Consider the following 65,528-nt stretch of genomic DNA (forward strand, 5'->3'; position numbering starts at 1 on the left):
GTGAGTGCAGGGGAGGACACATAAATGCAGTGAGAACATGTGAGTACCGATGAGGACAGGTGAGGGTGGGTAAGTGCAGGTGAGAACATGTGATGACAGGTGAGTGCAGGTGAGAACATATAAGGACAGGTGAGTGTAGATGAGGACCGGTGAGTGCAAGTGAGAACATGTGAGGACAGGTGAGTACAGGTGAGAATATGTGAGGACAGGTGAGTGCAGATGGGGACAGGTGAGTGCAGGTGAGAATATGTGAGGACAGGTGAGTGCAGGTGAGAATATGTGAGGACAGGTGAGTGCGGGTGAGAATATGTGAGGACAGGTGAGTGTAGGTGAGGACAGGTTAGTGCAGGTGAGAATATGTGAGGACAGGTGAGTGCAGGTGAGAATATGTGAGGACAGGTGAGTGTAGGTGAGGACAGGTGAGTGCAGGTGAGAATATGTGAGGACAGGTGAGTGTAGGTGAGGACAGGTGAGTGCAGGTGAGAATATGTGAGGACAGGTGAGTGCAGGTGAGAATATGTGAGGACAGGTGAGTGCGGGTGAGAATATGTGAGGACAGGTGAGTGTAGGTGAGGACAGGTGAGTGCAGGTGAGAATATGTGAGGACAGGTGAGTGCAGGTGAGAATATGTGAGGACAGGTGAGTGCGGGTGAGAACATTTGAGGACAGGTCAGTGCAGGTGAGAACATGTAAGGACAGGTGAGTGCAGATAAGGACAAGTAAAAGTATATGGACTATCACTACAAAGAGATTATCATTTAGCATTTTTAATGATTATTAGGCCAGTTATTAAATTCATTATGTATAATTTGCATGAAGTGGAACCTGATATATGTTTTAAATGATTAAAAGAGTGGTAAACAGGTAAACATCACAGAAACACATTAATACACATCATTGTGTGTGGTGTGTGTGTGTGTGTGTGTATGTGTGTGTGGTGTGTTCAATGGCCTCAGGGGTTACTAAACCCATAACAGTGTTTTCAGGGGCTGAAAGCTTTAGTATGTAAATGTGGAGCAGGTTAGTCATTGCCATCTGTTTACATCTATAGGACACTTTGATTCCTCTGAATGAATCACTGATTCAATGAGTCATCTGAATGAATCACTGCACCTCTGAATTGCTTTTCTACATCCAGAATCCTCTAGGATGTTCTGCAGTCAGCAGTAGTGTGTGCAACAGCAGCTCTCAACATGCACACACATACACACATACACACATACACACACACACACACACACACACTAGCCACCAGCTGTTCAGTAGGTTTCTTCATTTGATCCAGACTGCTGCTTCACTAAAGAATGAAGAGTAAAAATACATTAGTTATCAGTTTATATCACAATACCTACATTTAGAGTCAGTTATTCATTCAGCCTAATGAGAAACTGTAGAACAGACTCAGTTTATATCACAATACCTACATTTAGAGCCAGTTATTCATTCAGCCTAATGAGAAACTGTAGAACAGACTGAGGCAAAATAGTGCCCAAAGAAAACGTATGATGTCAGATTTTCCACTACTTTCCATCATCAAAATTACTTATAAAACCCAGAAGACATTTGTAGGTTCACTGGTGGTTTTGGATAGTAAATAAAATGTCTATATCGGTTATTCAGAGCTGTACAATAATTGTGCGTTACAATCAAATCGTAGCTAACAGCAGTATGATAAGGATGGGAAACCTGGTGGAAGGTCTGGTTTCTGCAGGAGTGTGTGTGTGTGTGTGTGTGTGTGTGTGTGTGTGTGTGTGTGTGTGTGTGTGTGTGTGTGCTGTTGTCAGGGAGCTGCTGCTTTGAGAACAATGACTTTTGACAGCTGGGGGAGACCCCAAGGATTTACTGAGCGAGGAAGAGCGCTGTGGGTGTGAATGAACTCCTCCGGCCGGCCATCTTTTCATTTGACCTCACATCATCAGTAGACACAATAAAATAACAAGTAAATAAGAACACTGTAATCAAACAATTAATATTTGGACCTTTTGTGGTGAACTACATAACAGAGGACTGGGGTGTTTACTGTCTGAATGGTAACAGTAAAATAACTGAATGCTGTTTGTAAACGTAATTATCTAAAATAATTCTGTGTAATTACATCCACAAACAGATATCAGTGCTGTAATTTAGTCCGAGTAATTATGAGACATTAGCAAAGGGATTATTCTCCACGCGGCTCTGACTGAACTGTTACTGATCCTGTTAATAACAGAGTCACGAATGTTCGTTATGAAGCACTAACGACCCCCTGCATACTAATCAGCAGAAATTAAAGTGTATCAGAATTAATTTACTGAATTTCTGTTACTCCAAAAGACTAAGAAAATAAAAACAGTATTTGGCATACATATGTATATATATATATATATATATATATATATATATATATATATATATATATCCTCTCTCTCCATCTCTCTCTTCTTTCTGTCTCTCTCTCTCTTTGTAGTCTCATCTATTCTCTCTCTTCTTCCTCTGTTTCTTCTTTCTGTCTGTCTCTCTTGCTTTGCTCTCTGTCTCTATCTATTCTGACCCTCTCTCTCTCTCTCTGTCCCTCTCTCTCTCTCTCTTGCTCCCTCTCTTTTTCCTTTCTCTTTATCTCTCACTTCTTCCTCTCTTTCTTCTTTCTGTCCCTTTTCTCTCTTTTCTTGATCTCTCTATTTATTCCACTCTCCTCTCTCTCTTTCTCTCTCTCCCTCTCTCTTTACTTTTTCTTCATCTATCTCTTCTTTTTTCTCTATCTCTTTACTCTATCTCTCCGTTTATCGTTTCTCTTCATCTCTCTTCTTCCTCTCTCATCTTTCAGTATCTGTTGCTGTCTCTTCTTACTCTATCTCTATTTATTCTCTCTCTTCCTCCCTCTCTCTCTCTCTCTCTCTCTTTCTCCCTCCCTCCCTCTACACCTCTCTCTTCTTCCTGTACTCTCTCTCTTTCTATTTATTCTCTCTACCCTTGTCTCTCTCTCTCTTGCTCTCTCCGGATCTCCTGACTCCGCTACTCGACACAGAATCATCCATCACTGCGGCAACAGTGCCTGTCAGCGCCCTGGAGGTGAGGGACCGCCAGGGCAGATGGGAAGGGAGAAGGAGACTGGTCATCCAGCATCAGGTGGAGAGAGCGAGAGAGATAGTTAGCTAGAGAGACAGAGGTGAAAAGAAAAAGAGTTAAACAGACTAGACGTGTATGTCTGACCAGTACACTCTTCTGACCGCTCTACACACGTTTATCATCCATCACTACTGACCACATTCATCACTACTGACCACATCCCTCCTCCCGCTGTGAGTCTGAGTGCATCAGTGATGAACCGTGACTGTTAGAGCCAGACCTTCAGTTTGGCCCGTAAATGTCAAAACAAGAGAAAAATCACCTCTACGATAGTGCAAATTTCTGCTAGCACCCCTATGGGATTCTAGTAGTATTAGCTAAGCTAACAGTCGACCACATCAACACTTTTTTTTCTGAGCTCGTATGTGTCAGTGTTACAGTGACTCTTTTGAACTGCCGCCGCTGTTTTACATTCCTAACAACTAACCAGAACCTGCTTAGTCTACAGCTCATATTCACAGTCAGTACCGTATCTAGAATTTCCAGAGGGAATAGGGTGATTTTTTTCACTCATTGTGAATCAAACCATGATTGGTTGATTCCTCTGTCACTTATCTTTCACCTAATAGTCCCTTTTTCACTTTGTCATATTTTTTCTAATGGAAATTCTCGTTGCAGGTAATGCTGCTTCCGCTAAAGCAATTACACTAGCAACAATGACGAGTAGGGCGGGTACGGCTTACTCAAGTATTGGAGCTTGAAGCAAAAACAGCTTCATCTAAACTTTGTTATACAGTAAAAGAACCTCTGTCAACATTTCACCGCTGCTGACTAACGTTACACTGAGTGCAGTTCGTGCTTTGGAGTTGCTGCTGCAGCCTGACGATCTGGCATGCCCCCCTGCCAGGATGTGCACGTGTTTAGCTTTTTGCCACTTTAACTAGTTCATTGTTAGTGAGTTGTTTTAATGTCTCCAGCTAATATGGCTTATCTAGCGTTTTGGTTATACTTAATATCAGTTAATATCTCTATCGATTTATCACTGTTTATTGTAGATGTTAGCTGACGTTACTGTACCCTGATAGCTGTAAAGGAATTTTTCCACGAATCATTTATGTCCTTTATTTAGCTTGGGCTTCCACATTGTTGTGTGTTTGGCTCTCCAACAGTTCTGGACACTTAATCAAATTTTAAACACCTGTATTTCTGAGGTTAGTAACTGTCCAAAACGCAGTAGCGGAAATTGTTTTACCCAGCATTTACGCACTTCTGTTTATTGTGAAAAGGGCCTATCATATTGATAGTTAACCTGACATTTAAGGCCTTCTGTGAAGCTCCTGAAGTCCAAACCAATGGGAAAGCTCAATTTGTTGTATCTACCTAGATACCACAGAGAAAACAATCTTGATTGGCCGTTTCAAGACTTTGTTGTTACCCGAGACCCTCCACATGTGGCCGATTTGCATGGCCATGCCTCCCACGCCCCCACGGAAGCATGAGCCAGTGGAAGAACATTTTCTAAAGCACATGACAACTTATAAAATTGAATAGTAAAAGATTTGTTTAGCAAATTATCTTCCCTGTAACATTACACACTCTCGCAGTTTATATGTCCTCCACCAGAGGGCAACATAGAGTGTGAATCTCATGTTTTGGTCAGAGTTTTTAACCTGAAAAACTACTGCAGCGGTCCAAAGACTACCATGCCTCAGACGACAAGCACAGCAGTTTGTACAGAGTGCAGATATACCACATAGAAGTGTTGCAGGAAAGCAAGAAGCTCTTCTGCTATTCTAAACTAGCAAAGTTAGCAAAGAGGCTGGCATAATGTTAGCTCTGATTTTGAAATGAGGGAATTGTTCTTTATATATGAAGGAGTTTAGTTACTGCTGCAAACTTTCAGTTCAGGTTACTTGGTAGCATCCGTAACGCTTCGTAAATTCGCAAGCGAGGAAGACCGTTCTGAATTTTGAATAGGATTCGGCACCATACGCTTGTACTAACAGACTTCTGAGAGCACAAAGAAAATGTGGAAGACAGAGGAGAACATCTGAAACATTTTTTGCTTTGTTGGCTTTATAAGATGTTCGCTGCGGTCATAAACTGCCATATACATGCAGGACAGTTTACAGAAAAGAAGGATACTGGAAACCATGTTTACTAAGGAAATAGTCTACCCTTACAGGAGAGTCACATACATTTCCCAAGTGATTATACACTTTATTGCCCCCCATTGCAGCTATAACAGCATTTTTGATGTTGGACGAGAGGGCCTGGCTCACAATCAATGTTTCAGTTCATCTCACAGGTGGAGGTCAGGGCTCTGTGCAGGCCACTGGAGTTCCTTCACACCAAACTGGTCACACCATGTCTTTATGGACCTTGCTTTGTGCTCAAGGGCTCAGTCATGCTGGAACAGGAAAGGCTCTTCCCCAAACTGCTGACACAAAGCTGGAAGCATATAATGGTGTAAAATGTCTTTGTGTGCTGTAGCATTAACATCACCCTTCACTGGAACTAAGGGGCCTGAAAAACTGCCCATTATTCCTCCTCCACCAAACTTTACTGCTGGCACTATGCATTCTGGTAGGTAGTGTTGTCCTCCCCTGGTGTGATTCATCACTCCAGAGAACATGTTCCCACTGCTCCAGAGTCCAGTGGCAGCGCTTAACACCACTCCAGCCGACGCTTGGCATTGCACATAGTGCGCTTTGGCTTGTGTGCCGCTGCTCGGCCATGGAGACCCATTTTATGGAGGTTCCAGTGCATAGTTGTTGTGCTGGTGTTGCTTCCAAGGGCAGTTTTGAGCTCTGTAGTGAGTGATGCGGCAGAGGATACATGATTCAGCATTAGGCAGGCCCACTCTGTGGGTTTGTGTGGTCTACCACTTCATGGCTGAACTGTTGTTGCGCCTTTCACAATAACAGCACTTACAGTTGACCGGGGCAGATCTAGAAGGGTGCATATTTCATCATGTGATATGCCAAAGTCACTCAGCTCTTCAGTACGACCTATTCTACTGCCAGTGTTTGTCCTTGGAGACTGCATGGTTATGTGCTTGATTTTATACACCTGCTAGCAGTAAGTGTGGCTGAGACATAAACTACAAACTTCCTCACAGCTTCTGTAAAGCTAAATAACTGAGGCTGGGTTCAACGGATTTCTCATTATCATCCTGGAGCCTGCTTTGTTAAAGTGGTGTCAGACCTTAGACATCAACAATTACATCCTTGCCTGCGTTCACCTGCTAAATAAAATAAAATCATCTTCCGACTGAAGTGCCTTTGTACCTCCGAATCAAACTCTGGCTCTAAAGCGGATAATAATGACACTCTGCCAACCTGTGTTTAGTCTGCTACCTCTCAGACTCCAACCCAACACTAACACTAATTAGCAAACAAACAGTGCTTCCGCCATGTTGTCACCAGATTAAGTGACACATCCAAACAATAGTGACTAGCTTTATAAGGATAAGCAAACAGTGCTGCTGTAATTATGATATACTGCTGAATATGATCATTATGAAAGGCAGCCCTAAATGTCACAGCCTGCTGTCTCCCAAGGGTAGTCACTGCCAGGGGATTGTGGGTAAATTTATACAGTTGTGCTGTCATGGTAACCAGGGCTGTGTATGTTCGAGCAGTGGAGCTAATGTTATCTCTAATGAGTTATGAAAGTGTGCGCTAGTACTTTTTTAGAAAATCATATTTGCTTTTTGAGTACATTTGAAGCTCTGGAGCATCAGAGTGCATTACACACGAGCAGATACACTAGTCTGGATCATGAAGGGTTATTAGAAACACCTACATTGTACTTCCACTGACTGGCCACTTTATTAAAAACACCTACAATGTACTCCCACTCACTGGCCACTTTATTAGAAACACCTACATTGTACTCCCACTCACTGGCCACTTTATTAGAAACACCTTCCTTGTACCTCCACTAACTGGCCACTTTATCAGAAACATCTACCTTGTACTTCCTCTCACTGGTCACTTTATTAGAAACATCTACCTTGCACTTCCTCTCACTGGCCACTTTATCAGAAACATCTACTTTGTACTTCCACTAAATGGCCACTTTATTAGAAACATCTACCTTGCACTTCCTCTCACTGGCCACTTTATCAGAAACATCTACTTTGTACTTCCACTAAATGGCCACTTTATTAGAAACATCTACCTTGCACTTCCTCTCACTGGTCACTTTATCAGAAACACCCACCTCTTGCTTCCGCTAAATGGCCACTTTATGAGATACACCCACCTTGTGCTTCCACTAACTGGCCCCTTTACTAGAAACACCTTCCTTGTACTTTTACTTACTGGCCACTTTATTAGAAACATCTACCCTGTACTTCCTCTCACTGGTCACTTTATCAGAAACACCTACCTCTTGCTTCTGCTAAATGGCCACTTTTAGATACACCCACCTTGTGCTTCGGGATGGATTGTACTGTCAGAATAAAAGGTTTTGTGCAGGTACATTTTTCATTCATTAAGGTAAAAACAATATAAAAGAACCCTCAGAGGTTCATCAGTAGTTTTAAGGTGGAAATGTGCACATTAACTATTTTTTTTTCAGGAAAAATGTACATATTTGTACCTTTTCATAACGTAATGTTTTAAAACAGAACAATAAAATAAACAGTGTGGAGTCAGACACAGTGTGTGGAAGTACAAGTAAAAAAACATAACTGCAATGGATTTTGGTACAGTTATTTTCTCTATCTGAAGGCACTGAAGACATAACCTTGAGGGTTCCACCCCAGTGATGGTTTAGTACCTTTATTTCTGAGAGAGTATGAAGCTGGTTTTGGTGGACAGAGTTGACCCCAGCTGTGCTGATATCTCCACCCAATGAATAGATAATACATAAATGCTTGAAGGAAAAGAACAAAAAGGCAGGATAATATTCTTTTTCTTATTTTTTTTAATAAGCAAATATGTAGAAATGAATAATACGTCCTTCATTCAGTGTTCACTACGATAATTAATCTCAGGAGAACAGAACTGTAGATTTATCACCTCAACACGAGACTCATCAGCGATGAATATTAGGCCTGATAACAAAATGAAGAATAAATGAAAACAAAAGAAAGACAGACACATTAACACCTTTCTCACTGTACTCGCTAAACACCCCCGAAGAGAGAGAGGGATAGAGAGAAACGAGAGGGGGGAGAAAGAATGACAAAGGAGGAGTGAAACAGCCTGGACTAAACAGAGGAGAATCCAGAAAAAAGAGAAAGAGAGAGAGAGAGAGAGAGAGAGAGAGAGAGAGAGAGAGAGAGAGAGAGAGAGAGAGAGTGAAGAAAGACAGATTGAGAGAGAAAGAGAAAGAGAGGAAAGCGAAAGAGAAAGAAGAGAGAGATAGGAAGATGATGAGAGAAAAAGAAAAAGGGAAAAAGGCAGAGAGGGAGAGAGAAAGGGAAAAAGAGGAAAGAGAAAGAGAAAGAAAGGAGAGAGAGAGATGGTAGGGGAAAGTGAGAGAGAAAGACATGGGTTGAGAGAAAAACAGGAAGATAAAGAAAAAAAAGAAAAAGGGAAAAAGGCAGAGAGAGGAAGAGAGAAAGGGAAAAAGAGGAAAAAAAGAAAGAAGAGAGAGAGAGAGAGAGAAGGAAAAAGGCAGAGAGAGAGAGAGAGAGAGAGAGAGAGAGAGAGAGACTAACAGGCAGAGCTCATGTTCTCTATTGTTTTGTTTGTTAAGTCTTTTATTTCTATTCTGCTCCTTTCTTTTGGGCTCTCTCTCTCTCTGTCTCTCTCTCTGTCTCTCTCTCTCTCTCTCTGTCTCTCTCTCTCTCTCTCTGTCTCTCTCTCTCTCTCTCTCTCTCTCTCTCTCTCTGCATGAGGACGCGTTCCCTCTTCTCTCTTTTTCAGGAACACAGCCCTCCGACAGGAAGAACAAGCGCGATAAACGAGTGTAATTAACCCGAGGCTGCTCCTGCAGAACCTGCCGCTGCTTTCTGCTCCGCCTTTATTCATCTTCATCCTTTATTCCTCCACTTCAGCGCGATGGAGGGATGATGCATGAGGGCCTGATGGATGGAGAGGAGAGGACAGAGAGATATAGAGGAAAGAATATTTTTCTTTCTGCCCTCTTTTCGTTCTCATTCGATCTCTTTGTCCTCGTTTTTTCCTCATTGTCTTCTCTCTGCTAATCTGCTTACATTGCATAAACAGCTGGACTGTGTTTTAAATATGATATATATAATACAACCAATACAACCGATACAGTATCACACTAATCAATATCCAATATATTTACACTCTTAGTATGTCTTCTTTTTGTCCACTAACTCATCCTGCAGTTTTCGAGATATTGACACCGTTCCATCTCCGGAATGTTCAGTCTGATTGGGAATAGTTTATCTACAGCTTTTTGATCGGGCATACGGTGTACAATCATCGTTAAATGACTAACTTTTTCCTCATAAGATGGACTGGAGTGCAAAGGTTTGTGCACCCAGCTTCTATTACAATGATTTAAATCCATTAGCAACACCCTATTACCATTGAGTGCCACAGCAACTTCCAGTATCAACCTAGCAGCCACATGGGATACCCTAGCAAGCACCTAGCGACAGCCTAGCAACCACCACCATAGCAACTGCCCAGCAACACCTTAGTAACCACCTGTAATACTATATAAATGGCCATGCAACACCTTAGCAACCACTTGGGATACCATAGCAACCACCTAGCAACGTATTGTCGCTCTACATGTTCTTAAGGAAATACATTTTTCTAGTTAAAATACATTAATCACCTGTATAGCATCTGTAAAAATAATGTAACTCAGTAATTTACTGTAAATTTATGAATGTAAAAATGATGTTTAATTTTACCTGACCTATAAACATTATTTTTGTTTTTTGAAAACTCTTATTAAACACGTTTATTCACCAAGTTTCACACTGTATATGGTTAACTTTGTTTACAATTTGCTTAAGCAGGACCAAACATCAAACATTGCATCAAACAAATGGCAATATTGATAAACAATAAAACACCTTGTCTGGGACGGATTATTTATGTATTTATTTATTTATTTATATTTTCTATATTTTTCTTCTATATATTTTTCCTTTCTCCATGTTGTATCTCTAGCTGTACACGAGCCACAGGGGGGTTTCTGATAAAGTGGCCGTGTCAGTATACTGTACACTAATGCTTTTGTTTGATTCTACACACATTTCTATGTAAATCTAGACATTTTTCTGAACAGAATAGCACAATATATCATTTTATATCAGCCAATAGGTTTAACCCCTTAAAATCTCAGGCTTATTACACACTAAGGCTTATTATTCAGTAACTACAGGGACTTCATTTCAAACTGGCTGAGCTATTCTTAGATTATAGAAGTGTGTAATAAAACTTTGGGTCTTCTGGTGGACGCTTGACATTTAAGAGGTTAAGCTAACTAGCAGCCAAGGTAGCTGTTAGCCAAACTGAACACAGTGCCATTAACTGACCAAAAAAGACAATTAAATTAGTATTTACGGTTATAAAGACAGTTCAGTTTAAGTTCAAGTTCAAGAGTCTTTATTGTCATTTCAGATTTATACAAGTACACAGTGAAAGAAAACAATGTTCCTTCAGGACCAACACAGGAACACAAGTGCAGAACAGTACAATAAACACAGTGCAGACAATACAGTACAATGAATACGAAAGACTTACATAAATACAAAACAGAACACAGGCAGTACACGGTACTGAGAGTATGTGGAGCTGTGCGAAGGAGGATGTAACATACTATGACATATTAGCAGATTAGCAGATATTGTTAAGGGAATAAAATGTGCAAAATGCAAGTGGTCAGTGGTTACACCAGTTCCAGTTACAATTCAGTAGAAATTAGAGAGTCTTTGGCATAGGCCCCGTCCTCGGTCCAGGTCTCAGACCCTCTCTGATCCTGCCAGATGGAGACGGCAGGGGCGGAGCCTACCCACCCGGAGAACCAGATAGGGACCCAACTGGTGGTGGTAGGAAGGAAGGAAGAGAACATCAAAACGTAAGCACCTGAAAAGAGAGGTGCAGGCACGTGATTGGTCAGGAGTAATGAATGAATGAATGACTTATCATTAAAGTCTTCCCGGCAGAACTGTTGTTAAAGCTTCCATTTCCAGAACACCTGTTAGACTATTAGAGTCCTTCACACTGTGACATCAACCCATCAGGATGGGTGAATACCATTATTGACTACTGGACATTACCAGGAACCAGCAGGAACTTTTAATGGTTTCTATGGTTTGACCTGTCTCAAGCAGTGAGACCGTTCTTGTTTATGAGTGTGTAGTGGAAAAACGCCCTAACCGTTTAGCTAGCTAGCATACAGCTCAGACATTTATAGCACAATACTGTCTGAAACTGAAATGTTTTGCACTAATACTCAAATACGTCTGAACTAAATGGAAATGACAGATGACCCCAACAGCAGTCCATTTCATCTGAATCACGATGTACATATTCCAGCCTGGATAAGCAAACGATGGCCGGCTATGCTAAGATAGCAGGGCTTCTAATGAAGTGATGATGAGTGTACAGCAAGAGAGAGGAAGCTTCATCTGTCTGACTGACAGCCTGCCTCCTTTCTTCTCTCTGCTGCCTCTCTGTCTGTTTCCTCCCTCCTCTTCTCCTCCTTTATCTCTCCATCATCTCTCCTCTGCTTTATTTGATGTATATTTCACACCCTCGCTGCATTAATCAGCATCCTACTGTCGCATCGAGCAAGAGAGAGGCCGTCTCGCATCTCGCATGCTGGCGCTTCTGTCTGTTTTAGTAAGTCTGTATGGAAACACTGTGGTTTCTTACACATTGATAAAGGGAGGTTTTTATAGGAGCAAAAAATGTGAACAAAATTCACAAATTTGGCTTCTGGATGTTCATAAAAGCTCCTTTAACCACTTATGCTTAATACTCACACTGTAATGAATTTCTGTAAGTGAATATGTACAGTACAGGTGGATTATACTGTATAAATGCCTTATTGTGTGGCTACTGTAATATTACTGTGACAATGTAATAATCCATCAAAATGTACAATATTCTTAGCTTTCACTGTAAAACTAGGCATCAAAAGTGCTTTTCTGAAGGTTTATCTTCTCAACTGCAGTTTAATTTTTGCTTTTCAGTTTATTATTAAAATGTCAAAAGAGCTGAGTTGCATTAATATCTGTGAATCAGAGCAAATACAACAAATCTATACATAGTATTTGCAAAAATCTGGCGGCCATATTGTTGACGTTTGGTCAGTACAATGTGTACTGAGTAGTCAGAGCCGACCACAGCTTCCAAATCAAGATATCACAGGTTGTTGCCTCTTATACCATATTCAGACATTCACACACTTAAAAACATGGTTCATCAAGAGTTCTTTAGGGTTCTGTTTAGAGCCATGAGTTCTATATAGAACTATTTCATGCTTAAATGCTTCTTTGCTTGGTAAAATAGTTTTTTAGATTGTTGTATATGGTTCTATATAGCATCTTTTGAAAATGGCTGTATACAGCACCAAACAGAGTTCTGCTATTGTATATAAGCTTGACATTGTCACAATAGAAGACCACTTTTGGCACTAGAACCATATAAAACACATTCTCCATTAATTTGAAGAACCATTTCAATATGCAGAGAACGATCTACATCTGGGGACTGTACATTTGATTTAGTTCCGCCATTTTTTCATAATTTCTGCATAGTTCAGTCACTAAGATGTAAACAGAGTGATTCAGAGTGGTTAGGTGTGAAATGGTTCAGATGTCTTTACAGTGGTGGTGATAGGAACCAGGGGTCTCCATGACTACAACACAAATATAGACATTTTATTTACTATACAAAACCACCAGTGAACCTACACATGTCTTCTGAGTTTATATGGAATGTTGATGATGGAAAATAGTGGAAAACTTGACAATAATAAGTTTTCTTCAGGGACTATTTTGCCTCACAACACCCTGCATATTATGTATCCCTCCACCATGAATGGAATTTAAGGCCAAAATCTTTTCAAAACTACTGCAAAACAACGTCTCAAACATCAGGCAGTGAATTCATAACCATTTCATGCAATAATGTTCTGTGAGGGAGCTTTTAGAGGTGGACGTCTGGTTCCTACCACAACCACTGTGAAGAATTCTGACTCAGTAAGTTTTTCTAGCATTTCACACCAAACAACTCTGAGCAACTCTGTTCACATCTGAACCATTTAATTCTGCAGAAATTTTGAAAAATCAGTGGATTTCCCCTTTAAGAGAGTTCATTTTATATGCCACGTGCATAATAAATGAGCTGATTTCTTGGTTAGCGTTTAGGTCTTTGACTGTGGTCCTCTGCTGGAGTGCCTCTCTTTCTGTTTGTCCGTCTCCGAGCGATGGTATTTTATCTTTCTCTGGCCTTGGCTTGATGGAGTAGTTTGTATGAACAAAGTGTGGTATTAGGCAGGCTGCTCAGAAGTGAGCAAGCAATCAGGATTAGAGCAAGAGAGGCTGAGAGAAACAGAGAGAGAGATATAAAGGAGATATGGAGAGGAGACAGAGGCAGACAGTGAGGTAATTGAGTCTCTTAAGACCCGACTATTCTAAGCTGATTTTGCTCCAAGGCTACAATTTGCCATTGATTTTGGTGTCTAAAACCTGAACAGATAGCAAGTTTTTGTGTGAAATCCATATTTCTGTTCCAAATACAACAGACCAGCAATTGCCCTCTCCAGGCTCCGCCTACAAATGTATTCTTTCATAGCTACTATTGTGAGGTAAGATAAGACTTACAGAACACTGGAAAAATACAAATCTCCATCAGTATACCTGCATTCAGAGCCTGTATGTAGGTACTGTGATACAAACTGAGTCTGTTCTACAGTTTCTCATTAGGTTGAATGAATAACTGACTCTAAATGTAGGTATTGTGATATAAACTGAGTCTGTTCTACAGTTTCTCATCAGGTTTAATGAATAACTGACTCTAAATGTAGGTATTGTGATATAAACTGAGTCTGTTCTACAGTTTCTCACTAGGCTGAATGAATAACTGACTCTAAATGTAGGTATTGTGATATAAACTCAGTCTGTTCTACAGTTTCTCATTAGGTTTAATGAATAACTGACTCTAAATGTAGGTATTGGGATATAAACTGAGTCTGTTCTACAGTTTCTCATTAGGTTGAATGAATAACTGACTCTAAATGTAGGTATTGTGATATAAACTGAGTCTGTTCTACAGTTTCTCATTAGGCTGAATGAATAACTGATACTAAATGTAGGTATTGTGATATAAACTGAGTCTGTTCTACAGTTTCTCATTAGATTGAATGAATAACCGACTCTAAATGTAGGTATTGGGATATAAACTGAGTCTGTTCTACAGTTTCTCATTAGGTTGAATGAATAACTGACTCTAAATGTAGGTATTGGGATATAAACTGAGTCTGTTCTACAGTTTCTCATCAGGTTGAATGAATAACTGACTCTAAATGTAGGTATTGTGATATAAACTGAGTCTGTTCTACAGTTTCTCATTAGGTTGAATGAATAACTGACTCTAAATGTAGGTATTGTGATATAAACTGAGTCTGTTCTACAGTTTCTCATTAGGTTGAATGAATAACTGACTCTAAATGTAGGTATTGTGATATAAACTGAGTCTGTTCTACAGTTTCTCATTAGGTTGAATGGGATTTTAACAGTGTCCTGTAACACTTGTTGAACATCACAACCGTAGCTATGAAAGCAACATATTTGTGGGAGGAGCCTAATGAGTTCAGTTGCTGATCAGTTGTTTATGGATTTCAGTTAAAATGGTTGTAATTGCTGTCTCTGTTTGACTCCACTGTGGTGGTTACTAAGCAGAATTAACTTAAATCAAGTTTTTTTTTTATGTTTTTAATGTTTGACCAGAATTTGCGGTGATGTTTGATTGGCTGCTGTTGATGTTGTCATGGTGAAAGTCGTAGCAACAAACTGAGTCGTCCTCTCTCCTCAGAGGATCAGAGTGTGACAAGACTGAGTCTGACTCAGCGAGCGAGAGAGAGAAAGAGAGAGACAGAAAGAAACAGAGACAAATAGTGACAGAGAGAGTAAGAAAGGACAAGAGAACAGAAAGAGAGAGATAAAGGAGAAAAACAGACACAAAGAGTGACAGAAAGCAAGAAAAGGAGAGACACAGAAGAGAAAGAGGAAAAAAGAGAGGTAGAGACAAAGGAAGAGTCAGAGAGAGAGAGAGAGAGGGAGAGAGAAAGAGGAAGAAAGAAAGGCAGAGAGAAAGGAAGAGGGAGAGAGAAAGAGAGGGGGGGGAGAAAGAAAGAAAGATCGAGAAAGCATGAAAGAGGTAGACAGAGAAAACAAGAGAAAGAGAGAGAGAAAGAGGGAGAGAGAGACAAAGAAAGAGAGAAAGAGGAAGAGAGAGAGTGGAAAAGGGAGAGAGAGAGAGAGAGAGAGAGGTAGACTGAGAGTGAATGTGGCTGTAAGTGATGTGGGTTTGGTGGTGAGATGCTAATTCTCCTCTCAGTACACAGCTGAATAACCATCCAAAGCAGCTCCAGCAGACTGTGAACAGAAAGAACCCATCTGTCTGTCTCTCTGTCTGTCTGTCTGTCTGTATGTGTGTATGAAGTCTGTCACGCTGATGTGTAAATCCTATGTGGATTAAACTGACTGTCTAATGCAGCTTCAGTGAAAGTATGTAAGCTCCTCACATCTGAACACCTACAGTGACTCTCTGCTGGGAAGCGTTCTAATCCAAGTAAACTTTGGCCCCTATCCATTTCCCCTAGGCCCTACCACTGGGCCAAAATATATAGACTGTTTCAAAATACTGTCAACCAACTATAAAGTGTTTTTATCTCGTATTTCAGTTCCCACTCCTGAGGACCACTATGACATTCATGTGGTTTTACATTCCAAAGTCAGTCAGAATTCATTATGCAAACTCGTTTTATCCCTTAGAATCAAACGGGCTGTTTTTGTTACTGTGGCTTTAAGACTGATCTGTAAACAAGCTCTGTTCTGATTGGCTGCTCTGTATTGTTCCTCATTAAAAAGCAGTCCATGCTGAAACACTCCTTATAACAGTGTGAACGGCCCGCTGTAGGCGGACTACACTCTTAAAAAAGATGGTTCTTCAAGGGTTCTTAATAATGACAGTGGCTCTTTGTAGAGCTATGATCACTCAAAGAACCATTTGCATGATTAAAAGGTTCATTGCATGGTGAAATGAGTCTTCAGATTGATGCAGAATGTGCTCTATATAGCAACAAAAAGAGCTCTGCTATTGTGTGCACTGTCAGGATTGTAATAATAGAAGAACCTTTTTGGTGCTATATAGAACCTTTCAAAGCAGTTCTATATAGAACCATATACAACACATTCTCCATTAATCTGAAGAACAATTTCGCCATGATAAGAGTCATTTAAACCTGCAAATGGTTTGTTGAGTGTTGGTTTTGTATAGGTTGATGTTTAAATGTGTGTGGGTGTTGTAAATATGTGGGTTTTTGTGACAGTATGTTTTGAAACATTTGAAACATGTTTACATACAACATTAAACTCTTTAATCGAAAAAAAGTGTGGAAGATTAGGGTTGTAATGATGCGAGCCCTTAGTTTTTTTTTGTTTAGGGTGCATAGGAAATGAGGCCAAGGGGAAGTGAGCAAGGGTTTGTCTTTTCCGAATTGGCACCAGGCCCCAGTTCAGATTGTATTAATGTGTTTATTTATACAATGTCGCTCTTTAATGCAGACTTGATTTCTTCCTGCAGGTCTAGAGCGCACCCTAGTGGAAGATAAAGTGTTGAGTGAGCCATTTGCCAGCTCTCTCTCTCTATCTCTCTCTCTCTCTCTCTCTCTCTCATTCTCTCTCTTTTTCTTTCTCTGTAGGCCTGGCAACCGGTCTCCATGGTGATGTCAACAGCCACAGGGGTCCGCCCTCCTCCATGGTGCCATCTGGTCCAAAGCGGAGGCGGAACCAGGCGGAACCCGGGCGACCTGAACACGCGCACGCACAGGCCAACGGTGAGGAAGGTACAGGTGCACCCCATCTGCTCTCGCCTGCTTTCACCATCTGAGCCTCTCAGTTCTCCCACCAGATCGAAAAAAACACATAGCAACACTTGTGACATTTATATACGCTTACATATACATGCATTTAGGTAGAATTACATTTATAATGCAAAACACAAACAAAAACAAATCATTTCCTCTCATCTGGGCTGCTTACTTGCTGAAATGGAGCTCCAAGTTGGGAACCATCAGTGCTGCCTTCTAGGTCTTCAGAGAACATCTAATGATTTCAATGAAATGAAACAAAACATGTCCATAATGTTTAGTTCATTCATTTAGTTCATTTACACTCTGTTAGTATTGTAGTAAAACTCTTATTTCAGTGTTTTGTTTTGATTGGAAACAAAAGAGTTGAATTCTTGAAAAGCCCAATGGGTATTTATCCAATCCAATTGTTTTCTCTGTGGTATCTAGGTAGATCCAGCCAACCAAGTTCTCCCATTGGTTAGTACTTCAGGAGCTGGACTGAAAGCTTTACATGCTAGATTAACTACCAACATAATTAGGAAGAGACAGAGGAATAAACTAGTCATGTCAGGGACCAATTAAAAAAAAAATCTCTCTAGTCCTTCACAATGTTCTAGATACATCACTAATTGTAAATGCGAGTCGTAGTCTAAGCAGTGTTCTAGTAAGTTGTTAGGAAAGTTAAACAGTGATGGCAGCTCTATGTCAGAGCTCTTTACTGAAAGAATGACAGTAAAACTAACACATACAAGCTCAGATATATGATAATATCTGTTACAAACTTCATATAAAACAGATGAACTGTCTGCTATAAGCTTCCAATGTCCGTGTTTGAGCTAGAACTGCTAAAATAATATCGCTGTTAGCTTAGCGCTACCATAGTATTAGAATCCTATAGGAGTAATAATTAGCATTATTATAGAGATTTCTCATTTTTGAACAGTTTTAAATATTTATAGCTCAAACTGAAGGCCTCGCTCTAATAATCATGGGTCTCCACTGATACATACATAATGTGTCTATAAAAATGGATAAAAACTCATTGAATAAGTAAATACAGCAGCAGTGATAACAATCATACAGTGTCAAAAACACACACAATTAAGTCTGTTAGATATTTTGGCTACTTATTTTTTCCAAATGTCTTTATAATTAAATCCTGGAGACAAACACAGAGTCACTCAGAGCGGTTTGGCGTGAAATGGTTCAGATTTCTTTACAGTGGTGGTGATAGGAACCAGGGGTCGCCATGACTACAACACAAATATAGACATTTTATTTACTATCCAAAACCACCAGTGAACCTACACGAGTCTTCTGAGTTTATATGGAATGTTGATGATGGAAAATAGCGGAAAATCTGAAACAAAAAGTTATCTTTGGGGACTATTTTGCCTCATAGCGCCCTGCATGTATCCCTCCACCATGAATGGAGTTAAGGTTCTCAAAACTATCATAAAACAGTGTCTCAGTCATCAGGCAGTGAATTCATAACCATTTCATGTAGTAACTTTCTGTGAGGGAGCTTTTAGAGGTGGACGTCTGGTTCTTATCACCACCACTGTGAACAATTCTGACTCAGAATGACTCTGCTTACATCTTAACCAGTTAATTATGCAGAATTTTTGAAAAATCTGTGTATTTCCCCTCGACATGCTGTGGTGATTTAGGCACTATGCTAATAGGCGAAGAGATGTAAGCTACCGTTACTTGTTAGCATCATCAGCCTTCCAGTGCTTAAACTAAAGTGAGGAAGGACCACTAAGAGGAACCAAGACTTAAATGGGGAACCAAGCTTTGTCTGGGCTGGGTACGCTAAAAATTACAGGGGCTAAATTACAGGGTTCTTTGGAGAGATGCCATAGAACCTTTCAAAGGATGGTTCTTGAAATTCTTGTGAATCTTTTTTAAAGTTTGAAGAACCTCTGCACTCTCTTCAAGGGTTCTCAAGTAAAGACAGTGGTTCTATATAGAACCATGAACACTCAAAGAACCCTTTGCATGATTAAATGGTTCTTTGCATGGTGAAATGGTTCTTCAGAATGATGGTAAATGTGCTGTATACGGTTCTATACAGCACCAAAGAGGATTCTGCTATTGTTAAGACTGTATTGTATACAATGGAAGAACCCTTGTTGGTGCTGCATAGAATCAATTCCAAAAAGGTTCTATATAGAACCATATGCAACACATATTCTCCATCAGTCTGAAGAACAATTTCACCATGCAAAGAAACTTTTAATCGTGAAATGTTTCTTTGAGTGTCCATGGTTCTGCATAGATCCATTGTTTTTGCTAAAGAACTTTTGAAGAACCATCTTTTTAAGAGTGTACATAATGTTAAGCTTCTAAACCAATGAAAGTTTTTCCAGTCGAGAAATTTGCTCTTTAAAATTGTGGAGCAGTTATGATGGAATTGAACAGATAATAAAACAGAGTCTCGACTATGTAGGTTACAGAAGCTTTACCCTCCACTTTCACCCCCCGTACCCCCCCACTTTGTAGAGGTCTTAAGCCCTGCAGCTCAAGCCTGGCCTTCAGTGGATAATTATAATCGAGTTTCAAGCAATTACAGAGGAACTAATGTATTTTAAATGGCTTTTAAATTAAGAGTAAAGATTAGCTTTTTTTCCACACTCACTTTCCATAAACTGGTGGTAAAAGGTTTGGAGGGGCAGAATGAGAAACGTCTGTGTGAGATTCAGCAGTTTTGGGGACATTCGGCTGCTCTCCACGAGGACAAATACATGTTTAGTATTTCGTTTTTTCTCATACATATTGGACAATATAAAGAAATTCATTTTAATATGATAATAAAGACAAACAATACAAATATGGATATGAATAAAGACATATAAATAAATACTAATATTGAGGAATAATTATAAAATATTGAGTATTATGAAAATAATGCGTATGTTATATAGTTATATTTTATGTTTTTTTTTTTCTTTAATTTTTTAATATACTATGGACACTATACTCTCTCTCTCTGGCACCTTCAGATCAGTCTTTATATTCCAGTAAGCCAGAGCAGTTTTTTGACATCCCCCCTCCCTCTCCTCATGTTTCCATATGTGTATGTGCATACATGCCTCTGTACAGGTGTTAGCGTGTTAGCATGTTACCGTGTGAGAGAGACGGTTCCTCCAGTCTTCACTAGCCGGCTGGGCTGTTCTCTAAAGACTCTTTTAATTAGGCTTTAATTGGCTAATTAACTCTCTGCATCAGAGAGCAGCAGGATAGAGAGGAGAGGGCAGAGAGCACACAGAGAGTTCCAGCTCCTTCAGCTCTTCATACTGACACTGAAAAACTGTATTCCTGACTTTATAACACACACACACACACACACACATATATATATATATATATATACATATATATATATATATAATATATTTTTTTTTACATATAGATACTTACATGTTGTTGCTGTCCTAAAAAAAATATATATGCTCCAAAATTGATCAGAAAAATGTCTTTACATCAATGTTTTTTGACGTCAATGTTTTTTGCCCTCTCCTGTAAAGAAAACAAAAGGCTGGTAAAGTTGTGTAATGATAAAAAAACACCTGGTGGTTGATTGGCAATATGATTGGGTATAGAAAGAGCATCACAGAGATGCTGAGTCTTTCAGAAGTAAAGATGGGGAGGGATTCACCACTCTGTGAAAGACTGTACAGGCAACAATTTAAGAATAACATTTCTCAGCATAAAACAGTAAAGCAACTTTTCATCATCTACGGTACACCACACTTAATTAAAAGATTCAGAGAATCTGGAGAAATCTCTGTAGGCAAGGAACAAAGCCAAAAACCAGTATTTTTTAAATATTTTTCATACATAAACACACACACACACACACACACACATATATATATATATATATATATATATATATATATATATGTGTGTGTGTGTGTGTGTGTGTGTGTGTGTTTGTTTGGATCTGCTGCAGCTCCGGGGCGCTCCCAGACCTTCCAATATTTTAAATATTTGATTTTCTGACTCCTGCAGCGTGAGACGTATGAGTGACGTAACTGAGGGAGTGATTCTCCAGCTCTCGCTGAGATCTCTGTGTTTCTCACCATAAATCCATCCCCAGATTGCTTTGTTGCTTCCTGTGTGTGTGTATGGGCTCAGACAGGTTCGGCCCAGTCTGGCTGTGTTCTGTATCACAGTGAGATTTGAGAGCTTTTGTGTAAAACTATTTATGTATGTCTGTCTTCGTCTGACTCTCCAGTGTGTGAGCTGTTTGTGCACAGCCTCACAATGAAATGACAAGAAATTCTGTAAAAGACTGACGTTAAGTGTGTGATGCTCCATTTTTTAAAAATCTGGATTTTTAAAAGGCCTGTAGTGTACGCCCAGCTTTAGACTTATTCTTCATTTAATCTCTCTTTCATTTTCTCTCTCTCTCTCTCTCTGCATCTCTCTCTGTCTCTGTCACACACACACAGTCACACACGTTCTCCATTAAAGTGATAAACATGTCTGACATCCTGTTTCCCCCAGAGAGAGAGCGAGAGGAACACAGCGCCCCCCGGGGGACAAACACTCAAACGCACAAGAGTGACAGCCGGTTGCATGCAGAGAGAGAGAGAGAGAGAGAGAGAGAGACATAGAGGCAGTGAGAGGAAAATAAGGAGGGAGAGGGAGGTGACATCTGGGCATCTGGAGTGTGTGTGTGTGTGTGTGAGCTGGCTGCTCTGTGTGTATTGTAATTGTATACAGATGCTAATACACACACACACACACACACACACACACACACACACACACACAGTGGCAGGAGCTCTGACAGGCTGAAGAATGAAAGAATTCAGATGAATTTCCAAAATAGAATATCCTGGGAATTTAGAATCCCCAAGACATTCTGAACTGAAGAATTCCCAACACATTCTAATAGAATTCCTAAGTTATTACAACAGAATTTTAGGATCCCAACATACTCTGGCTGAATTGAAAGATTCCCAAGATACTCCCCAACAGAATTCTAGAATTCCCATTACACTGAAACAGTATTCAAGAATTTGCATAGTACTAAACAAGAACGCTAAATTCCAAAGACATTCCAACAGAACTGAAATATCCCAAGCTGTTATAGTAGAATTCTAAAATTCCCCAGACAATCTAACAGAATTACAGAATTCCCAAGATTATTAGGATTCCCAAGATATTATAAATTAGTTTTAGAACTCTTTCAGACATTTAAACGAAATTCAAGAATTCACACAGCACTAAATCAGAATTTTAGAATTCCAAAGATATTCTGACTGGGCTAAATAATTCCCAAGACATCTTTCTTAACTTCTTGAATTCCCAAGACACACCAATTCAATTGAAGTATTCCAAGTATATTACACCGGAAGTCTAGAATTTCCAAGCCATGCTAACATAATTACAGAATTCCCAGGATATTTAGGATTCCCAATATAGTCTAAAGGAGTTCTAGAACTCCTAAGACATTCAAACTGAAATCAAGAATTCCTATTACATTGAAACAAAATTCAAGAATTCTCAAAGCACTAAATCCAAATTATAGAATTCCAAAGACATTCTGACTGGGTTGAATAATTCCCAAGACATCCTTCTTAAATAATTGAATTCACAAGACATTCCACTTGAACTGAAATATCCCAAAGATATTAAACCATAATTCTAAAATTCCTAAGGCACGCTTACTTAGTCACAGAATTCACAGGATTTTTAGAATTCCCAAGATAGTCCCAAAATATTCTAATCACCCCATATAGAACCCCCCTACCAAATATATTTATCAAATACATTTTTCCAATGTATTAAAATGGCCAAAAAAGTATTTGTTGAATATACTTTTTAAAATGCATTATTAGTATTAGTTATTATATGTTTTGAGTTGTGTGTAGCTGTAATAAAGGTTACTGATGCAACTAAATGGTTCTGACTTCTGTGATCTGCATTGTACTTTATATTAACCATGTACGCAGTAAGACACTCACACACAATGTATTTCAGATAAACAAGATATCAGATCATAACTGCACTTTCACAGATCTATCAATACCCACAACACCTGCTTTTGTCATGTTAAAGGTTCATTTGATCATATTTAAAATTAAGATACTGATTTCAAAAGGTATCAAACAGAAAAGTGCATTAGACAGGATTTTTTCTGTCATATACTATCATACATTTTCAAACGGATTTGATAAATACATTTACAAACATTTATTTCTGTGGGCTACATTTCTATGTAGTAATATTTCCCCATATATTTTAAAATAAATGCATTTTAAAATATATTTGGCTAATATGGAAAAATATTCTGAAATAAATTTGTGTTTGGAATGTATTTCAGCATTGACTGCAGTGTATTTGAAAAGTGTTTCAAATATATAAAAATACATGTTCATATATTTTTATCAATATTGACAAGTTCTCACATGTATGAGAACTCCATGTAACTGTTTCCGAAATGGCCTGATGTGACCCCTGTGTGCACTGCAGGTATTACACCATCACAGCGCATATTTTACAGACTCTGCTGCCACCTGCTGGCAGGCAGAGGAGACGCACTGCTGTGAGCACAACAGCAACATAACAAATCCAGCCTCAGTGTTTATTTATGAGCGTGAGCTGAGCGTTTGACCACCACAGAGAGGTGCAGGAGAAGAACAGTGCTGGATTTGGTTCTCCTATCAGATCAGTTCCTCTGTGATTTCCTCCGGACTTGGCTGAGCTATGAATGCAGCCGGAGCGAAAGCGAGTCAAATTAAATTTCCTAATTGGTTTCTGAGGGGAGAGTGAAACAGATTTAAATTGACCGCTGAAACAGACTTTTGTAAGAACCGTGCCGACCCCGACTGTTCGGGAGGTTTTACAATACAAATGAATTTGGATCTCTCTCTCTCTCTCTCTCTCTCTCTCTCTCTCTCTCTCTCTCTCTCTCTTCTGAATGTAGAAAAACCTTCCTCATTAAATTCTCTTTGATGAGTCAGGAGTGGACATTACTGTGGGCAGTAGGACCCAGGGGGCGCTTTAGCTGAGAAGCTATTTGCTAACTCCTGTTTGCCCCACTGACTGAGCTTTAAATTGAAATGTAATGGAGGATTTTTCCTTTACATTCGAACAGTCATAAATGATACAATACTGCATCCATTCTCTATGAGATAATCTGAGGGATTATGGGATGGGATTGGTGTTCTATGAGGAGGTGGAATAGTGTTACTTTACCACAGGGCCTCTGCAATGTTTATGGCCAACTAGCATGGCACAAAAATATAGATTACAGAGATGTTAGTGGCTACTGAATTTACACATCTTATTTTTACAGCACTGGAGTAATATAACCTGGGTTACTTCTATGCTGTTTTATAGCACTCTGCTAATATAACCTGGATTTATCTCTATGTACCATTTTATACAATGGAATTATGTAATTTAAGATAATTTGTACGGTTTGTTTTATTGCACAGGTTTAAGATAAACAGGACTAATTTAACCTGAGGTTATTTCTACACTTTGTTTTACATCACTGGATTATCATATCCCCAGTTTATTTTTATGGTTAATTTTCTAGCATGAGATTAATATAATCTGGGCTATTTCTTGGGTCCATTTTTTAGCACAGGATTAATATAATCTCGGGCTATTTTTAGGGTTTATTTTATATCTTGGGATTAATATAATCTCAGGCTATTTGTAGGGTTCATTTTATAGCATGGGATTAATATAATCTCAGGTTATTTTTGGGTTCATTTTATAGCATGGGATTAATATAATCTCAGGTTATTTTTGGGTTCATTTTATAGCATGGGATTAATATAATCCCAGGCTATTTGTAGGGTTCATTTTATAGCATGGGATTAATATAATCTCAGGTTATTTTTGGGTTCATTTTATAGCATGGGATTAATATAATCTCAGGCTATTTTAGGGTTCATTTTATAGCACAGGATTAATATAATCTCAGGTTATTTTTTTGGGTTCATTTTATCGCATGGGATTAATATAATCTCAGGCTATTTCTAGGGTTCATTTTATATTTTGGGATTAATATAATCTCAGGTTATTTCTTGGGTTCATTTTATAGCATGGGATTAATATAATCTCAGGCTATTTCTAGGGTTCATTTCATATTTTGGGATTAATATAGTCTCAGGTTATTTTTTGGTTCATTTTATAGCATGGGATTAATATAATCTCAGGCTATTTCTAGGGTTCATTTTATATTTTGGGATTAATATAATCTCAGGTTATTTCTTGGGTTCATTTTATAGCATGGGATTAATATAATCTCAGGCTATTTCTAGGGTTCATTTCATATTTTGGGATTAATATAGTCTCAGGTTATTTTTTGGTTCATTTTATAGCATGGGATTAATATAATCTCAGGCTATTTCTAGGGTTCATTTTATATTTTGGGATTAATATAATCTCAGGTTATTTCTTGGGTTCATTCCATAGCACGGCATTAATATAATCTCAACCTTTTTCTTGGGTTCATTTTATAATACAGGGTTAATATAATCTCTGGCTATTTCTTGGGTTCATTTTATAACACAGACTTAATATAATCTGGGGTTATTTCTAGGTATATTTTATAGTATTGGAGCACAAAAATCTGAGGTTGTGTCTACAGTTCGTTTTATATCGTGACATTAACTTAAACTGGGATTACTTCTACACTTTGTTTCGCAACACGGGATTAATATAGCTTTTACGAATATGAGAAATTAGGGTAAATTAGGTAAAAGGGTTTTACGAATGACCCACTCACTTATTTTTTTGCTTGTGTTTCCTGAATGAGACTCATTATTTCCACAGTGTGTGGGAGATATAAAAGCCCAGCGATAAATCGCCCACATCTATCAGCTAATAATGATGACCAAATATGGCCTTTCATGACTAACAGAGTCACACCCACGCTGAAGGAATGCTGAATGCACAAATGCCAGGTTTCAGTCCTTCTGTTTATTTAATCTGAATTCATTCTGGCATCCTTTCTGCAGTTGATTGATTATTAGTGTTTAGTTTTCCACAGTCGACCTCTTTTATTGTTAAAACATGCTGAATGTGATAAGATTTGTCAGCTTGTGTGATGACAGCGCTGTGCATTTCAAATCCAGTGTGTTTGTTTTGGAAAGCTCTTTCTCACACCAGTTCTTATCACAAGAGCCAAAATAGGTTGCGTAATAAGTGCACCTTTGGGTGGAGCGTGAAACCTCTGAGTAGCCGTCAGTTTTCCATCTATTATAAAGTCAAGAACTGCACGCAAAGAGCCATTCATCTGTGGGACACAGGTGGGCTCTTCTTCATAGCTGATTATCAAATGAATGTGATGTTTTATACAGAGTTAAACACAAAGCTACACAAGTAACAGTTTATTTTTTCAGAAAGTGAGAGAAGGTGTTCTCCTGAAGGTGATTCACTTGGATTACTGTAGCCGAAGCTGTTGACCAGAAGAACACAGTGAGAAATAAGGTACGAGGGCATGTTTCTTTAACTAAATTTGATTAATTTCTCAACTGTTTTTTGATTAATTAACTAATTGAACTGTTGGAATCATTCCAAAGTTCAGTCCGTGCGACAAGCAATTTCTTCTTTTATGGTGCAGTGAAAGAATAGAAGATTAGAACCAACTACCTTGTGTGTCCACTTGCTGGCCACTTTATTAGAAACACCCACCTTGTACTTCCACTAACTAGGCCACTTTATTGGATACACCTACTTTGTGCTTCCACTCGCTGGCCACTTTATTGGAAACACCTAGCTTGTGCTTTCACCTGCTGGCCACTTTATTGGAAACACCTACCTTGTGCTTCCACTCACTGGCCACTTCATTGGAAAAACTTACTACAAAATACATGTTTCTAAGAAAGTGGCCACTCTCTCAGTCTCTAACTGTACACCAGCAAGGTGGAGCTACAAGGGAGGGGTTTCTGATAAAGTGGCCGGGCAGTGCAAGTGCTCTCTGCTACTCGGCTTTGTCAGCGAGTCTGATGTCTTCCTGATATGGTGGCTGCTTGTAATTCACAGGCGGAGAGTAGGATCATGACATGATATACAACAGAGCCACTGACGGCTGTCACTGGTCTAAAATGCGTAACGGGTTGTGAGCAAAGATGTAGATGGACAAAGATTGTGAAATAACAAATGAGCTGTTCTGCTCATTTGTCCATGTCCATCTTTAATGTGCCTAATACAAAAAACCCAAAGGTTTTGAGAGGTGAGTAACAGTTGGGCATGCTGCAACAATTAGGATTCATTCATGGCACAGTGCCAGCATCTCAAACAACTGGAGCCCAGCAAAAGATAAAGTACTGAGGAAAATTATGCAATAATATACTGTCACAGTCAGACAAACACCTTCTTTCTCCAAAATGGGAATTTAAACAAGAAAGAAAAAAACATTCCTCAAATCAGTGTAAGACAAATTTATTTGAAGTTATTTTTTATTTTAATTATTTCAAGTCTTTTATCATTATTTCAAGTTATGTATTATTGTTTTATTTTGGATTATTTATATTGGTCCATTCATCATGAAAGTTTTACACAACGTAAAGGCTAACTGGTATTTTCAAATGATTTCAAAAATGAAAAACAGCAAAAACACAGATACCAGGTTTTGGTCTGAGAGTGATGATATGAAATGGACAGGCACATACCTGCATGCTTTTCTTTAAAAAAGTTAAAGACATTAGCTCATCACTGCTAAAAGTAATTATAATTACAGTCTAAACAACTCATGAATCTACAATTAAATAAAAATAATTGAAGCCATATCGCCCCCTACACTTCCTGTAGTGTATTACTGTCTGTCTGAATGACTGTGTGGATCATATGAGCATTATAGAGCACTTTTTAAATGAAACAATAGAAGCCATATCGCCCCCTACACTTCCTGTAGTGTATTACAGTCTGTCAGAATGACTGTGTGGATCATATGAGCATTATAGAGCGCTTTTGTTTTTAAGTAAACATGCTAACTTTTTCCACTTTGTTGGCTGGCCACGGCAGTTGCATTCTGATCTCTGCAGAAAAATGGCCGTTTGCTCAGCAGTCGCAGCAGCAGCTGCAATTATAGCCGGAGGATCCTTATTAAACACAACCATCGAGGAAATATCCAACCAAATAAAGACTGACAGAAACATCGCCATTCAGCTCAGCAACTACAGCCACAAATACATCTTGACAAATCCGAGGTTAGTAGAAACCATTCTAATTCAACTGTCCTTATGTTTTCACTCATAAATTTGATGTATGCATGTTGAAATAACCAGTTGTTCTGGTGACTTTCTTTATATTCTTTATAAATATGATCACTGTAAATACAGTATACTGCCAATTACATACTCCCCACTCACTAGATTAGAACCCCCTACCTTGTACTTCCACTGACTGGCCACTTTATTAGAAACACCTACCTTGTGTTTCAACTAACTGGCCACATTATTAGAAACACCCACATTGTGCTTCGACTAACTGGCCACTTTATTAGAAACACCTACCTTGTGTTTCCACTAACTGGCCACTTTATTAGAAACACCCACCCTGTACTTCCACAAACAGGCCACTTTATTAGAAACACCCACCTTGTGCTTCCACCTACTGGCCACTTTATTAGAAACACCCACCTTGTGCTTCCACCTACTGGCCACTTTATTAGAAACACCCACCTTGTGCTTCCACCTACTGGCCACTTTATTAGAAACACCTACCTTGTGCTTTCACTAACACGCCACCTAGGAAACAGGAAAACAGCAAATAAAGTGAACGGTGAGTGATTTCACATTAGAAAAGGTGAAAAAGAAATCTGATGAGACTAACTTTGAACATATCATTTCTCTGTTCTGTATATTAGGGTCTTCACCAGCAGTGGATACTCTCACAACCCCCCTCAGCCTACGATACAGAGGAGGACGATGGAGGCGTGCTCCTTCACCAAAACTGCAGGAACAGCCTGCGGAGCTGTCGGGGTCCTCACTTACGAGATCTTCAAACATGACTGTGGAGAGTGGGCTGGAGATCTGGTCATAATGTTCTCCGTCCCGTACGACTACAACCTGTATGAGAACTGGTTTGCTCTCGGCATTTTTAAAGAACGCGCTTCCTGCGACGAGCAGCTCTTCCACCAGCTGTACTACGATAACGGCCCCATTCATCAGAGCCAAAAGCACAGGGAGCGAGATCAAGTTTCTTGGGAAACACGTTTATGTGAAGGGAACCATGTCTCCTGCAAGCAGGTCCATTATGAAAGTTGAATTGTGGGATTTGTAGTCACACGGGCATAGATACTTCATATGCAGCTCCACTGGAGCCTTAACAAGAAATCTGGATCAAAAATGAAAGTTCATTCAGTTTAAATATATCTATATCTGAGATTTCTGTTTTAATGTTTTACAAATTATGATGTATACGAAAAATAAAATCATAAATATCAAACATTTTCAGCTTGCTCATTCCTAATAGCAAAAAATACCAAGCTTTCAAGTGTTATGTAATAAATAAGCATTTATGTCGAGTATGATTGCTTAATTAATATTATACACTGCCTGGCCAAAAGGTCACACACTCTAATATTTCATTGGACCGGCTTTAGCTTTGATTACAGCACGGATTCGTTGTGGCATCATTTCCACAAGCTTCTGCAATATCACAACATTTATTTCTGTCCAGAGTTGCATTAATTTTTCCCCAAGATCTTGTATTGATGATGGGAGATTTGGACCACTGCGCAAAGTCTTCTCCAGTACATCCCAAAGATTCTCAAAGGGGTTCAGGTCTGGACTCTGTGGTGGCCAATACACTTAACTCCTCTTGGTTGACTATTATTATATTTATATATATGTCAAATATGGTGAATAGAGCTGTTCTAGTAGCACGTAAGCTTAGCATATTAAAGATTCAAATCCCAGTTAGAAAAAAACAGCACAGGCCAGCAAGCATTTCATGCTGGTTTATGCTAGTTTGGTGCTGGTTTAGCTGGTCACCTCAGCATGGTCATGATGGTTGACCAGCCTACCAGCATCAAAACACAACATATGCTGGTTTTGGTGATCTGCCCTGCTGGTCTATGCTGGTTTTTCTAGCAGGGATACCACAGTATTCGCAGCGCTGAAGCTTAAGAATAGAAAATACAGACTTAAATGCGAGAGAATGAACCTTTTGTTTGGGTGCGGAGCTGTTAGCTAAGCCGCTCATGCTTCACTATACTGTCTGCCTGAGTGTTAGCCTAGCAAGCAGGCTAAACCAGCTTCACTCACCAAAACAGTGGAGGTGCTGTAATTTGAGTGATCTGTGATTTTGATCCGGTATGAAACCACAATGTCTGTAGCTTTTACGGTCAGAGTTACCACATTTCCCCAAACTTGGCACTCCCTCAGTAACAGGAGTCCTGTTCAAATCACAGTAATACAACAAAACCAGGCGCCTCCCTTTTTTTCTTTTTTTTGCAAGTGGAAAATGGCTAAAACAGCTTGATTTCTTAGTCAAGGAGCTGTGACATGGCTGCTACTTGTTCAAAAGCAGCAGCTTGGGTATTTACTAGGACTAAAAGAAGGGAGCGCATTACACCCATGTTGGCATCTTTGCATTGGCTGCCTGTGACTTTTAGTGTACATTTCAAAATCATGGTTTTAACATATCAGGCAGTGCATGGTGATGGGCTGGAATATAGCTCTGAACTATTAGTGCCATATTCAAACTCTACGACACTAAGGTCCTCTAGTCAAGAGTTTTAGTGGTCCCTAGGACAAAGCGAAAACGGAAGTCTAAGGAGTCGTTTAAAAAAAGGCTTAAGACATAACTGTATGGCTTAGCCTTTGAGTTTGGACATAGCTAATTTTTCTGTTGTTTGTGGATGAAGCTGTGCCGTTTTTGGTTTTACGTTATTTATTTTATATTGTTTTATTATTTTATTTACTTTATCTTACTGTTGAAAGCACTTTGTAGCCTCACTTAGAAAAGTGCTGTACATAAATGTTTGAAAATCTACAACAAAAAAAAAAATACTGAAATCTACAACAAAAAAAAGTGTGTGTCCCCTCATTCTGTCCTGTATGTTATGATTATGCTCCATCATTCGGGATTGCTGTTGATCTCCCCACAATGAAATGAGATGTAAAGTCTCCTCCCTCCTCTAGTGTCGCGTTTTGGGTTCTTTTTTGACCATATTTGCTGTTTAGCTGCAGAATGTGTTGTTATTGTTTGGAAGAGCGGCGCCTGTTGCATAATACTGACCTAAACATCTGGGATATTTGGGATAATGTGGGGAAATTTACACAGAACCTGTATCTAATGTGAATCTGCCAGTTCAATCACACACACAGATTACACTAATAGAGAATGTGTTGTATATGGTTCTTTGTAGCACCAAAAAGGGTTCTGTTATTGTTACGATATCAAGCTTTTAACAATAGAACAACCCCTTTTGGTTCTATATTCTATATATTTGGATACAGAACCATATATAACACATTCTCCATCAACCTGAAGAAACATTTCACCATGCAAAGAACTTTGAGTGTTCATGGTTCTATATAGAACCCACTGTCTTACCTAAAGAACCCGTGAAGAATCTTTTTTAGAGTGTAGCAGACTAGTGAAAAAATATGGACATTGCAGATTCGCACTGGATTAAAGGCTCAGATCTTATCATTAATCTTTCCAATTACAGCACCTCGCCAGATAAAAACCAATCCTGCTCCTATAGGGCTTTACGTGCCAGTATACACACACACACACACACACACACACACACACACACGATAGGGGATCATGGGGAACAACCTAACGTGGGGCACAAATTAACACAGACGTTTTACGTTGTTACAGAAGGTCAAGCAGCGCAAGCTTCTGGCCACATCACCACATTTCCTAGCCACCACCTCCTACCAAAATTCAGAGCGATTGGTCAGCGTTTTAATGAGATCTGAGCCAAAGAGTGTTTTCAGGGCATGCAAGTCATTTTTCTAAAACTGTTTTTTTTTTTTTCAGTTACTGAGCTGTTTGTGTAAATCACAAAATCCAACCATATATGTATGATCATATATGTTCATATGTAATTTGATGTGTGTGTCTATCAGCTGATCTGTCTGTCTTATAGATGATAATATATAATGCAGTACGGCTGGGAAATATATTTCTTGCAGCATAGAATTATACTGAATTAACTCTGTTTGCACTGATTGATCAGACTTTTTTAGCAGGTGTTAAACTGACTCTCTGTCTGTTACAGTGAACCCACCTATGGGCTAAACTGGAACACTGCACTTCCCTCATTTTGGTGGAATTGTACATGAACGGTAGGAGCTAGGAACTAAGTTCCAGTGTGGGTTTGTAGCAGAGATGTTTATGTTGCTTGTATAAAAACATGATTATTCCAACTTAAATATTTTTTTATTTATTTCGCAAAAAAAAAAATGTATTAGGTGGTGCCCCACTCTCCCCTACCACATTTCAGTCCTTCTATTTAAATGTATTTATCTGTTTGTAGCACCCTCCACACTTAAGCGTCTACAAGCCACAAGTTATTTCTGTGAGGGGCTCTGGGTTCAGTAACACTTTAGCAAGACCTACTCTTGTAGATGTGTTTTACTTGCTTTATCCTGCATGTATACAGTCAAGCTTTCACTTTTGAAGTTATGTTTTGTCTGGGCTCACTTCAGTTCAATTTTAACACTACACAGTCACAAGCACACAACTGTAACTTAAGTGAAATGAATATATTTAATAATGAAATTGTCTCTGTGTCTATATAAAATTTCTCGTTTAAATAAAATAAAAGAAACACAATTATCGTCAATGCACTTATATTAAGTAGCCTGTGGTACAGTTCTGGAATCTTTGGCTACTCTTTGACTCAAACTGAAGTCGAAAGGAATATACTGCACAGAGTTAACAACAGTTCCCTTTTTTCTCTTACAAATTAAGTAAAACTCAAATATAACTAGCATCAAACACCAGAAATCTCGCTCTGTGTCTGACAACAAAGACACCAGCTACGATAGCAAAGCTCCCTATAGTACACAAGCTTGCCTCTGTGGATCCTTAGCAAAAGGCTAACACCACAGAACTTGTAGAGAGGAGAGTAGAGAGGGCGCTCCCGAGCGAGTCCAAAATGAATGGGTTGATATGGAGCATTTGAGCAAAACCATAGTTTATAAATGCTTAAACATTTTTAATGTAAAAGAATGCAGTCATTTCCTGAACAGTGAATATCATAAAACATTTTAACACTGCTGTTATATTTTAAGAGCTTTTAAACTCGAGCTATAGGAGTTTAAAACTGCGCCCCATGTATGTCCATGACGTCAGTGAGCGCGAACAGCCAATGAGCTGCTCCGCTCACCAATCAATCATCACGCTCTAGGAGTAATGCCCGCCTTCTGCTGCCCAAAACCCGTTTGCTGTAGAAAAAAGGAAATATATAGGTAAGATTTCTTTGTTTTTTTAGTGAAATACATCCTTCTACTTTCTAAAATTAAAGAAACGTCCTGGGCGAGTGATTAGAAACTATTTTAACTTTTCGTTTTTAGCCGTTGAGCACTATTTCCTCCCATTCATTGAGGACTCACTCGCGGGCGCCCTCTGCTGTTTAGCAGTCCTGTTTTTGATATAACGGGGGAATAGGAAGTGGCCAGGCTCCTCATAAACCGGCTCTGCTAATAGAACAGACTAGTTACTTTTACAATGCTGACCCTGAAGTACGACAGCTTTATCAACTGAAGTAAACCTTCTATCACTTATTTACTCAATAACCGAAATATCTTAGCTTCAACAGTGGTAAAAGTCACTATAAACGCTTAGTTTAAGCTAAAAATCCCTAACTGCTTGCAGCAGCAACGGAGCAGCTCTCTCTCTCTCCCTCCCTCTCTCCCGCCTCTCTCTCTCCCCCCCCCCTCTTTTTTCTCTTTTTGCAGTATCAAATCGTTTAGAAATGAACCGCCCCTGACCATATGTGATCGGACATTTGGTCTAATGCCACCAATAGCTTTTAAAATAATTCTAACCTGATGTCTGAAAGCACTGAAAGCGCATCTCTACGTGTCTTCAGGGAGTTGTTGGCATCTTAAAGGGACAGGACTCTATTTAAATAGTGAAATTCTCCAGCATTTGTGCTTAACTAAATGTTCTAAAACTCTTATGTTACCTATGGTATTCCTCACAGCTGATTGATTACCATTGTTTTTAACCACCTTGAACACTTGTCCGTCACATGATCATCATGCTCCCATTGAGCGCTAACACTGCTGTGTGCATTTGGTTCAGCTAGTTCATTGTTTAAAGCTCTTTGTCACATGATTTTTATCGTAACTTACGTAAGAACCACAGCTTTGGGTGGAGTATGAAAGTGTAAACATTAGCTTATAGACTTCCACCTACATATACGCATATAAAGTCCATCTGCACACAAAGAGCTATTGTGCTCTAAGAGGCAGGTAAGTCCCCTCTCCAGCCATTTAGCAGATATATTGTATTTTATATGAAGTTAAACATCTAAAAAATAGGCTAAATGTCTTTTATTCAGAGACTGAAATGAATGTGTTTTTCTGAAGGTGAAACTTTTGGATTAATGTAGCTGAAGCTGCTGATCAGAAGAAAAAAAAAGGAGTGGAAAAAAGGTAGGAGGACATTGGAGGACGAGAAGATTGTATTCTGTTGTAAAACAGTTTTTCAATATAAAACCTGTAACGCTATAATACACCCGGCTGTTCTTATGACAGTCTGCGGCTCCGTAACGGCAAAGGGTCTGCTGTGTTCTCTTAGAGCGAGATCATGTTTCAAGCTTCGCACATCATGGTCAGGATCATCTCTAGAAGGATACGACAGAGAAGGTGATCAATACGAACCTTCATCTGATTCTGATCTACAACTATTAATTATTTCTATAACCAGTTAATCTATTTATCATTTCTATATTGATTATTCTTCAATTAAGTGAGTAATCTAACTATTCTGCTTTCTTCTCCTGTTCATTTCTCTTTGAGATGAAGTCATATCGCCCCCTACACTTTCTGTAGTGTATTACAGTCTGTCAGAATGACTGTGTGGGTCTTATATTTAGAACATATATTCATCGTGATTTTATATATATATATATAAGCATCAACTTTATCCATAATCATTGTTGTTGGTTGACTAATTGGCATTATTGCCACTGTTTTCTGATCTCTGCAGACAAATGCGAGCTAGCTTAGCCGCCGCAGAGGCAGCAGTGGCAGCTCCTCTTACAGCTGGAGGATCCTTATTAAACACCACCATCCAGAAAATGTCCAAGCAAATAAACACTGAAAAGAACGTCACCATTCAGCTCAGCAACTACAGCCACAAATACATCTTAACGAATCCACGGTAGGTAGGTAGGAATAACAGTCTACCCTTATGTTCGTTATTTTTCCACTTTTCTCAACAGTGAACCAACTGTGCTGATGTCTTTTGGGCTCTTTACAAAAATCTTGTTATAAATTACAGTGTACTGAAAATTAGACACTCACTGCTCATTTTATTAGAAATCTCTACCTTGTTGCCATTCACTGGCCAACTTAGGCCTTGTTCACACTGCCAGTCCCAATCTGATTTTTGTTGTATCCAGATTTATTTTTGATAGTCTGGACAGCAAAAGACACATAAAATCTGGGGTTTTTTTGCAAATTGGATTTTTTTTGCACGTTTGTTCGAAATGCAACTCAGATGTGTCTCAGTCTGGACACGCTGGACGCTCAAATCGGATTTACGTCACTTGCAACATGACAAACAAGGATGATGTCAAATACACAGTGATGAAGTGCTGGGATTCAAGAAGAGCTCCAAAGATTTATGATTATGCCAATAGAATTTCTACTTGTACGCTCTATGGAAGCGAACAACAGTCTGTCCCCCCAAGCAAAAGCAAAGGAACCTACCAGAACCACATGAAATTTGCATTACCAGCATAGCTACGTAGTTAGTACATTGTTACCACAGCAACCCATGCGGATAGACTGGTGAGTTCGGGACAGACATATCTAATCTGATCACTTGCAAGTGTGGACAGTCGCCTCAAAATATCTGATTTGAGAAACAAATTGGATTTTCCCACAGTCTGAACACAGCCTTATAGACCTCAGAGGCTGTGAATCATTCTGAAGTCAGTGACATGTCCATATAAGGATCTCTGGGTCTAAGCAGGTTTGCTCTATGGGAAAAATAAACAGCATAAAAAAAATAGGCTATGGTAAACAAAAAAAAAATACCAAAGCTGATACGTTCTGTCTGGTGTTTATACAACAGTTAGTTCCGGCCACGCAAGCTGATTGGTTGAGAGGCGTTCTAACTGTGCTGTTATTTCGCCATAACATCACGGGTTTTTCACAAACACTATATCACTCTGCCAAGACGCTGTTGCTAAGCAACAAGTTTGACAGTTGTAGCAGATGCTTAAGCCATTTGAAAGTTTTTACTTCTTACTTTGCCACAAACAGAAAATGGATACTTAAGATCACATTTGACTGACAGCCGATTTGGTCAGACTCTGAAGATGAGGCTACACTAAATTCCTAAACTGTCATCACCACTGAGCAGCTTTTCAGTTGGCAGCTGTGACAGAAGAACCTAAACAACCTGGAATCAGCCAGAAATGAACCAAATACCATTCGCCAAACGTGTATTCTGATCTTCAGAGTCTGACCAAATCAGACTGAGCCATAAAACTGCCACAATAAAAAAACAAAAAAGCTGCTCAGTGGTAACGACAGTTTGGGAATTTAGTGTAAGGAGCTGGAGAACGAACTGCCGGCTGTGTAGCGAGTGAGCGGAGCTCGTTACTCTGACGTAGCAACGAGCTGCTTGTTAAGGAACTATAATTTGGCGGAAGGAACTGCGAACATTAAAACATATTAAATGACACGTTCACGGCCCAGTTGATTAATTTCTTACTTTATTTATTTAACTGTTGTATGAAAGCAATAGAACACACGAGGTTGTGTGTTATCGCGAATAACATCATGGCTGTGATGAGCTACGGCACTCCCTCTCGTGTTCTATTGCTTAAATATTTCTATCCTGAATGTCACTGGATCCTTTGAATAACGAGGCAGGAATTGACATCATAAGACTGACCGCCCCAAAAAACCCCACACAAAACAGCACACTGTGTCCAGTGTGGTAGTTCTGAGGGCTTTGCAGTTTTAGGCTGCAGTTTGAGCAGCTGGTGTTGAAGTTTAATAGCAGAGTTACTGTCATGCGGTGCCAACTCATTGCGCAGGAGTGTCGCTTGTGGCATGTATTTAGCATTATTCATAGTTCAGAAGTCCAGTGACACTTGTGGGACAGTGTCTACAGGGCAAGATATTTTCAAGGTCCTTATTTAGCCATGCCACAGATTACAAAATGACAGTATTGCAGGGCTTGCTGACCTCCAGCATGAATCAAACCCAAGCTTACAAACACCAGAGGTCAGAGCGCTACAGGGCAAGAACCAGGCCAAAGGGGGGAAAACGTAACTAAGGAAGGGGTCGGCACAAACATGGCTGGTTTTTGAGAAGAAGACTCAACTTAAAACCCCTTGTCTACTAATTTTCATGATTGTCCTCTGAATATTATCTATAGTTTTGTGGCGTTTTCCTCTGAACTGGCACAGGTCACATCAGATCAGAGTTAGCAGTATGTATACGTCAGCTACTCGTGTTCCTCTCCCACATGAAGTGACTGAACTCCCGCTGCTTTGAGTCCCAGACAAAACTCCCAGCAAGCAGCTTATTTAACTCTCTCAGGTTGACGATGTCGTATGTGGACATCATAGATAAAAGAACAAATATTTTGTAAACGCTGCATGATAGAGATGCACTTTCATTTTGCCTGGAGGGGTAGCGTCGTTCTGGCAACAAGTCAGGAACACAGCCTCTGACCTGATTGGACACGACTGAACTGAAGCCCTCAGTGGAAGACGCTAGCCTTCTGGGAAAAAATCAAAGTTTGTAGAATTCCCAAGATGTTTATTCTTGTATATTCAATGTCCTTTGATGTTGCATACGACATCGTCGACCTGAGAGGGTTAAGCTTCTCTAAATTTGTTAACAGTGCTTGTTATGAAGGTTCAATACACCGTTGGTTGTATCATAGCTAGATGCTGCTGCCTTCTTGTGTTAGCCACCTGTTGCAGGCTCTACTATAAGTGATTAACTTCATTTACGTGAGCTCAGTAGCTGGCGGTCCACTTTAAATATAGGTATAAAAAGCTAATACATTAGCTACGCCTCATAACATCAAGGCTTACATTGTTTCTAAGTACTTCACAGGTGTGCAAGAAATTTCTGCACAGTGTCTGTCAGAGTGACCTCAGTTTCAGAAGCTCCCTCACATTAACTGAAGTCTTCCTCGTCTCCTCTTCTGTCTTCAGTGTGAGAAATGAGCAACAGTCACTCTTTACACCAAACTCTTGGGAAACTGGGTGCATTTTCAGATTTACAGATCTGCTGCAGCTCATCGTAAAGTGTTTCAGAGGAATCTGGGCAGAGTTACAGTTTCTAGACTATGAAGGACCAACTGGGTGAACCAGTCTGCTACGGCGCCACCCTGAGGCAGAGCAGTGCTGCAGTGCTAGTCAGTTAAGAACACAAAAGACAGAAGCTGATTGTGAGTGAAGCAGATAAACAATGAGCTTCACTGAATCTGGATTTGAGTGTCTGTTTTACCCTAATGGACAGCATAACTTCATAATAACTTGAATTTCATTCTGGGTGTCCAAGAGGTTAACTGGATGTTCCAGACCCTTCAGGACCTCCTGTATTTCACAGCTTGGATGTAACGTTAGTGCTCTTCCCAACATAAGATGAAAGCTTAAGTACTCCAACATTTTTGGCAAAATGTGACCTCTAAAATGACCCTTAGACAGCTTGTTCTGCAAACTGCACCCTTTCGTCATCATTCCGAGAAGAGTGTAGTGGTCTGTTTTTATAGGGCTGAACCACAGCCACTGGATCTGGGTTGTTTATGTTCCACTGTCAATCATTTTAGCATTCTGACACGCCCACACGGTTAAGAGCAGACAGCAGCTTAGAATTTTTGGAGCACTTATTGACTATTAAATTGCATTAATTTATATATACTTCTTAAATATAACACTGGTACATGGTTTTTCCATGGCATATCCTTACTTTCAAAACATACATTTGAAGCCATGTTGACAGGGTCTTTGAAAATACTCAATCAAGAATTTGAACCCCAGATCTGAATGTTCAAAACCCAGTGCTGTAGCAGATAAACCAGGTAAGAATACATGAATAACTCGAGAACAACTCCACATAAACGGCGTGGAAGGACAAACTAACAAACTGATGACTGTTAGGGGAAACTGACCGGCTCAACAGAGCACAGAAACTCTAAAGGTAATTTTCCCCCAAACAGAAACAGAAAGGAAATTAGGAGCAAGGAAGTGGACACAAGAGGGCAGAGAAAGCCCACAGAGACATGCTCAATGGGATTTGGTCTGACAAAAGACAAAGAGCTCAACAGAGCAAAGAGACCTGAGAGAAACCTCAAGAATCTTAACTATTACCCATGAGTCTTGTTTGGATCTTGATCATAACTAAAGACTGAGCACTGAGTAACTGGAGAGAGCTCTTAAAGTAGGGCTCGCCCATGTATTCAGAACGGGCTTGACTGAGATGGAGCGATTGCTATCTGTCTCCCTCTGGTGGCAGTGTGAGGTCTTGCTGCCCATCTTCACAGGTCTATAGCTCCATTATATCGGTGTACAGTTACAGACTGTACTCCATCTGTAGTTTATCAGTGGTGTTAAAAGGTTGATAGATGTGTGCAACTGACAGATTGAGTGGACCACCCAAAAATATTTAGACAAAAGCAGGTCTGTCATCAGAAACTGACCACTGATGAAGGAATAAAGAATGGCAAAAGCCAGATATACACTACACAATATTTAGCCCAATTTTAATCCAGTTTTTCCAATAGTCAGTGAGAGGAGAGAGAAAGAACTCTGGTGAATGTGTGAGTGCCTCTAAAATGTTTGTAGCCCAGTGTACGGAGCAGAACATCAAGGCACAACTGTGCAAAATTAAATTTGTAAAACTTAATTTATTTAATTTTTATTTAAAATGGCCTTTCAATGGAGTTACTGAAGTTGGGGTTGGGAGTGGGGGAGGTGAGCCATGCCTGAAACCCCTGCTTCTTCCAATCTAACATGCTATAAATTGCCACCTCTACTTTTCCGGTGATGTAGCTGTCCATCTTTCCACTCCAAAAACAAGCCAGACACTCGTGGATGAAAACAAAAGAGTCAATTGTAAACACAGTAGGGTTTATCAAAAGTGTAGTATAGAAACAGGCCTAGGTCAAAACTGAGAGAGAGAGACAGAGAGATGATGTTGCTATGTGGTTGCTAGGTGGTCGCTAAGATGTTTCTAAGTGGTTGCGAGGTTGTTGCTATGGTATTGCAGGTGGTTACTAAGTTGGTTGTTGCTTTGGTCCACTGCCAGCTTAAATTTCCTGCTACCTTAACTTCACTGTCACCTTAAATCATTGCTACCTTAAATCCAGTGCCACCTTAAATACACTGCTACCTAAAATCCCCTGCTACCTTAAAAGTATGTGGGTGTGCATTTGTGTGGTGTGTGTGTGTGTGTGTGTGTGTGTGTGTGTGTGTGTGTGTGTTTGGTGTGTTATGTGTGGTGTGTTCAGTGTGTGTGTGTGTAAGTGGCGTGTTGAGTGTATTTGTGGAGTCTGTGGTGTGTTGAGTGTTTGTTTTACTGTATTTGTATCATCGTGACACAAGCAAAGTGACAAAAGTTTTGCACTTAATTTATTCCTATGGGAAAAAATTCCACAAACTTCCTTTGCTATGCGGAAACCATCCAATCAAAAAGCCTGAATCACACAATCAGACTGGACAATCGAGTTGAAATGGTGTTGATATCTCAAAAACTGCAGGACGAGTTACGCGGCAGAACAAAAAAAAGAGAAGAACAATGTGGTTCATAAAAACAAACAAAACCAAAAAGCAAGTCAAAATATGGAGATACCAAAAAGGCAGAATGCTCAGTATGCACTGTAAACAGAGGCAATACTGCATAATGAATGAATGAAACAGACCTGCATATATACTGCAATGGAAACTGGCAACAGGTGGAAACAGTCGGTACTGTGGTGACACAGAACAATAGAGTTGGATTGTGCTTGGTGGAGTAGGTGTCCCACAGACTCATGGGAGATGAAGTTCATAGATTCACCGGAGCCAGCTGAGATAGTGAGGAATGTTACAAGGTGCGCCATTGACAGGAAGCATGACAAAGAGTGGCCACACTGAATACTGAAACATCTAATATTATATTTAATTTTTATTAAATATGTTTTCTGTTTTTTTTTACTTGTACTTAATTTCTGATTTGCTAGAAATTAAATAAGCAAATGGGGGTCTTTCCACTGCACAATATAATGACACCCACATTTCCCAACACACAATTTGCATTTTTGCTCTGCTTCTTGTACCTGCATAAAAGCACAAACAGATTTGGTCTGGTTTTATTTTGTTCGTGTTGGTCAGATTTGGGATCTTGAGTGCTGAAACTTATTATGTGTGATATCCTCTTTCAGCCTAATCATCTTCACACTTAAAAATGATGGTTCTTCAAGGGTTCTTCAGTACAGTAAGACAATGGTTCTATATAGGACCTCTTTGAACAGAGTTCCCTATAGCACCAAAAAGGGCTCTTCTATTGTAACAAGCCTGACATCGTAACAATAGAATCAAATCAATCAAATAACGGGCTTAATTAGACCAAATTAATTAGATCAAATTAGACTAACTTTGAACATATCATTTCTCTTTTTTATATATTAGGGTCTTCACCAGCAGTGGATACTCTCACAATCCCCCTCAGCCTACGATACAGAGGAGGACGATGGAGGCGTGCTCCTTCACCAAAACTGCAGGAACAGCCTGTGGAGCTGTCGGGGTCCTCACTTACGAGATCTTCAAACATGACTGCGGAGAGTGGGCTGGAGATCTGGTCATAATGTTCTCCGTCCCATACGACTTGTGTGAAAACTGGTTCGCTCTCGGCATTTTTAAAGAACGCGTTTGCTGCAACGAGCAGCTCTTCCACCAGCTGTACTACGCTAATGGTCCCTTCACCAGAGCCAAAAGCACAGGGAGCGAGATCAAGTTTATTGGGAGACAGGTTTACGTGAAGGGAACTATGTCTCCTGCAGGCAGGTCCATTATGTATGTTGAATTGTGGGATTTGTAGTCATGCAGTCACCAAGCTTATAGGAAAGCTTTATATGCAGCTATTCTTACATTTTGACACTAAATATAAATATTCATCATAAATATGTGAGATTTCTTTTTCTTAAAGTGAAGTCAAAGTTTTTGTTGAAGCTGTAATGAAGGTAAAGAGTGGACACACTAAATACTGCAAAATTGATATGATATTTAGTTGTTGAAACTTCTGTGTAATTTTCCATTAATATGTTTTCTTTTTTTTCTGGCCGCTGAAAAACTGTACTTAAAGCTGAACTATGTAAAATTTTTGTTGAGCAGAATAAAAACACAGAAAAATATGGTGAGCGCGCCACTCCGAGTGCTCATAATCATTTAAAAGTCAGAGGTGTTGGGTTGGGAGTTCTTCAGACCACATCGTATGTCTTTATGTATTAGTGACACACACACAGACTCAAAAAGAAGGTCCGGCTCGATGTTTAGGCCTCAAATGATCTCAAAATCAACATTATACTGATGAAGATATGATGACGATAGTAGATAATCCACTCACATCCTCAGAAGACAGAGTTTTCTTTAGAATTCCTTCCAGTCATCAGATTAATCCGCTTGGGGGAGAAGCACAAGCCATGCTACAAAATGTTTTTCTACACATTGCAATTACACATTTCCACCAGAAATGGCTCCAAATCCCCAAAATCTTATACTTTGCTGTACTGACTGTAAATTAAGTAAAGGAGGGTGGTCTCTGACTTTTGGACTGCATATATATAAGAATATATATAAACCACCCCCTAATTGACCTTATTTACTCTGTTAATTTACTCATTAAGCTCTACAAAGCACTGACACCTGTGTACAACTCACTTCCACAGAGCTGTGCATTTTTCACGCTGAGGTGTTTTTCTTTTCCCTTTTTTTGTTATTAGTGATTCATTTCTCTTCGTATGAAATAATCAAACATAAGAACTCTCTGTTTACAAGAATCATGTTGTTTGCTGAATCACGTTGCAGAGCAGCTGTGCTAAAAGAAAAACCAAAACCATGCTAGACCAGGGAAAGTACCAAACACATGCAGGGAAGCGATTTGCCAACTTTGAACCCCCTCAACCAGCCCCCCCCCCGGGCATTTATATTCCAACTCAGCAGGTTCATCACTACCAAAAGCACAGCTGAGCACTGTATGTCCTTAATCCCTCTATAACTCTATGAATTGTCTGTATTTATGGTGATTTACTGTACCTGTAATGTACAGAAAGCTGTTGAAGTTGAGTGCTGCTATGAAATGGCAACTTTTCTGTACGTCTTAATATATTATTTATACAAGTAAATAACTGTGAACTGAAATTCTGAGATTTTACACTGAAATTTAAAAAAATGTAAAACCAACTTCTAAGACTGAACTTTGGAGGTGTAGAAAAATATCCCCTCAGATTTCTCAGAAAAATTAAAAGTGAGTCTCCTGAATAGATATTTTAAAACACAGTAAGTAAGACTAGACCATAATTGTGTAAAAATTGTGAACAAGGCACAGTTTAGGTCCTTACAGAAAAGTCATATATCACTGCTGTCAGAACACAACCTCGTAATTCCATTTTAGCGTTTTTTTTTTTTACATAATTGTAAAGTGCCTGTTGTTCTTTACATTGTGTGTTAATTTCATGATGAATGGATGAAAAGAAACAGCCCAAAATTACTTGTGTAATTGCATTGACTTACATTAAAAGTGAAGTATGTTTTTTCCTTCCCCTGTGAAGTTACCATTTTGGAAATAGCAGCGATTTACTTTATGTGTGACGTGAGCAAAAACACGTCTTTATAAGTAATGTCACGAACAAGGGCTATCCCCTTCAACCCCAGGCCTCCAACATAATATTATGAAAAAAAGAAATCTTTTAATGGTGAGTTTGTGGAAGAGGGAAAAAGGCCTCTTCTTTATTTCAGCATTAAGTGGCACAGGGTCTCGAGAGACCCAACTGCGCAAATACAGTGTTCCAAAAAACAGTATATATACCATTTATCTGGGGTAGTTTGATATCCCCCTACCTTACTTCTCAAATTTTTATATTAGCTTATTCTCTAATAGGTGCATATCTTCGTTCAATTTGGCCATCGCTTGTCGAGCTCACTTCTAAAAACTGGTTTCAACCGGTTTTTACCAGTCTGCTTTACCTTTCAAGGTCAACTTGCCCCTCTCTTCACTGGGTCAGCAGGTACACATAGGCCTGTCTGTGAACCCAGGGGCTTTCCAGTGTCTAGAATCTCCTATGCAGACAGTCTAAGGCCTTCCCTTTGTGAGAAAATTAATATTCTCTGTTAGCCAATACTACCTATTTGGTTATTGATTACAATATCTAATCTATTTGATTACTGATTATGGGAATATTTATTCAAAATCTCTGTCAGTAATCACATGTGATAACATCTTTGAGCCAAATGTGTAACTTTTTTGTAAGAGGGGTGGGGCAGCCTATCATAGCTCATTTACATACATACATAATGGTGTTTACTGAGGATTCTGGCTGGTCAGAGTCCAGATTTAAAACCTGTAGAGAATATTTGCTCTTGCATCAAACACAATGTATGTCACTCTTAAAGGGTCTGTAACAAAAACAGCTTGTTTGCGTGTAAGTGATAAAGAGAGTTTTGGAAATTATTGTGTAGAAGTGAACAATGGCTTTTTTGGTACATAAAACTACACAAATGTTAGTGGACCTCTGAAAAAAATACAAGAAAAAAATGCAGAATATAGAAACAAATACGATATAAGAAAACTGTTTGTTTATGAGATGTTGTGATTTTTGTTCGCTTTTCTTCTCTGGCTCACAGTAGACAATGGCAGTTGCACCATGCATGTCAACTGGCGTGTCCCTGGCTGGCACCAGTATTGAGGAAATAACTCAGGATATGGACACAGGGAGAAACGTCACCATTGTGATCTTCAATTACAGTGAAAAATACATTCTAGCAAATCCAAGGTAAGAACCTGAATTTTATAACCAGCTCATTCTGATGGTCTGTGTTACTCATGAGCTTAAAGGCGTTTCATTCTATAAACTCACCATCCTTTTAAAGTTCTTCTAAACCTATTCATCATCAGACAGCTAACTTTAGAACGATGAGGAACCATTGCGGAGAACTTTTTCTAATTGGTCTAACGTGATAAACAGTGTCATAAACAGTGTATAGTTATACTACGTTAGTGCAAGGTGGATTCCAGAGAGGACTGAGAGACTTATGACATGCGCAAGGATGAGTGAAGATCCCTGTTGAAGTCCAGCGAGGCTCCAGTCAGTGAAGGGAACTAACCAGGCTTTGGAGTACTGGTTGGTAAAGGTGGTCCCACAGTGCAGGGTACAGCAACTCTAATGCTGCGTTCACATGTTAGTGTTGAAAAAAATGTTCTGTGCCTCATATTGGTACACGACCATCGGAGGCATGAAGCCAGGTAAATGTCGGCATGGTGATCGTGTTATGATTGAAGATCGATATTTATCAGAGGGGATATTTTTACCATGCCTTATTTAACCCTTGTGTGGTGTTCAGGTCTGTGGGACCCATTTTCAAAGTTTACCAAAAGAAAAAATGATGCGATTTATTATTATTTCAGCCTCAGATTTCTTGGCCTTTGCACATTTTCTGTGAAGAACATATAAAATAACACATTTTCAGTGACTTCACATGGTTCATCCCCAGACTCACACTTCATTGATTCAGGACTCAACACAGACTAACCCTTAACTGACTTGTGACACAACTTAGACTCACCCTTAACTGACTCGCCTTTAACTGACTGTCGACTCAGACTTGCGCTTAACTGACTCACAACTCAACTCAGACTAACCCTTTAACTGACTGTCGACTCAGACTTACCCTTAAACGACTCACAACTCAACTCAGACTAACCTGTAACTGACTCAGGACTCAAATCAGACTCACTTTTAACTGACCCACCCTTAAATGACTTGCTACTCAACTCAGACTCATTCTTAACTGACTCGCAACTCAACTCAGACTCATCCTTAACTGACTCACAAATCATCTTGGACTTGTTACTTGACTGGAATTCAGCCTTAACTGACGCAACCTTTTATTCTAGAACGTCATTTTTTAGGCACTACAGCAGCAGTGGATACTGTCACCGTCCTCCACAACCTACAATTGAAAAACAGGAAGCAGATGTTTGCTGCTTTTCCAAAACCCCACACTCAGCTCGAGGTTCTGGTGGAGTCTTGACTTACCAAATCCTCAGCAATGGAAATGACTGTGTTGGTGAACTGGCCATAATGTTCTCTGTGCCTTATGACGATTTATATCAAAACTACTTTGGCCTCGGCATTTTTCAGCCAGGAGTTTCATGCGATCAGCGTCTGTTTGAGCAGATGTATTATGAACAGGGTCCGTTCACCAGAGGAGCAGGTAAACAGACGGTTTTAACATATTCTGATGAAGATGCTTTTGTGCGGGGAACAATGTCTCGCTGTCAGTCAATTATGACCATTGAATTCTGCAATGATGAGACTGTTCAGACTGACCAATCAGTTATGGAGACTGAATTCCACAGTGAAAAAAGTGTTCAGATTGACCAATCAGTTATGAAGACTGAATTCTACAGTGATGAAAGCATTAAGGCTGACCAATCAGTTATGAAGACTGAATTCTACAGTGATGAAAGCATTAAGGCTGACCAATCAGTTATGAAGACTGAATTCTACAGTGATGAAAGCGTTAAGACTGACCAATCAGTTATGGAGACTGAATTCTACAGTGATGAAAGCGTTAAGACTGACCAATCAGTTATGGAGACTGAATTCCACAGTGAAGAAAGTGTTCAGATTGACCAATCAGTTATGAAGACTGAATTCTACAGTGATGAAAACATTAAGGCTGACCAATCAGTTATGAAGACTGAATTCTACAGTGATGAAAGCATTAAGACTGACCAATCAGTTATGAAGGCTGAATTCTGTGTTCCAGTTGAAACTAAGAAGAAAAAGACTACTGGGTGTTGCTGGTGTTTATGGGGCAGTTTTAAAGGTGAAAATTAGTCTAGTCACCTGTTAGTCGAGTCCAGTGACAGTATAAATCACCCGTTTTAGAACAGATCACAACACTTTGACTTTGCAGTCTTTACCAAATGTCAAGAGATAAAACCATGTATGAAAGTTTAGACATTCTAGCCTCTACAGACAAAGAGTGCATCATTTATCGAGTGTAGATGTGTCTGAGTCCCAAATGAATATTTCCTAGCTGTATTTTGCTCTGTTGGGCTGCAGGATCCAGTATTTAAATTCCTATGTAGTGCACTATGTAGGGAGCAGGGAGCCATCTGAGATTCAGCCCCAGCATGAGAAGAGGGCACCGCTGGATTGGTGCTAAATAACACTCGTGGTGGTAATTTGGTGACCAGTAAAGCGAAAGTTTTTGCATTAAACAGTATCATATGTATCATATGTTCATTGTTATACGACAAAAAGTTAAATGAAATGACCGCAGCATACAGCAATGAGGAGGTTCTCCTCATTCAGCGGTCCATGGTTGCTTGGCAACAATACCATACTCTAAAGGAACTACATTTATTGGTGGAATACTTGTTCATTTCAATTATTATTAATAATAATTTTAATTATTTTCTAAAAAAAAATTTATTTCATCATATGTTTATGTTGGTCACCGTTTCATAAAAGCAATAAGCACTTGAGGCTGTGCGTTACAGTGATTTTATCACAGGCAAGGGGGTTTTACTCCGCTTCATGTCGTGCCTAAGAACATTTCCCATGATAAAATCACTGTAACGCACGGCCTCTCGTGGCTTATTGCATTATTAATACATTTCTATTTATCCTGTTTTTGTTTCACATGATGGATGTAAACGTTACTCTTAGGGTTAGGGTTCTGTCAGTCAGACTGTAAAATGCAAAAGATTAATTCAATTTACTGAGTAAGAAGAATATTCTGCACATACAATATGTGCAATCAGTAAAACCTGCAGACAACCTGAAATGCCTATGTATAATTCTTAACGCAACTTTTTACATTATTCCTGGCAAAACAAACAAATAAAAAACATAAAAGCAGTTCTCGGCCTACAAACTGCCGTTTATTGGTCTCAGAAATTTGTCATGTTTATAGTCAGGCTGCACCCTGAAATCATTGCTGAGAGGATTCAATACGAAGGTTCAATATTTGAATGCACATCAAGCTGGAAATCCTTGAAATGGGAGAACAAAAGAACAAATTCTAAAAGCATACAGCTATTCTTTTGGGAGTTAATTACATTAGTTAAATCCTGTGTTCTGAGCTCATGACGGTTATGGTCAGAAATGATCTTATGAAGAAAGAGGTGCGATACTCAGATACTAATCCTTCTCCTGTAGATCCTGCCACCCTAGGAAATTCAGATCCAACACACCCAGCTATAGTGTTCAAAGGCTCCTGAAATCCTTCATTCATTGGATCAGGTGTTGGATCAGATTAGAGCTAACCTCTGCAGTGTGGTAGAGGTATCTCCACAACCTGGACTGGCCTCCTGTGCTCTATACCAGTGGTCACCAACCATGTTCCTGGAGATCTGCCTTCCTGTGGACTGTAGTTCCACACACAATCTGCCATACCTGATCCGGCTATTTGATTCCTTTAGAAGTCCTTGATTGGCTGGGTCAGGTGCCTTAGTGTAGGTGTGGGGAGGAGGCAGCATTAAACTAAACTCTGCTTTATACTAACAAAAACTCTGATTTTATTTAGTTGAAACATGAAATTCAAAGTTTCCATCAGATATACAAACAACATACAAAACACACCATTTAAAAAGGTACTTCAAATTATAAAATCAGCTGTGGTTCCTCTGATTGAGCGTGCAATGCAATCTCGTACTCTGCCCCATCTAACAGCCTAAACACAACAGAACAAACAATAGCTGTCTCCCATTTCAGGGGCTGCATCCTTTGAGGGACACAGTCTGTGAAGGCGTATTCTTTGAAGGCTGCATAGACCTGTAAAGGCTGAACCGAAATGAAACAGTCTGCTCTATAGCAGTTTCCTGTTTGCGTCACAGCAATGCTGTTCCCCCCTCTTACCGTTGCATCATGAAACACCGCTCCCGTCAAGTTCCTTTAAGGATGGAGCCAGAAACTTTGATTTTAGTTTTTTTATTTTTTCATTTATTAGCGCTGGAGATGCTTCTCTCCGTCGGCTCCTTGCTCCCTAAAACAAAACGTTAGCATAGGTTTTGCTTCAGACCACATTGGCTTTTTTAACATTTGTATTGTTAGCTATTTGTTTAAACACAATATTTACATTTAAAAGTGTCCCCTCTGCTGTCGTTCACTCCTCTGCTGATGCTGCCATGTTCTCGAATCCTCGCCGGCACACAGTGAACCTCGGGATATGTTGACTGGTGAAAGATCCACCCGTTAGATCCATCATTGCAATGTTAAAGAATTGATTGGCCTCATATGAAGGAGCCTTTGAAACAGGACAGCCTAGTCATGCTGCAGTGATGCAATCGGCCTTCAAATGCAGCCTCCGAAGGATGCAGCCCCTGAATTGGGACACAGCGCATGACTCACAAAGCTCACAAAGGTTAATTTTAAGTCCCCTTGGAAATGATGTAGCTACATGATGAATCCAAAAAGTTTCCTACACACTTAAAAATGATGGTTCTTTAAAGGTTCTTTAGTAAAGTATATAGAACCATGAACACTGAAAGAACATGATTAAATGATTAAATGGTTCTTTGCATGGTGAAAGCGTTCTTCAGATTGATGGAGAAGGAGCTGTAGGTTGAAAAAGCAAAGGGTTTAATCAGGGTTAAAACCTTTAATCATGCAAAGGGTTCTTCGAGTGGTCATGTGTCTATATAGAAACATTTTCTTTACTGAAGCAGTTGAGGCGATACATAGGCTTTCTGGATGTCTTTCTTTTTTGCCAAAAGCAAGAAAAGAGAAACTGTTTTATAAGTACATCACAAATAAAACATTCCATTAATGATGATAGGTTAAACATCATAATTTGAAAAAAAATACCTAATGTTCTAACTTTTTAGGGCCCTTTCAGTCACAGGCCCCTAGAATCATCTTAGATTTTTCCCTCATACACTCTCAGAAATAAAGGTAGAAAACTGTCACTGGGGTGGGACCCTCAAAGGTACATCTCAGTACCTTTAGTCAGGGAACATAATTGAACCATAATCCACTGAAATGATATTTTCTAAGTTGTATTGACTCCACACACCCCGTCTCGTCTCCACGCTTTTTATTTTATTGTTCTGTTTTAAAACGTCAGGTTATGAAAAGGTACAAATACGTACTTCTCACCTGAAAAAACTTATTTAAGGTGCACAATCAGACCTTAAAACCACTGTAGTACCTTGAAAAAAAAACCTCAGAGAACCTGCACAGAGCCTTTATGTCTAACAGTGTATGGTTCCCCTGGGTGAGGGAGAGAGCAGGATGAAAGTGAAACCAACTTTATTGCAGCTGAAAAACAAGGCTCTGTTTCTGGAAATAAAACCTTGTATCTAGGACACGACAGCAGCTGTGTTACAAACCGAAAGGAACTATTATGATGTATATAGAGGGAGAAAAACACAGAGAGCTGGATATGAATGATCTTAAAGACTATAGCCTACTGTGGCATGGTCCAAGCCAGCAGTGAGCACATTATTATTATTCTAAATGGTAATGATGTTGTAAATGTTAAAGTCAGAGACCACTCTTTACTTATTTATGCCAAACCAGCCATTAAGAGTATGTTATTTTTTAGTGCCAGGAAAAAAGCACAAAACATTGTTTATCAGAAAGTTAAAAAAAAAAAACAGTACTTGTGTGATCACTCTATCACAGTATTTTTCAAAGAACTATTCGGCTCCTCCATTCTCACAAGAAGACCCTAACCTTAACCTCAACCCAAAACCTAATCCTGACCCCAACCTTAACCTCAACCCAAAACCTAATCCTAACCCTCACCCTGGCCCTAATCCTAACCCTCACCCTGGCCCTAATCCTGACCCCAACCTTAACCTCAACCCAAAACCTAATCCTGACCCCAACCTTAACCTCAACCCAAAACCTAATCCTATCCCTCATCTTGGTCCTAATCCTAACCCTAATCTTAACCTCAACCCAAAACCTAATCCTAACCCTTACCTTGATCCTAACCCTAACCACAATCTTAACCTCAACCCAAAACCTAATCCTAACCCTCACCCAGGCCCTAATCCTAACCTTAAACTTAACCTAAACCCATAACCTAATCCTAACCTTCACCCTGGCCCTAAGCCTGACCCTAACCCTAACCTCAATCCAAAACCTAATCCTAACCATCACCTTGGTCCTAATCCTAACCCTAAACTTAAACTCAAACCAAAACCTAATTCTAACCCTCACCCTGGCCCTAATCCTAACCCTAACCTTAACCTCAAACCAAAACCTAATCCTAACCCCTGTATGTTTTTGACCTGTCACTGAGAGTCTGTTGAGTGTTTGTTTCATCTAAAAAGAACCACTCAAAAAAGGGTCACCGTTAGATTTATTTGACCTTTATATAAAATACATATAAAACTGCATTCATACAGAACTGACAAGGATTTCAAAAAGAGTTATGGATAAAAACACAAAGCTATTAATTCTTTCATTGTACTGGTATTAGTTGTATTGGGTTTGGGACTATAAACAGAGGTGGACTGCAGAACAGTGTAAATATTAACAGATCTGTGATTATTGGTATTTTTTATCTGCTCAATGGTGGTGAACCCAAGTTCAGTATCAACTGTTGTTGCTGTTGAGCACTGAGAAAATATCCCATAAACACAGAGAGAAACATCACCATTCAAATCAGCAGCATGTACACATTCAACTCACAGTACATCCGAGACCAACACTCAGGAACTCCACAAGCAGATAATCCTGATTATTATGTGTGTTACTGTCAGAGCAGATTGCTGAAAATGCTTTTTGATGTAATCTGTGTCAATGATGTAACAGTTACAAGCTAATCATTCTGTTTTATGTCTTTAATGCAAAAATTTTCTTTTAAGGCACATGAGAAGTTAAAAGTGCAGCGTGGAGCTCTTTTAAAGAGGAAAATGAAAACAGCCCTTAGCCACTTGTAATATCTGTAATACCAGTGTTCTGCTAATCAGCAGTAGCACATCTGTAAATCTGTATTAAATGTATTTTAAGATATTTTATTAACCTCCAAAGGAAATTAGAATGCTCATGCAGCATACAAACAAGACCAACATAGAATACATATAAGTGAAACAGGATAAGAATGTGTATAGCATACAATATAACTACAACTATATATATTATGTTATATATCAATATAACATAAATATACACAAAAATACTAATGCTAAGAGCACTGTGAGGCAAAATAGTCCCCAAAGAAAACGTATTGTTTCAGATTTTCCACTATTTTCCATCATCAACATTCCATATAAACTCAGAAGACACGTGTAGGTTCACTGGGGGTTTTGGATAGTTAATAAAATGTCTATATTTGTGTTGTAGTCATGGTGACCCCTGGTTCCAATCACCACCACTGTAAAGACATCTGAACCATTTCACACCAAACCACTCTGAATCACTCTGGCCTTTTTTTCCAGTAATTGTAGGGCTGAACAGTTGTGAACATGATCTTAGTTCTTTTCCTGAAATTCTACACTCCTTGAATGAAATAATCAAACATAAGAACTCTCTGTTTCGGGGCTCTTATCGTCTAGTTTGCTGAAACATGGACAAAAAAACAAAACCACATGAGATCAGGGAAAGCACCAAAACATTGTAGGTCAAGGAAGGTCCAGGAGCAGGACTGGGACCTGCTGGAGCATAACAACACTAACAGCTTTAAGCTCCTCCTCCTCTACAGGTTATCAGCTCCAAACGCAGCAGATTCATCACTTTCAAAGGAACAGCACAGGTGAGCACTACTTACCTCTCCCAGACCCGCTGAGACAGGTACGTCCTTACTCCCTTTACACTCCACAGAAATATCAGCTGTCTGTATACGTGGTGGTTTACTGTAGACGCAGCCTATTGAAAACTATGAAAATGTCAAAAAGAAACATTTTGTATGTGTTATTGTAATAATTACAATAACACAACACATATAACAGCCGCTGGGCTGCTATGCTATGCTGCTGGGTTGCTTTGCTGCTAGGCTACACCACTAGGGATGGTGGCTGTTTGCATGTCACGCTGCTCAGCTGCCTTGCTGTGGACACCACGCTGCTAGGCTTAGCTTTTAAAAGTGTGGCCAACCAATATATTATTATATTTAACCATAAATAATTAAGTATTTTATTAAACAGTGTCCCACTTTTCCTGGCAAGTTCATCGGAAATGGGACAGTGCTTGAAACCCACTTAACTAAAAATAACTAAATATAATTCTGTAACAATATAGCCAACCATGAACACAACAGAGGTTCTCTCGCTTTTATATTTGATTTCTCAAAATTTGTACATCAGTATTCTATCATTATTTATTTTAAAAATCTAATTTCTCAGTTCACTAACCATGAGCTTGGTGGAATAAGTCAGGTTTGTGTATTGTAAGCAATACAGTATGAAGACTTTTGTCCCACCTTTGCTGGTATCTCATTTTTGCTAAGACAAAAGCTATGCAATCAACAGGCAGCTACAAAGATAATCACTGTTATGATAAAGATCATCATAATAAAGAGAAAAGGTTTATAAAATTCGTCTGTTGTACAGGAAGATTCACTCGAAAGAGGCCCAGAATATTCTGTTATAACTCTCACTAGGATGAAGCAATCTGAACGAAACAATGTGCAATCTGCTCCTCAGCATTTGGAGCTTCGAACAAGCCAGGATGTTCCTGCGTCAGAGCGATGAGGTAGGCGCCGGACAGCCATTGCTACGTTTAACCTCTGTTTGTAACTTCCGGGTGCATACCCCCGTACGCTTTCATGTGTCTGGCAGAAAATGGAGATCACTTCCAGCATCGCATGTAATGCAATCAAATACACATACATCAAGGTATGTAGCGATTTTTTTGGTTCAGATTGCTTCATCCTAACAGGAGTTACAACAGAATATTTTGGGCCTCTTTAGAGTGAATCTCCCTGTAGTTTCGGAATGAAAAGCATGGCCTGTGCTTCTCAGAAAAACTTAAATAAAATAATAATAATGAATGCTTATGGCATGTTTAAGGGACATGCTTAGTGTCTCATGACTTTTTTCACTTTCAACAGACAATGAGTCCTGCAGGAGCTTCAGTATCAGCTGCTTTAAATGGCGTGTCCCTGGTCAGCAGCACTGTTGAGCAAGTATCCCGGAGCATAGGCACGTGGAGAAATGTCAGCATTCAAATCACCAATTACAGCGATAAGTACATCTTAACAGATCCAAGGTAAGAACAGATGAATGTTGTCAGTGAGTGTCTCTCAGACTGAAATGGGCTTCTGGGTTATTAACCTGCAGAACTCACGGTCACTGGAAACTTTCTGGTTAATTACAATCACAACTTTACCCAGTTTGATAAAGAGCAACAGAGTAACAGTGAAGACATGATTAGAGAAATGGTTGAAAAACCTGGAGACACTTAAATAATAACTGCATTAAGACTAGAAAAACACATTTCCTGAAAATGCAAAGTGATGATGCAGCTTGAGTAATTCTCAGAAGGCTAGTGGGGAGTTGCTATGTGTTTGTTGTTGTCTCCCAGGATGCTGATAGGTCGTTGCTATGCTATCTTTAGTGGTTACTGGGGTGTTGTTATGTTACCCAAGGTTACTACTTGGGTGTTGTGGAGTGGCGGTTGGTACGGTGTTGCTAAGTGGTTGCCTTGGTATCCCAGATGGTTGGTAGGGTGTTGCTAGGTGGTTGTTATGAAATCCCAGATAGTTACTATGGTGTTGTTAGGTGCTTGCTGTGGTATTCCATGTAGTTGCTAGGGTGTTGCTAAGTGATGGTGTTCCATTCGTTTGCTATGGTGTTGCTAGGTGGTTGTTATGGTATACCAGGTAGTTGCTAGGATGTTGCTATGGTACCTCTGATTGCAAGGGTGTTGACAGGTGGCTGCTATAGTGTTCCAGGTGGTTGCTATGTTATTCCAGGTGGTTAATATGGAATCCCAGGTGGTTGCTTAGATGTTGCTATCAGTTACTTTGGTATCCCACTTGGATGCTATTAATTTAAATAGTTAAACACTTTATTTTAAATAGTGTCAACAGTGCTACTTAGTGGTCTGTAGAGCACACCTGAGCCACCACCAGCATTTTGTGCACCACTAAGTGCTCTGGAGAGCATGCCTGAGCTGCCGCCAGCATCAACAGTGTAGCCGGAACTGCCACCTGTCTCAAGAACGCCACCTGGTGCCCTCCAGGGTGTTGAGGAATTGACGCTGGACTCTACTGTCTGCCACCCTGGAGGGCATCAATGAGCAGCTGCCTGTGGCCCCAAAGGACATGGAGTGGTGCTCCAAAGAGCTCTACTGAAACAGCACTTGCTTTCCTGAAACTCCCTACAGTGTCCAAAGAGCTCTACTGAAACAGCACTTGCTTTCCTGAAATTCCCTACGGTGATGCCGCCTCCCTTACACCCTGACTTTGGAGTTGGCCAGGCACACCCAGGGTTGGGATAGCTACTGAAAAATTAGTACTTACTTACTACTTACTTACTACTTTCCCAAAATTTGTAGCTAGCTACAATTTTGCTACTTTTCCAGAAAAAGTTGTGGCTACTTTTTAGCTACTTTTTGAGAAGTAGTGCACTACGTTTTAGCTACTTTCAAAGCGTGATTGTCAGAATGTTTGTGAACCTCCACCTGACACACCAAACAAGTCCAACTGACAATGCATTTAATCCTGAGCCAGAAAGAAACATACGATTGAAAAGCTGTAGATATACAAAAAGATCTCCAAAAAGTGAGTTTAAGTGTAAACAACAATCCAACAATCCAAGGTGCGTTATGCAAACAAAACTTTAGACTAAAGTCAATCATTCCAGGTTTTTCCTAACAAAAATCAACAAAAATAACCAAATACCAACCAAACAAGTTTGTGCAATGAATTGTCAACTGTTGAAATAAAACTGCTCCAATTTAAACATTTCAGCATGATATTTACAAACATGACATTCAGAGTCCTTTAAACTTCAGAAACACTTTAGCCTCAAAATCCTCATCATTGACCCTGGCTCTGTTTGGGGTGAGAATCAGGTCTGAATAATCTCTCCACTGCTGCAGAGCTGCTGCGGCTCCACAGCAGAACTAGATTTTAATGCAAAATAACATAATCCTCCTTTGCTGTAAAATCATTATAACACACAGTTCTAACATAGTTTTCACAAAAAATGGTCTTAAATGCTGGAGTTAATGCATAACAGCTACTTAATTGTTACAGCTAGTTAGTGGACACACAGCAACGCAGATAACGAAAAGGCAAAGAAAGACGAACATTGATAAATTGGAGATGGACGGCCTTTTTTGCATTTATAATCACTCAGCTCATTTACTGATACGTTTAATCTGCAACATCTCACAAAGCTGAAGTCGCTTCTCAATCTCCTGCTTCTCATTCAAATTGTCCCATTCCACCTTAAATGATGCAGCTGTACAATCTGGTGCCTCAGGCACTATTTAAGGTGGAACGGGACAATTCGGACGAGAAGCTGGAGAATGAGAAACGACTTCAGCCTCGCAAAAAGTCGAACATTGAGAGACATTTTACAAGAAACTCGCGGAAAAGTTTCCTGAGATGCGAGAAAAGCGGCTATAGCTGAGCTAAAGGTTAAAGCAGAGCAAATAATTCTGTGTTTGTGTTTATATTGATGAATGGCCGCGTTCTGTGTTTCAGATTTTGCGTGGATTCTCTGAAGCCTGTAGCGAAATTGTACCAGAAGTTTTTGCTATAGCTACAGAAATATTTGTAGGCGCTACAGCTATATTTCATAAAACTGTTGCAGCTACAGCAATTAGCTTCAAAAATTTGTAGCTAACCACAAAAAGTAGCGCGCTACTTAGCTACTCCCCCATCCCTGGGCACACCTCACCTTCAACCCTGGTGGCTGGTCACTAAGGGTCCAGGAACATGGAGGTGGAGTTGCAGAGTTGCAGAGTTCCCACCGGCACTTGAAAGAAGCACATACCCTAATCGTGTCTAAATGCACAGAGAGAGCCAAAAGGGACACTTAAACAAACCTTAAAGTGAGTAAGATTTCTGAAAAGATGTTTGAGTTACAAGTCACTTATGTAGAAATAAAGCACTCTGGTTAACTCTCTGGGGTCCACAAACTCGCCTACGCAACAATTCAGATGTTTCTGTATCTGTTTCTCTCTCTTTGTGATGATCCAGCACAGAAATCCAGTTCATCCATTTCCTGAATCTGTAGAGTCGCCCTTTCCATTCCATCTCATCACAAGATCATACGTGACATCTGCCTCTCACCATATGGAACTGGTGGATTCATGTGTCCATCTACATTCTGTGTGAAACTGACCAATGGGTACTCAGGAAATCACCAAGGACTGACCCATCATGCCGGAAACGCTTCGTTCTCATGAACAGCCTTTAAAAGAGAATTCAAGAAGATATGCACACATTGAGAGAATGACCTCAGATCCTAGAGCAGAGGTCACTGATAGGCAGACCGCGGTCTGAGTCCGGACCCAGACGCTATCCTATGCGGACCTGGACCTATAACCGATAAACTATGGAGAATTATTTAATTTCGACTCATGCTGGTGTTTGTGAGCTCTCTTTGGGTTTCCCAGTCAGGCTTCCTGCATCACATGGGTTCAAAGATGGCTTCAAAGTCTGTCATATGATGCACATGCCAAAGATGAACTGGTTTTGCTGCAGCACTTTAAAGGAACTGGCACCTAAAACTGTTCAGAATCTTACAGGCCTACTTGTGAAACTGTGTGTAGTATATTTTCCCTTTTTTGCCCTCTGCCTCACACTGTCTGTCTGCCTGTTACCTGTTACAGGTCTGTATTCTACACTCTGAATTATAATCTCTCTTTCTGTATAACAGGACCTACACCTCCAGTGGATACTGTCACAATCCTCCACAACCTACCATCACAGGAAAGAAACAAGAATCATGCTCATTTTCCAAAACTGACTACGCATCCTGTGGTTCTGCTGGGGTCCTGACGTACAACATCCTCAATAATAGAACAAACCATGTCGGTGAACTGGCCATCATGTTCTCTGTGCCTTTTTCCTACAGCTTGTATGAAAACTGGTTTGCTCTTGGCATTTATGAACCAGGCATTTCATGTGGTGATAATCTATTCAAACAGATGTATTATAGAGACAGCGGTCCCTTCAGAAGAGAGAAAGGTACTGGGAGCTCCATAACATATTCTGGAAAAGGAGCTCTGGTGAAGGGAACAATGTCTGCTTTTGGCCAATCGATCATTAAGGTTGAATTGTGGGATGAGGGTCTTGCTGCCTTGTACTCAAACTGAAGAGGCAAACTGACCCAGGTCTGTACAGTGCAAAATTCTTAGGCCATCTAAGCTCTCCTGGATTCCAGCATTAACACTTCCCATCCAATACATAGTTTATCTAATCATTGAATTGAATCAGGTGATGGAATTGAATAGATCCATGTGATGAGCCAACCCTGAGTTCTCTAACTGTTTTTGTCTTTCCTGCATAATCATAACTTTACTCACAACAACACATTTTGATCACTGTATCCGTGTTTATTCGTTTTGATTGTAATAGACTAATCGATGCCTAAAACGTTTGCACAGTACTGTAACTGTTTTTAAGTGCTAGTTAAATATGGGAAGTCTGAGCACTGATGATCTAAACCATTTAGTAATGTTAATACAGCAGCACAATTTTTTGTGTAGTTCTGCTCAGCGTGTTTATATTTATGAATGCTGAATAATGTTGCTTTCTGGTCTTTCCTCTGCCTGTTGTGACTTTGCCTGCTGTTTACTGAGAGACATTATTAAAGAGATATTAATAAACTGCTTGCTGTTTTCTTCATTATGAGTTATTGAGTATCTGTGTACATGGTCATCACCAGCGTGAGGACACTGAGGTCCAGACCTCGATCATTTCTAAAGGAATCATGAGATTGAGTGTGGAAACAGTGATGATCTGATAGTGAGATAGTTACACTACACAGAGTGACTCTGACTTCCTGAGATGATCAGGTGTGCAGCAACACACTGTAGGCTAACATGTGACACTAGGATATAAATGTGAGTGTTCATAAGGGCAGTTACAGATTAAGCTTCTAAAATGTAACCTGTAACACTGCTGGCTAAATCAGCATGTTAGAGCTCAACTGCAGCAGCTGCTCAGTTTAGACTGCAGGGTCTGTAGTTTACTATAGTAGTGGTCAAATGAAAACTTAATGATAGTTGTTAAATTGTGTCATAACATAGAACAACAAGCGGGAGAGAGTTCAGTGTCAACTAGCACACTGATGGCACAGTATTTAAGAAATCAGATGAGAAGCTGTGAGGGGTAAAATGAAAAAATAAATTACACAAGTGACACTTTTTTTCTGCTTGTATAACATAACAAAAACAAGCAAAACTTCTAACATCACTTGTACAATTCCATCCATTAAAAACTTCAAAAAATCTCCATTACATTTTCCCTTACTGCTGTATGAACATAAAAATACTAGCTAACACTTAGTATGTTACACCAGCATAGACCAGCAGGGGGCAGCAATTAGCTGCCCAGTCATTTTTCTTTATCCTGGTTCATGGAGGGTCAGGGGGAAACAGAAAACAGTAACGTAAAGTAAAAACCAAAGGGTCAATAAATAGCAGTCTCACACTCACTATCAAACTCTCTCACACTCACTACCAAACCCTCTCACACTGACTATCAAACTCTCTCACACTCACTATCAAACCTCTCACACTCACTATCAAACTCTCTGACACTATCAAACCCTCTCACACTTACTATCAAACTCTCTCACACTCTATCAAACTCTCTCACACTCACTATCAAACTCTCTCACACTCACTATCAAACTCTCTGACACTATCAAACCCTCTCACACTCACTATCAAACTCTCTCACACTCTCTATCAAACTCTCTCACACTCACTATCAAACTCTCTCACACTCACTATCAAACCCTCTCACACTGACTATCAAACTCTCTCACACTCACTATCAAACCTCTCACACACACCATCAAACTCTCTGACACTATCAAACCCTCTCACACTCACTATCAAACTCTCTCACACTCACTATCAAACCCTCTCACACTCACTATCAAACTCTCTCACACTCACTACCAAAGCCTCTCACACTATCAAACTCTCTCACACTCACTAGCAAACTCTCTCACACTCACTACCAAACCCTCTCACACTCACTATCCAACTCTCTCACACTCACTATCAAATTCTCTCACACTCACTATCAAACCCTCTCACACTCACTATCAAACTCTCTCACACTCACTATCAAACTCTCTTACACTCACTATCAAACCGTCTCACACTCACTATCAAACTCTCTGACACTATCAAACCCTCTCACACTCACTATCAAACTCTCTTACACTCACTATCAAGCCCTCTCACACTCACTACCAAACCTCACACTCACTATCAAACTCTCTCACACTCACTACCAAACCCTCTCACACCCACTATCAAACTCTCTCACACTCACTATCAAACTCCCTCACACTCAGTATCAAACCCTCTCACACTCACTATCAAACTCTCTCACACTCACTATCAAACCTCTCACACACCATCAAACTCTCTGACACTATCAAACCCTCTCACACTCACTATCAAACTCTCTCACACTCACAATCAAACCCTCTGACACTATCAAACCCTCTCACACTCACTATCAAACTCTCTCACACTCACTATCAAACTCTCTCACACTCACTACCAAAGCCTCTCACACTATCAAACTCTCTCACACTCACTACCAAACCCTCTCACACTCACTATCAAACTCTCTCACACTCACTACCAAACCCTCTCACACTCACTATCAAACTCTCTCACACTCACTATCAAACCCTCTCACACTCACTATCAAACTCTCTCACACTCACTATCAAACTCTCTCACACTCACTATCAAACCCTCTCACACTATCAAACTCTCTCACACTCACTATCAAACCTCTCACACTCACTATCAAACTCTCTGACACTATAACACCCTCTCACACTTACTATCAAACTCTCTCACACTCTATCAAACTCTCACACTCACTATCAAACTCTCTCACACTCACTATCAAACTCTCTGACACTATCAAACTCTCTCACACTCACTATCAAACTTTCTCACACTCTCTATCAAACTCTCTCACACTCTCTATCAAACTCTCTCACACTCACTATCAAACTCTCTCACACTGACTATCAAACCCTCTCACACTGACTATCAAACTCTCTCACACTCACTATCAAACCTCTCACACACACCATCAAACTCTCTGACACTATCAAACCCTCTCACACTCACTATCAAACTCTCTCAGACTCAGTATCAAACCTCTCACACTCACTATCAAACCCTCTCACACTCACTATCAAACTCTCTGACACTATCAAACCCTCTCACACTCACTATCAAACCGTCTCACACTCACTATCAAACTCTCTGACACTATCAAACCCTCTCACACTCACTATCAAACTCTCTCACACTCACTATCAAGCCCTCTCACACTCACTATCAAACTCTCTCACACTCACTACCAAACCTCACACTCACTATCAAACTCTCTCACACTCACTACCAAACTCTCTCACACTCACTATCAAACTCTCTCACACTCACTATCAAACCTCTCACACACCATCAAACTCTCTGACACTATCAAACCCTCTCACACTCACTATCAAACTCTCTCACACTCACAATCAAACCCCTTTGACACTATCAGACCCTCTCACACTCACTATCAAACTCTCTCACACTCACTATCAAACTCTCTCACACTCACTATCAAACCCTCTCACACTCACTATCAAACTCTCTCACACTCACTACCAAACCCTCTCACACTCACTATCAAACTCTCTCACACTCACTACCAAACCCTCTCACACTCACTATCAAACTCTCTCACACTCACTATCAAACTCTCTCACACTCACTATCAAACCCTCTCACACTCACTATCAAACTCTCTCACACTCACTATCAAACCCTCTCACACTCACTATCAAACCCTCTCACACTCACTACCAAACTCTCTCACACTATCAAACCCTCTCACACTCACTATCAAACTCTCTCACACTATCAAACTCTCTCACACTCACTATCAAACTCTCTCACACTATCAAACTCTCTCACACTCACTACTGAAGTATCTTTAAGAGTAGCTTTCTCAGATGGTTCTTCAGAGATCCTTTAGTAAAGATGGTGGTTCAATATAGAACAAGGACCACAAAACAACCTTTTGCCTGATTAAAGAGCTCTTTGCATGGTGAAATGGTTCTCCAGATTGATAGACAATGTGCTGTAGATGGTATGACTGAAGTCCTTTTGGTGCTATAGCGGTCCGTGTGTTCTCGGCTTTTATTCTGTTTTTGTCAGTGGAAAAATCATGAAACAGCTTTGTTTCACAGTTTCACACACTAAGCATAATAATAATAATAACAACAATGGAATAAAGGTCAGTAAATTACTTTATCAAAAAAACTATCACCTTAACTTGAAGTGGACGTGCAGAGGGCACGCATGGTCTCAGAAACTCAGAAATCACTGAAATTAGGCCCTTTGCCCCAAGATATTTCATGTTTTGACCAGACAAAACATGAAATATGTTGTGTTCATACTGTCTGCAATGAAGGTCAAATTGCATTTTCTGTACTGTCCCAACTTTTTATGATTTAGCGTTGTATTTTATCTTTGGTTAAATTAAATCAGATGGCAGAATTGAACAAATCCATGCAATGAACCAAATCTGTGTTCTTCTAACTGTTTTCAACTAACCTGCATATTCACAACTTTACTAACAATAACACATTCTGTGTTTATGTTTACTTACATTGATTCTAATGTTATATAGACTTATTTTACTGGTAATCACACTGCTGAGAGTTCAGATCAGATCAGCACAAGTTCTGTTCATAAAGCCTGCCATAAAAAGCTAATGGATGATGGCAGTGGAGATTACTGATGTTCCTCGGTCTCTCTCACACTCTCTGTTGGACTCCCTCAGTCTCTCTCTTCATCTCTTCTTTGCTCAGTCACTTACTCAAATGGTCTAATGTTTATGATAGTGAGCTTTTAGCCAAAATCCTGTCTTCAGGTTCAGCGGACAGCAGATGAACGTTGGTTGGCAGACCCGGGTTCTGCTTTACACATTAAGTTAGTAAATCTTTGGTAGCACAGCAGAGGCAGCGTTGCATCAGAGCAGCAGCAGCGCCTCCCCAGGTCAACCCCTGCTATCACAGTGAATTGTGATTTTGGAAAGCACTGCGGAGAAAAGGTCAGAAGACAAACAAAAGTTGTAGCAGCATCAATATCATATCACAATATATATATATATATATATATATATACACATAGAGAGATGTCAGATTGTACCCTACATTAAAATTGCCAACTGCTCTAACGCTGTCCATAAATTTAATACATTTTCAAACCAACGGCTCTGACAACCACTTTTTTCTTCATGAACCCCTTTAATTTTTACATTCACACCATGTTCTCTTAATGCAGGAGAGAATTAGAAAACAAAACACCTTTGTTTATTATAATTTTTGAAAATTATTTCTATAACAAACAAAAGAGCAGTTTACAGTCTCTCTCTGAGGTAGTGCTCAGTGGTGCATCTTAACGGCACGAGTGATGTTTCATTTCTGATAATCAGCTGCTCAGATTGCTGCCACCTTCTTACACAGAACCTGTTTAAAAAGTAAACTAACAATTTAACATTAATTATTTGAATATTTGAGTTCAATCAATCAATCAATCAATCAAGCATTCCATGAAGAAATCAACTGAGTAATTGAAATTCTCAACCTGCGCTGGCCTCTATGATTAAAACATAAAGCTTAGGTCTGGTTTCTCAGATACAAATTAAGTCTAGTCCTGGGCTAAACTGCAGCCCTAGTGGGGTTCTTTTTGATCTGGGTTTGAGGAAACTAATATTCTGAAACTCAACCATCTTTTTTTGTTAATATTCAAAACCTTCAAGGATTCCAAAACAGGATTTTTTCAGAAGAGGTGAAAATCTTTAATATTTACAATTTTGATCTTCTTTTGACCAAGTTCAGTTTTGAGTTGGACTATTAAAGTAAAAACAAGGAATTTTATGCCAGTGACGGTGTCTAGTAATAAGGAAGTCTGGTAGACGAATGGTTAAAATGTATTAAACCTTTTGCAGGTTTTTCGTATGTGCTCAAGTGTCACCCCAGAATCTTGCTCCCCTTCATCTCCAGCAGTCTTGAAGGCACTTTTAAACCGACTCCACATTTCTGAGCAGCTCTGTTGCCCATTTCTGTGACTTACTATGTTAGCTGAGCTGTTAACTACATTAAATTCTCATATTTTAAACAATGACACAATTTCTTTAGTACAAAGTCCTATATTCATAAAAACTTGTGCCTTTGAAGTGGTGGAGATATGATATGATGTAGTATTGATACGATGATGAGGAGCTGAAATTTGAATCAACCAAACAGGAGCTTTATTTGTGTCAAATGACTTGATGCGCAGGCTTTAAGAGTTTAGGCCCCTAAAACTTAAGGGAACTCCATCCTACGTTAGACGTTGGGAATTCAGGGGGCACTCTCTCCCCCCAGAACAGCAGAACTACAGGATTGTATTTATTTCAAAGTTTAAGGATGCTTTGGGTTTTGGCTTTTTAGGACATTTGGAGAGTTGTTACAGGGTTTTTCCGAGTCCAACGTTTGATATGAGATCATAAAGTTTTCTCATGAGTGAATCATGAACAGTTGTTCATTGGTGGGTGACATTCACCTGACTCATAGAGGTGGAAGGAGGAGTGTCCAGTGTCTATGGCCACAGAAACAGGTCTAAGGTCTCCCACAGAGTCTGGTTTAAACTTGCATTTACCATTCAGCAAAGTGGAGACAGTTAGCAGTCAAGCTACACTTAGAAACTGCTGTTAGACTAAGTATTCAAGGGAAAGACCATCAAAACCTACAGGAGTTTAGAATAATATAAGTAGTTATTAACCCCGGTAAATGTCAAAATGATTTATGAGTTATGCGTGACGTCACATGTGAAATATGCAAAGTATTTTTCCAGGGGGTTGATGTGTATAAAAATGTAAACAT

At 39.6% G+C, this 65,528-nt stretch overlaps 4 protein-coding genes across 8 annotated transcripts; all 4 read left to right on the forward strand.

Moving 5' to 3' along the window:
• The first annotated feature begins 26,363 nt into the window (after positions 1–26,363).
• LOC118823700 (DELTA-thalatoxin-Avl1a-like) lies at positions 26,364–29,501 on the forward strand. Its single transcript, XM_036593454.1, has 3 exons — positions 26,364–26,538; positions 28,075–28,259; positions 28,919–29,501. The coding sequence occupies exons 2-3, from the start codon at positions 28,099–28,101 to the stop codon at positions 29,316–29,318; spliced, it is 561 nt and encodes a 186-aa protein (XP_036449347.1). The 5' UTR covers positions 26,364–26,538; positions 28,075–28,098; the 3' UTR covers positions 29,319–29,501.
• A 4,882-nt stretch (positions 29,502–34,383) lies between these two features.
• On the forward strand, positions 34,384–42,612 carry LOC118824113. 5 transcript variants are annotated; one of them, XR_005008573.1, is made up of 5 exons: positions 34,384–34,496; positions 34,614–34,679; positions 34,782–34,892; positions 35,236–35,413; positions 41,891–42,000. XR_005008573.1 is itself a non-coding variant. In XM_036594061.1 (5 exons), the coding sequence occupies exons 3-5, from the start codon at positions 34,834–34,836 to the stop codon at positions 42,297–42,299; spliced, it is 642 nt and encodes a 213-aa protein (XP_036449954.1). In that variant the 5' UTR covers positions 34,384–34,496; positions 34,614–34,679; positions 34,782–34,833; the 3' UTR covers positions 42,300–42,612. The 5 variants fall into 5 exon arrangements, 4 of the variants coding, with proteins under 4 accessions (XP_036449954.1, XP_036449956.1, XP_036449955.1 ...); XM_036594061.1 differs by having other exon boundaries at positions 35,236–35,409; positions 41,891–42,612; XM_036594063.1 differs by having other exon boundaries at positions 34,825–34,892; positions 35,236–35,409; positions 41,891–42,612.
• A 2,122-nt stretch (positions 42,613–44,734) lies between these two features.
• LOC118823777 lies at positions 44,735–47,469 on the forward strand. The gene is made up of 2 exons (XM_036593583.1): positions 44,735–45,249; positions 46,386–47,469. The coding sequence occupies exons 1-2, from the start codon at positions 45,107–45,109 to the stop codon at positions 47,317–47,319; spliced, it is 1,077 nt and encodes a 358-aa protein (XP_036449476.1). The 5' UTR covers positions 44,735–45,106; the 3' UTR covers positions 47,320–47,469.
• A 7,024-nt stretch (positions 47,470–54,493) lies between these two features.
• Positions 54,494–58,733, forward strand: LOC118824188 (DELTA-stichotoxin-Hcr4a-like). Its single transcript, XM_036594178.1, has 2 exons — positions 54,494–54,648; positions 58,275–58,733. Exons 1-2 carry the CDS (start codon positions 54,494–54,496, stop codon positions 58,711–58,713), a joined length of 594 nt encoding a protein of 197 aa, XP_036450071.1. The 3' UTR covers positions 58,714–58,733.
• The last annotated feature ends 6,795 nt before the right edge of the window (positions 58,734–65,528 follow it).

Source organism: Colossoma macropomum, unplaced genomic scaffold (genome assembly GCF_904425465.1).
Source record: "Colossoma macropomum unplaced genomic scaffold, Colossoma_macropomum, whole genome shotgun sequence".
In the NCBI taxonomy this organism is placed as follows: Eukaryota; Metazoa; Chordata; class Actinopteri; order Characiformes; family Serrasalmidae; genus Colossoma; species Colossoma macropomum.

Excerpts from the sequence above, each read along its gene's own strand:
- LOC118823700 (XM_036593454.1), top strand. The coding sequence starts at position 28,099 with ATGGCCGTTTGCTCAGCAGTCGCAGCAGCAGCTGCAATTATAGCCGGA. Across the intron at positions 28,260-28,918 it reads TACATCTTGACAAATCCGAG|GGTCTTCACCAGCAGTGGAT; the intron begins GTTAGTAGAAAC and ends TCTGTATATTAG.
- LOC118824113 (XM_036594062.1), top strand. The coding sequence starts at position 34,834 with ATGTTTCAAGCTTCGCACATCATGGTCAGGATCATCTCTAGAAGGATA. Across the intron at positions 34,893-35,235 it reads AGAAGGATACGACAGAGAAG|ACAAATGCGAGCTAGCTTAG; the intron begins GTGATCAATACG and ends TGATCTCTGCAG. Across the intron at positions 35,410-41,890 it reads TACATCTTAACGAATCCACG|GGTCTTCACCAGCAGTGGAT; the intron begins GTAGGTAGGTAG and ends TTTATATATTAG.
- LOC118823777 (XM_036593583.1), top strand. The coding sequence starts at position 45,107 with ATGGCAGTTGCACCATGCATGTCAACTGGCGTGTCCCTGGCTGGCACC. Across the intron at positions 45,250-46,385 it reads TACATTCTAGCAAATCCAAG|GCACTACAGCAGCAGTGGAT; the intron begins GTAAGAACCTGA and ends GTCATTTTTTAG.
- LOC118824188 (XM_036594178.1), top strand. The coding sequence starts at position 54,494 with ATGAGTCCTGCAGGAGCTTCAGTATCAGCTGCTTTAAATGGCGTGTCC. Across the intron at positions 54,649-58,274 it reads TACATCTTAACAGATCCAAG|GACCTACACCTCCAGTGGAT; the intron begins GTAAGAACAGAT and ends TCTGTATAACAG.